At 35.1% G+C, this 60,363-nt stretch overlaps 4 protein-coding genes and 1 pseudogene across 7 annotated transcripts; 4 read left to right on the top strand and 1 right to left on the bottom strand.

The window, feature by feature from the left end:
- The first annotated feature begins 2,318 nt into the window (after window positions 1-2,318).
- Window positions 2,319-5,872, top strand: LOC131635340 (long-chain-alcohol oxidase FAO2-like). Its single transcript, XM_058905956.1, has 3 exons — window positions 2,319-2,694; window positions 3,082-3,363; window positions 4,031-5,872. The coding sequence occupies exons 1-3, from the start codon at window positions 2,497-2,499 to the stop codon at window positions 5,750-5,752; spliced, it is 2,202 nt and encodes a 733-aa protein (XP_058761939.1). The 5' UTR covers window positions 2,319-2,496; the 3' UTR covers window positions 5,753-5,872.
- A 13,411-nt stretch (window positions 5,873-19,283) lies between these two features.
- On the top strand, window positions 19,284-24,060 carry LOC131635327 (protein NPGR2-like). Its single transcript, XM_058905947.1, has 6 exons — window positions 19,284-19,584; window positions 19,766-20,058; window positions 20,149-20,401; window positions 20,579-21,795; window positions 23,042-23,195; window positions 23,420-24,060. The coding sequence occupies exons 2-6, from the start codon at window positions 19,804-19,806 to the stop codon at window positions 23,728-23,730; spliced, it is 2,190 nt and encodes a 729-aa protein (XP_058761930.1). The 5' UTR covers window positions 19,284-19,584; window positions 19,766-19,803; the 3' UTR covers window positions 23,731-24,060.
- A 118-nt stretch (window positions 24,061-24,178) lies between these two features.
- On the top strand, window positions 24,179-26,548 carry LOC131635328 (alpha-L-fucosidase 1-like; annotated as a pseudogene).
- A 6,360-nt stretch (window positions 26,549-32,908) lies between these two features.
- On the top strand, window positions 32,909-35,700 carry LOC131635307 (rho GDP-dissociation inhibitor 1-like). The gene is made up of 5 exons (XM_058905921.1): window positions 32,909-33,187; window positions 33,269-33,332; window positions 33,449-33,670; window positions 35,104-35,228; window positions 35,458-35,700. Exons 1-5 carry the CDS (start codon window positions 32,993-32,995, stop codon window positions 35,524-35,526), a joined length of 675 nt encoding a protein of 224 aa, XP_058761904.1. The 5' UTR covers window positions 32,909-32,992; the 3' UTR covers window positions 35,527-35,700.
- A 5,203-nt stretch (window positions 35,701-40,903) lies between these two features.
- LOC131635322 (phospholipid--sterol O-acyltransferase) lies at window positions 40,904-52,790 on the bottom strand. 4 transcript variants are annotated; one of them, XR_009293794.1, is made up of 17 exons: window positions 52,211-52,790; window positions 51,761-51,896; window positions 51,350-51,494; window positions 49,791-49,960; window positions 49,618-49,694; window positions 48,790-49,006; window positions 48,524-48,698; window positions 48,118-48,217; window positions 47,081-47,175; window positions 46,241-46,292; window positions 46,077-46,148; window positions 45,265-45,433; window positions 43,857-43,961; window positions 43,702-43,786; window positions 42,771-42,860; window positions 41,730-42,651; window positions 40,904-41,565 (listed from the first exon to the last, which is right to left on the bottom strand). XR_009293794.1 is itself a non-coding variant. In XM_058905943.1 (16 exons), exons 1-15 carry the CDS (start codon window positions 52,430-52,432, stop codon window positions 42,779-42,781), a joined length of 1,902 nt encoding a protein of 633 aa, XP_058761926.1. In that variant the 5' UTR covers window positions 52,433-52,790; the 3' UTR covers window positions 40,904-42,651; window positions 42,771-42,778. The 4 variants fall into 4 exon arrangements, 2 of the variants coding, with proteins under 2 accessions (XP_058761926.1, XP_058761925.1); XM_058905943.1 differs by having other exon boundaries at window positions 40,904-42,651; XM_058905942.1 differs by lacking the exon at window positions 41,730-42,651.
- Between the last annotated feature and the right edge of the window lie 7,573 nt (window positions 52,791-60,363).

Raw genomic sequence — 60,363 nt, 5'->3', positions numbered from 1 at the left:
ACTCGCCTTTAGCATTGAGGAGCTATTCTATATTCAAAATTTGGCGAGCGTACCTCTTATAGGCGAAGCTAGTCTCTCCGCTCGCAACAAATCCTCTTGCTATGTTGTTGAACGTGTGGTGCATAACTTTACTGCCCCCATATTGGGATGACTCCATTGCTTTGTTGGGCATGGGGCATTCCGCGTCTTCTCGCCCTCACAAGTTGGACTTGTCTGGCCCATGAAAAGAGTCGCCCTTCACATATTTCTTGAGGTTTCCCTTCTGGACCAACCTCTCTACATCAATATTAGAATTCGTCTCTTTCAACAAGAAAATTAAGAATATTAATTTTTTTATTAAACATTAATTTTTAGTCAGAGAAATTCTTCTTTTTTAATTATTACTTTATCTCCTTTCTCTTTTATAAGCAAATTTTATTTTATAGGTTCACTCAATAAATAATTTATCTAGTCTATATGTAAGTCCAAATACATTATTTATAATAAATCTAAAAAATAAAATTTGCTTATAAAAGAGAATGAAAGGAATGTCTTTTCTATATTGTCAACTAATTATCTTTTGTTCCAATAAAATAATTCAATTGGTAGTTGTGCAGAAACATCAGAACCGCTAGTTTATACCCGTGATATTCTATTTATTTATTTTTATTAAGTTGAATTTCAACACTAGACTACCTAACTAAAAAAAATCATAAATAGTCTTTTTAATTTTTTATAACAATTTTATTTCCTTTAAAACTAAGTGTAGATAATTTGCTTGTTGATATATGTTCTCTACAACTTAGAATTGATTTCTTTTGGTGCAATTTGTGATCATGGGACGACCCACGCCTAATATGTCATGGCCTCCTTTTCAACTACATATTTATTACTAAGGGGTAAAAAATATCTGCACCAAAAGAAATAAATTCCAAAATGAGTTTTGCCAATTGAATACCATTTAACAATTACGTGGAGTCTTTGTCTCCAGCAAGCAAATCTATGAATGAGTTTACCAATTAAATACTTCACCAACTGTACAATCAATATATGTTGTTGACAATACACAATTTAATAAAATTTGGACCATTTCTCAATTTCTGCGTGTCATCCTTGAAAACCTTAATATCTTACTTTATACAATGTTTCCAAAAAGGTATTTTGTCAATATATTGGTTTAAAAAATTAAACAAGTCATTTTCCTTAACCTGAAAATTCAATCCTAATTCAGATATTAGTATTATTCAATTTATTGTGTGTGATTAGGCCAAGGCTTCACGATTGACATCCCTATGAAAACAAGACAATGAGGACAACTCCTTATTTAATAGACAGATCTACTTTTCTCGGACCCATCTTATTTCAACCAACCTTATGTATTCGAATTAAATTTTTTCCTTAGTACTAAGGACTACGACACAAGTTGCTAGAGTTTTGTTCGACCGACTAAACATCGAACAGAACTACGATAAACGATAAAATTTTCATTTAAATATTTTTTAACAATAGAGTTAGGTTTAGATTGACGGTGAACGTAATTGTTTTTAGCATAATTGAATTTGGTAGAATTGATTTAATTTGAGTTTAGTAAAATTGATTTTTGTTTAAATACTTTTATATAAAAATGAATTGAACAATAAATTTCAGTGTAAAAATCACATAACATCAATTTTAAAGAAAGAAATTATAAATCCTACCTTCAAATAAAATCATTTCTGAATATAAAATCAAATTTGTTTTAAAAAATCAAACACTTCAAAATCACTCAAGATTAATTTTATATTTTTAGAATTAATTTTGGATTTTTCAAAAATAGAATCCAACATACACTAAGTTCAAACTCATGATAATTAATTAAACTGAAAAATATCTCTTACAGAGTATATTAGTGGTAGAGTTGAATGGTAAAAAGATATTTTCTGATTTTCTTTTTAACTAAAGGATAAAAATGTTACTCTCGTCGTCCCACATGTGAGTGTCTTATTTAAAGAAAACGATGTCTTAAAATAAATGATTTATTTTAATTTTTAATACATTTTTTTTAATTTTACCTTTTAATTAATAAAAATCTCACAATTTTTAATACATAAAAAAATACTATAAAAATACTATAGTAATAATAATATTCTCTCTATTACTTTTATGTACTTTTGTTAATTGTGGAAAATAGTGTGCTGGATATTTTTGTAGGACGGAGGGAGAGAGTAAATATTTTACTACTTATAACTTTGTTCAAAATCACATGCATGAATTATTGACTAGACATTTCACTATCTTAATTGAAATTGAATGAATGGTTGTTTGTTATAGTAACTCACAAAATTTATGACATCAAAAAGGACCATACTCATTTAAAATCATTGACACCCATAACTGAACAGATTCAGAGTCCTTAAATGGTTCTGTCATATAAATAAAGAGTTAAGACACTGATTTTTGTCATAACTGTTTATGCAACTCACAACAGTAAAATAAATAGTATCTTTGTGATTGCAGATACAACTCAGAAGAATAGTAATGGAAGATTGTCATCCTCTATTGAGAGGTGGTAGGAGAAAAGAGAAAGGTTATAGCCATGGATTATCAACCACTCAGATACATGTTTTGGCTTCCATTTGTGACACCCTTTTTCCTTCTATCATATCCAACAATGAAAATCAACCACTCTCATCCTTTTACAGAACTTCTGGTTCTCAATTCCCATTTCCTGATGAGGTTATTTTTCAACCATACTATGTACTTTTTTTTTATCTATCTATCATCTAAATTCTTGTTTATGGCTCTTAGTTGAATGACGCGTGTCAAATTTCACACTATTTTCTGTTAATTTTTCTCGAACCCTGAGTTGGCCCGGATCCTGAGAGTGTGCTTCTCTTGAAGTCTGATATGTTAACAATTTTGAGGCACTTCATACAGAACTTTGCTTTACTCAGACATTAAACGGTTTTTCTCTACTGAACAGTGGAATTGGTCCCTTTAGATTAGTCGGTTGCAAGGCCTAATACTATAGCATTGAAACTTTAAATAATTTTTTTTTGAAAATGCAAGAGTTTTATCAATTCAATTGAGTTTTTTTTTTTTTTTTGTTGAAATGAAAATTAGGGGGCAGAGCTATTGATGTTGTTCAAGAGGAGTATACCAGAAGCAATGCCTTTGGTGAAGTGGATTCTAAGGATTCTGTCATTCAGATTAGGGACACTGTTGATTTGTGGAACTTATTGCTTGCAATGGAAGTGGCCATTTGTTCTTAAATTCTCTGAGATTTCATTGGAAAAGAGACAAGAGATTCTGAAGAATTGGTCAAATGCGAAACGTTGGTGGATGCCTCTAAGGGATGTGTTTGTGTTGCTCAAACTTAGTTTCTTCTATACTTTGTTCTCAAGGGTAATCTTTCTCATACACTGTGTTTTTAATCTGTGGTTGAAAATTGATATGCTCATAAAATGTTTGTTAGTTTGACTATGAGATATAAAAATGTTAGTGTATTATGTTACACATTTTGTTATTGAATGAATTTCAAGTTCAGAATGTTTGGAAAATATGTATTGATAGCGCTAATCGTATCAGAGCCTTCTCAAACTTTTGAGAGGCCCTGCAAAAAAAGCTGAAGTTAGCTTAGTTGAGTCGTAGAATATGTGTATGGAAGCCGTTTTTGCCATAGTTTAATCGTGAAAAAGTGAGGCCTTGTACTTTAGGCCGCCTTGCACACCCTCAAAATCGGCTCTGAATTGTATGCGGTATACTCGAAATATAGATTTCGTGTTAATTTAACCAAGAGATTGGTATGCATGTGACAAGGTCTTGTTATGTGATCCCAAAATTGGCAGTTTAAAGATATGGTAGAGAACTAGCAGGACTGTTATTTAGCTGATGAAAATCGGGCTAACTAATTTGACTCGTTTTTCAATAAAAACACTGGCTTGTATGATACCGTTATTTTATAGTTCATGTAGAAAAGGAGTTATACATAATTGTTTTGGATATATGTCATGTTTGAAGTTCAAGTCATAATGATAAAATTTTCTGAATGTAATTTCCCTAATTGCCGCAGACTGATGAAAATGGACATAATCCAATGTGGAAGGCAATAGGGTACAAGGTGGACAACAGGAAAAAGTTGAAACCAAAGAAAAGGCCCCTCCAAGAAGGACTAATAGAGACTACGCACGAAACCGATTCTACATTAATCCAATCTCTAAAAGAAAAAGGCCTTGAAGTCACTGAAGAGAAGAACTTGTACAAGATCAAATGTGATGTTGTCATTGTCGGTTCTGGTTGCGGCGGAGGAGTTGCGGCTGCAATTCTTGCAAAATCAGGTCATAAAGTGATCATCCTAGAGAAAGGAGAGTATTTTGTTTCTCAAGATTATTCTTCCCTGGAAAATTCATCGATGAGCGAGCTATACGAATCAGGTGGCATCATGCCAACAGTTGATGGTAAAACGATGATCTTGGCTGGCTCAACAGTAGGTGGAGGTTCAGCTATAAACTGGGCTGCATGTGTAAGAACCCCGGATTCTGTCATGAAGGAATGGTCTGAAAAATATAAATTACCACTTTTCACTAGCTCCGACTATCGATCTGCTATGGATTCGGTATGCAAAAGGATCGGTGTCACAGATAAATGCAACAAGGAAGGCTTTCAAAATCAAGTTCTTCGAAAAGGGTGTGAGAGTATCGGTTTAAAAGTTGAGTCAGTTTCTGTGAATGCTTCAGAAGATCATTATTGCGGTTCATGCAATTACGGTTGTAGAACAGGAGATAAAAAGGGAACCGACTCTACTTGGTTGGTCGATGCTGTAGAAAACGGCGCAGTTATCCTCACTGGATGTAAAGCTGAGAAGTTCATTCTGGAAGATGGAAAAAATGGAACAAGAAGAAAGAACTGCTCAGGAGTGACTGCTGCAGCAAGTTGGAAGAGTAAGATAACAAAAAAACTCCAAATAGAATCCAAAGTAACTATTTCATCATGTGGATCACTACTTACACCTCCTCTAATGATTTCTAGCGGACTAAGAAATCCGAACATCGGAAACAACCTTCATCTCCACCCTGTTCAATTTGTTTGGGGCTATTTCCCTGAAGACATAACAAACTTGAGTGGTAGTAACTATGAAGGGGGAATCATAACTTCTATACACAAAGTACTTGCTGAGAATTCCACACCGAAAGTCATTATAGAAGCCCCTGCTATAGGACCTGGAGTATTTTCAGCATTGGTTCCATGGACCTCGGGACACGATATGAAAGATAGAATGGTGAAATATGCAAGAACTGCTAACCTTTTTGCATTGGTTAGAGACAAAGGATCGGGAAAAGTAAAAGGCGAAGGAAGAGTTTCTTATAGACTTGATCAAACGGACAAAGAAAATCTTAAAATTGGAATGAGGAAGAGCTTAAGGATTTTGGTTGCGGCGGGAGCTGTAGAAGTTGGAACTCATAGGAGTGATGGACAAAGAATCAAATGTAGAGGGATCAAAGAAGAAGATTTGGAGGAGTTTCTCGACTCTGTCGCGGTTGTGGGAGGTCCACGATCGAGAGGTGAGTTTTGGACCATGTTTAGTTCTGCACATCAAATGGGAAGCTGTAGAATGGGTGGTAATGAAAAAGAGGGTGCAGTTGATGAGAATGGAGAATGTTGGGAAGCAAAAGGGTTGTATGTGTGTGATGGAAGTGTTTTACCTAGTGCTGTTGGTGTTAACCCTATGATAACCATTCAATCTACAGCATATTGTATTGCTAGTAAAATTGCAGAATCACTTAAGAAAAAGTAGATTCTGATTGATGAATAATAATAATGAAGTTTGTATTATTTCAGTAAAAGAATAATTTCATGGAAAATATACATGTACTTTTCACTTTATACCTGTGATAACAAAAGAAAGTTTCATGTAGCTGTCTCATAGTTTATTATTAATATGTATTTCTTATAGATTTTGTAAAATTGGAAGTTCTCCGATGATTAAATTTGTATCCTTTCATATTTGTGATCTCACCATTTGCATCCTTTAATATGTATTATATTAGTGATTTCACCATTGGGATTTATAGGATTCTACAACTAAAAAATATACAAGTGAAGGTTTATCTGAAAGAAAATTCTTAGTTTTTCCTGAGTTTATCTTAGCCTGGACAAGAAATGGTCTTCTGTGACTGCAAATAGGGAATACCATGTTCATTTTTCTTCCCTTTTGAAAATATGTGCTTTTAGACTAAGGATTTTGTGCAAAAGATTGATGAGATGAGAAAAAGAATTGTTTTTATTTTTGTGTGTTTGGCAAGACGACGCATCTTGTCATGTGCCTACATATCCCTATGCGCAATAGAAAAGTAAGAGCATTTATAGTTATTTTCAAAAGGAAATACGAATGTTTGTTTTGTTTGATTTTAATGGAAAACACATTTCGTCGTCTTCGAGTAAAAAACACCAATTGTCATCCACAAGTATGAGGGAGTGTGTATTTGCATCATCTTGATATGGAGAGCTTTACTTGGATTTAATGAGCAAGCATGTCTCACATTTAAGTGGAAAATAACAACTACAACCACAACTTATGGGCTTAGGGTTTGCATCATTGTCAGAATTGGACTAATGTTGTTCCTTTCTGAAAAGATTTTAAAGAAAAGTGCACAAGGGCACAAAAAAAAGTTTGATAATGTTTGTCCGGATTTTGAAAATGTTTGAATATGATTAAGTGTTTTAACATTTAATAAGAACAAGGTTTGACGATCACTTGACCAAGTAAGTTTTATTATGAAAGGTTTTAAGTTTGAAAACAAAAAGGTTTTGAAAAAGAGAAAAATTTTAAAAATTGAAGAAGTGAGAGGAAATGAAGAGACTATCCTAAAGCATAAAGACAAATGACAAGAAAATAAAATGTCTCGTTGTAAAGTAGCCCAAGAAAAAGCCATTGTGTATGCAAGTGAACTAACCACAAGATGGAGCAAACATTTGATATTGGTCAAAATGAGTATTTCTTTCCCTTTAAATTTAAGCCACATAATAAGTAACAACCAAGCAAGCAAAGCATATGATCAGATCAAAAGTCTCAGATGAACCAAGTATCATATGAAATCCAAGACCACAAGCGTATTAGATGAATATTAAGATCACAAAGCATCAGATGAAACACAAGTTCAAAAGTTCAACTGTTTATCAGGATTAGGGCCAAGTTCTCAGATGAAAGTCCAAGGTCCAGATGAATTCCCAAGGCTCTCATATACAACAATCTCCAAACAAAGAAAAGTCTAGCCTAAGTCCAAAAGTTCAAACTCCTCAAGCATGAGATAGTAACATCAAGTCCACACAAAATTATTAAGAGATTTTAGAGTTTTGCCATATTTAGATGTTTTTGGTCTTTTGATAAGCAATAAAGACAAGAAGAATAAACATAATGGCAAGTAATAAATGACATGAAATGTAAATGGCAAAATAATAAATGACGTTAAAGTAAAGGTGCATAAAAGTAAAGTTAGCACAATTGTATGCCAATGTTAGTATTAAAATGATCAATCAATCGATTCGGGACAATTTGACACTATGTTAAGCAATTGTAAGCGTATTTATATAGAAGTAGTGCCTGTATGAGGTAGTTCAATAGCAATTTATGTGTCATACATATTAGAGAAATGATAAAGATCATTCTCCTACAACAATGTAGCACAAATAAAAAAAAATGAAGAAGAGAAAAGTGATCAAGCACAAAGGCAAGAGGATGAGATCATTACTTAAATCAAACTTCTTCATAATACAATGAGATGCAACTTATCATTAATCCAAAGTATAAAAAATGATCAAATGATCATTTAATGATAAGTTTAGAATGATGAAAGTTAATTCAATCAAAGTATCAATTCGAAGTCAAATTGAACAAGATGAAACATCAATCAACCACAATTGATAAAAGTCAACAAAAGTCAGAAGCAAAAACATATTAAATTAATAAAAAAAATCAATAAAAAGGTTTAAAAAATGGTTTTAAAATGGAAATTAAAAAACATCTGTGAGATATTGGATCGAACTCTAGTATTGTCGAAGGGTAGCTTCTTGGTTCGACAGTCCGACAGAGTTAAGCATGAATTCGAAGGGTTGCTCACATGCTGGTGTCGAAGTGTGCATGATGTAGTCGAAGATGGGTCGAGCATGCAGATGTCGAAGATGCTAGGGTTGTTAGCATGTTAAATTAGGTTTTAGTGTTTAAACCCTAATTTGTTAAGTTAGCTTGTTTATTAAGTTGGCTTGTGTAATGGGCCTTGCTGAAAAAGCCCATTAGTTAGTATGTTAGGTTTTATTATAAATAGCATACTAGTCTCTCATCATTGCTAAGCTGCAAATCCTAATTTAGGGTGAGAGAGGTTATTTGTTATTCTTGTAAACTTGTAATCTTGTTTTAAGAGAAAGTAAAAGAATAGCAGTTATAACCAATTCTTGTGTTCTTATTCTCTTCCCTAATTCCCTATTATACTTTGTTATTGGTATCGTTTTTCACAACAAATTGGTGCGGTGAGCGTGGAGAAGATGCCTTCAACAAAGTATGAGATTGAAAAGTTCACCGGAGTGAATGGTTTCGGTCTGTGGCGCTTGAAGATGAAAGCTCTACTGGTTCAGCAGGGTTGTTTGGAAGCGTTGAAGGGAGAGGCAGCCATGAATGCAGAATTGACGGCAGCGGAGAAGACGAATATGATCGAGAAAGCACACAGCGCAATTTTGTTGAGCCTTGGTGATAAGGTTCTCCGACAGGTATCAAAGGAGACGACGGCATCAGGGTTATGGGTGAAACTTGAAAGTTTGTATATGACCAAATCGCTGGTAAATCGACTCTACCTGAAGCAAGCTTTGTATTCATTCAAGATGATTGAAGACAAAGTATTGGCTGAGCAGTTGGATATGTTCAACAAGCTGATTCTTGATCTTGAAAATATTGATGTGAAGATCGATGATGAAGATCAAGCGCTGTTACTATTGTGTTCTTTGCCTCGATCACATGCTCACTTCAAAGAAACTCTCTTGTATGGAAGGGAGTCCCTGACGTTTGAAGAAGTTCAATCAGCCTTGTACTCTAAGGACTTGAATGAACGAAAGGAGCATAAACCTTCGACTGTTGGCGAAGGTTTGGCCGTTAAAGGAAAACTCTTACGAAAGAATGGTAAGTTCGACAAGAAGAAAGGCAAAAGCCAGTCGAAGACTTACAGTGGCGAAGCATCTGGCATTCGATGCTACCATTGTAAGAAGGAGGGTCACACAAGAAAGGTGTGCCCTGAACGCTTGAAATATCATGGAGGTAAGGATAATGGCAACGCTGCCATTGTTCAAGATGATTTCGAATCATCTGATGTTCTTGTGGTTTCAAGCAGTGACTCTAAGAAGGAGTGGATTATGGATTCAGGTTGCACTTGGCACATGACTCCAAACAAAGACTTGTTCGAGGAATTATGTGATCAAGATGGTGGATCAGTATTGCTGGGAAACAACAAGGCTTGCAAGATTGCAGGTGTTGGATCTGTGAGATTCAAGCTCCATGATGAGTCAATAAGGTTGTTGACTGAAGTCAGGTATGTTCCTGATTTGAAGAGAAATCTGCTTTCTCTTGGTGAATTCGACAAGAAAGGATATGTTTTCCAAGGAGAGAAAAGTATCCTAAGAGTCATGAAGGGTTCGAAGGAAGTCTTGAGAGGCGTGAAGAAACAAGGCTTGTATACCCTTGAGGTTGAAGTTGTAAGTGGTTCGACAAATGTTGCATCCACGAAACCTTTGTCGAAAACAGAAATCTGGCACATGAGATTGGGCCATGTCAGTGAAAAGGGTCTGGTCGAATTAGGGAAACAAAATCTGCTTGGTGGAGACAAAGTCGAAAAGCTGAAGTTTTGTGAACCCTGTGTACTTGGAAAATATTGCAGAGTGAAGTTCAACAAAGGCAAACAAAGAACACATGGATCCCTTTATTACATCCATGCTGATCTTTGGGGGCCTGCAAGGTGTCCATCACATTCAGGAGCAAGGTATTTTCTATCCATAGTAGATGATTATTCCAGAAAATTATGGGTATTCATCCAGAAGACTAAGGATGAAACTTTTGAGAATTTCAAAAGTTGGAAGACTCTGGTTGAAAATCAGACTGGCAGAAAGGTCAAGAGGTTGAGAACCGACAATGGCCTTGAATTTTGCAATGAGGCATTCGACAGTTTTTGTGCTGCCTCTGGTATTGCAAGGCATAGAACTACTGCAGGTACTCCACAGCAAAATGGTTTGGCTGAAAGGTTTAATCGAACTATTTTGGAGAGAGTCAGATGCATGTTGACTAGTGCGGGGTTAACAAAGGTGTTCTGGGCTGAGGCTGTTTCGACAGCAACATATCTGATAAACAGATGTCCTTCGACAGCGCTAGATATGAAGACACCTGAAGAAGTTTGGTCGGGACATCCACCAGATCTCGACAAACTGAGAGTATTTGGCTGCGTAGCCTATGCTCACATTAGGCAAGACAAGGTCGAACCTAGAGCTCTGAAATGCATGTTCATGGGATACCTTGAAGGAGTCAAAGCTTATAGGCTATGGTGCCTAGAGCCAGGTCACAGGAGGTGTATCACCAGTCGAGATGTAGTTTTCAATGAAGCTGAAATGGCTTTTAAGAAAATTGATGATGTTGGTCGAAGTACAGAAACATCTGACGAAGAGCTGGAACAGGTAGAGATTCCTGTTGAGGTGGAGCATGTTGATGCTGAATTGCATATCCCAGATGAAGTCGAAGAAGAACCAGAAGATGCTGAAGTTGAGGAAACTGACGATGACTACCTATTGTCGAGAGATAGGTCGAGAAGAGTCATCAAGCCACCTCAAAGACTTGGATATGCAGATCTTATAGCTTATGCCTTAATCTCTGCAAGTGAGGTTCTAGACGGAGAACCTAGAGACTATAAGTAAGTTATGAGGAGTCAAAATAAGACTGAATGGCTGAAGGCCATGGATGATGAGATAAAATCTCTTCATGATAATCATACTTGGGAACTGATCAAGAAACCTGTTGGGGCAAGGTTAGTCAGCTGTAAATGGATTTTCAAAGTTAAGGAAGGAATTGAAGGAGTGACGTCGAAAAGATACAAGGCAAGGTTAGTTGCAAGGGGTTTCACTCAGAAAGAAGGTGTCGACTTCAATGATGTGTTTTCTCCTGTTGTGAAGCATAGGTCCATTCGAATATTGCTTGCCATGGTGGCACAGTTCGATCTTGAACTGGAACAGATGTGATGAGGGTGAAGGCTGAACTCAATAAGGAGTTTGATATGAAGGATCTGGGAGCTGCTTCCAGGATTCTTGGAATTGACATTCGAAGAGATAGAAAGAAGTCGAAGTTATGCCTATCTCAAGAGGCATATCTACGGAAGATTCTTGAAAAGTTTGGTATGTCAAATTCGAAGCCAGTTGTGACTCCAACAAACCCTCAATTCAAGCTGAGTATTGATCAGTGTCCCAGTACTGATGTCGAAAGAGCCTATATGAATAGCATCCCATATGCTAATATAGTCGGTTCTTTGATGTATGCTATGGTCTGTACTAGACCCGACATAGCATACGCAGTAAGTCTTGTAAGCAGGTACATGGCGAATCCTGGAAAGGCTCACTGGCAAGCATTGAAGTGGATTTTAAGGTACATAAATGGGTCTCTGAATAGAGTCCTAATTTATGGTGGAGCCTTGGGTGAAGATAGTAAAGCAGTAATAGAAGGATATGTCGACTCTGATTATGCAGGTTGTATGGATTCCAGAAAATCTATTTCTGGATATGTTTTCACTATGTTTGGCACTGCAATTAGTTGGAAAGCAACACTTCAGAAGGTTGTTGCTCTATCAACCACTGAAGCGGAGTATATTGCCCTAACTGAAGCTGTGAAAGAAGCATTGTGGCTTGAAGGTTTTGCGAAGGAGCTGAAACTTCAAGGTCGAGGTATCACTGTTAAATGTGATAGTCAAAGTGCAATACACCTGTCAAAGAATTCAGCCTATCATGAGCGAACTAAGCACATTGATGTGAGGCTGCATTTCGTCAGAGGAGTAATCGAGCGTGGAGAAGTCCAAGTGCTGAAGGTTTCGACTGAAGACAATGCTGCTGATATGATCACCAAGACATTGCCGAGTTGCAAGTTTTTCCACTGTATGCAGTTGATAAAGCTGCATGAAGAAAGCTAGTTTGTTCCTTGACGTTGTAGAGTTAGGTCCAAGGTGGAGATTTGTGAGATATTGGATCGAACTCTAGTATTGTCGAAGGGTAGCTTCTTGGTTCGACAGTCCGACAGAGTTAAGCATGAAGTCGAAGGGTTGCTCACATGCTGGTGTCGAAGTGTGCATGCTGTAGTCGAAGATGGGTCGAGCATGCAGATGTCGAAGATGCTAGGGTTGTTAGCATGTTAAATTAGGTTTTAGTGTTTAAACCCTAATTTGTTAAGTTAGCTTGTTTATTAAGTTGGCTTGTGTAATGGGCCTTGCTGAAAAAGCCCATTAGTTAGTATGTTAGGTTTTATTATAAATAGCATACTAGTCTCTCATCATTGCTAAGCTGCAAATCCTAATTTAGGGTGAGAGAGGTTATTTGTTATTCTTGTAAACTTGTAATCTTGTTTTAAGAGAAAGTAAAAGAATAGCAGTTATAACCAATTCTTGTGTTCTTATTCTCTTCCCTAATTCCCTATTATACTTTGTTATTGGTATCGTTTTTCACAACAACATCAAAGAGGTATCAAAATATCAAATAAATATCCAAAAATATTTGAGAAAATCACAAATAGTATAAGTATTGAGACCTCAAAAGTTGGGATAAAAAATGCTTCAAAAAGATGAAGAAATAAATTGAAAAAAGAAATTAAAAAAAAAGAAGAGAAAAATAACAAAAATTATTTTTAAATTCTGGAAAAAAAAAACATATATGATAGATAATATTTTTTTGAAAATTATGGAAAAAAGAAGGGATTAAAAATCATTTTGGAACTATTTTTAATAAATATTTGAAATAAAAATAAATAAAATGGTTAAAAAAGAAAAAGAAAATAAAGTGAGCAACGATCAAGTGAGGTGGCGCGCTGTGATTGGACACATTCAAACTTTGGCTCCAAAACACGCGCAACTTCATCTTCAATCTTTAATCATTTTCATTTTTGTAGAAACACAAACTAGTTGTTTTAAGCTCTAACAACACATGATTGAGCTTCAACTAACATCATCGTTCATATCTCTTTGCTTAAGACCAATTTATTTGATTTGGGCAAAGATAATTTGCAGAAAAGCGTAAGAACCCTAGAAACTTCAACCTAAAATTAAATGACAAATGTGATAAAAAAATTCCAATTTAGTGAGGGCTTTTCATCAGAAGATCAAGACGAAGAGAGTGGTAACTTGCTTTGGTTAAAATGAAACTCATATCTACCTATTCGAAGTGAGCTTCAAGTTCAGAAAATGGTGAAATAGATTTGGTACTTGCAAGGTGTTTCCAACTTCTGTAATGGTTCAAACAACTTCAGAGAATGCTGATGAAGAGTTCTTGGCAAATAAACAAGTTGAAATGAGCTTGAATTTGAAGAATGATCTTCTGGTTTTTAGAGCTTTTTTAGAGTGATGGAGGCAGAGTTTTTGTGGCTTTGAAAGCTTGCAAATGAAGGCAAAATACTCCTCTATTTATAGGGAATGAAATGAGACGATGTACGTGTGGGATTCAGACCCCAAACGTGTGAACCAACTCAAGAATTTTCCAATTGAAACCGTGTGAAAAATGGCACGAAATGTGTGAGTTTTGGTGTTCTTCAGGTTGTTTTGCATTATAGTGAAACGCGTTTTGTGGTAACAACTAAGTTTGTACATGATTTGGGTGGTTCCAAGTGATATTTGGCATGATTACAAGATTATAGGTCGTAGTGTAAAGTAGAGTCCATGGACCCATGTTCAAGTCGGGGTTGTTGCACCCCAAAATTTGCCCTCTTTATATGTGCTATAAGTTATGAATGGTGTTTATTTCATTGTTTGAAAATTGAAGAAAAATAATAAAGAGTTCTCGTGGTTTCAAGAAAGTGCGGTGTGAAATTCGGTTTATACGATGAAAATGCAAAAATTGTAATTATCGTTTGGAAGGTGGTATGAGCTTGATTCACGCGAGGCCGGGACTGTTTCAGAGTTCTCTACATCTTTCATGTTCAAGCCGAAATCTAATTCATATAGGAAAGTGGTGGAAATTAACTGTTTTTGGAATTTCAAGTTCACCGCTTCACTGTTTTCCGAATATTCAAAAAGTCATATTTCCTGGTCGGATTACTGTTCTGAAGCGAGACTTATGCCCAAAGTTCCGTCTCGAGGTCTAATCCATTTCGTTTGTTGGGTTCGACAATGTATTATGTGAGGAAGGTTCTCAAATTCGCAAATTACATGAGTTTTTACAGTGAAAAATGGTGCTGAACCACAAGTTTTCGGATGCTAAAAAATTCATATCTCACAATCCGCTCATTCGTTTTGCTTCATTTTTTAACTAGAGCTTCGTCTCATTATTCCCAACATGTCATATGTCTGGGCCGTCGGTCAATTCTTCACTGAAAATCCCAGAAAATTATAAGAGCGTCGTGATTTTTCAGTAAAAAGTGTGTTTTTCAGGTACGCTGCGCAAAGTTCAAAAATTCATAACTTCTTCGATTTTTATCGTACGAAGCCCATTCCGGCGGCATTCTCTCCGAAATTTCGTTTACTACGATTCTTCATCAAATACGCTCATTCAGATTTCGAGCCGAAGGATGAGTTTAATCGCGTTCTTTGAACGGTACTCACGAAATTCTGCACAGTCGCGCCAGATGAACCGACGTTTCTCGTCATTCAAACGCGCGTAACTTTTTGACCGTTTATCGGATTGAGGCGATTCTCGCGGATATGAGTCACAAATTTGGTTATCTTTGAATTGCCGTTGGTTTCGTTTTCACTTTTCGCGCCGAGTTGTATTTTCCCGAAAATGAGCAAAAAAAAATAGTTAAGAGCATTTTTGAAATTTTCCACTCACACTATATATTCCCTTTTACTACTATTTTCATTCATTATTCGATTTCCACACTCTCTCATCAAAAAAAAAATTATTTTGCTCTCACCTCTCTCTACAATCAAAATCCCAATTTCCTTTGAATTTGCTCAAGAACACCATGAAAATCTTCAAGAATACATAGTCACAAAATTACAAGATTCATCTTCGATCTCTCTCCGATCTTCAAGAACACCATGATTGTTGTTGATTTGGAGTATAATGTTAGAAGTTGGAATAGATTTGTTTGTTTTTGTTAATTGTGGATTTCGAATTTGATTGAAGTTGTGATGATATAATCCAAGTGCTCACAAATCAAAAGATGCACACTATGTGTTGGATAGGATGATTATGAGACTTATTTTGATTATATTTGCTTGAATAATGAGTAGTGTTGATGTTGTGGTTAATTGTTGAGGTTTACTCATGAATTGATGATGATTTTGTGGCCTTTTAGTGATAATTCAAATTTTATAATAGTGCTGGAAATTTAATGATGGGAGTGGTGGATATTGTTGTAACCCTACCCATCCAAATTACCAATCATATCATATCCTCTTTGTGTTTTCCCTGCTATTTTGTTTTATGTTTTGTTGTGTTTGTTTTGTTTGTTTTCTGTTGTCTGGCTGTTTCAACCATTTTCTTTGGATTAATGAAACTGTTTGCTTGTTTTTGATTAATTAGTTTATGATATTTTAGTTGCAAAAAAATATTATAATAAAAACAAAGAAAACAACTAACTGTAACCTTATCAGACAAACAACTGTAGAAAACTTAGGAAAAATTTATTGGGACTGTGACAATATTGGAAACAAGGTATTGAGTGTTAATCAGTTACACCTTCTTGTGTTTCTGATAACCCCTGTTGCGCCTTTAGTAGTCAAAAAAGTATGCAGCCTCTTGATTAATTTGAATTGTTTTAAGGTATGGAATAAGATTTCACTGTAGGATTTAGTTAGGGGAGGTTAACACTATTGTTTATGACTTAGTACATTAGACACATGACATATGCTAATAAACACACCAAAGTGTGTAAATAAAGCAAGCTAAAGAACACTTCATAACAAGTTCCTATGCACGAAACCAGAGGAACAAGCTTTTGTGCCCGAAACTGGAGGAGCAAATATTTTTAATAAGTTCATGTGCCTGAAACTAGAGGAACAGTAGTTGTCTTCACCATTAGTAACATGTTGGACTCATTACAAGTGAGATCCCGTCAGGTGAAAAGGTGGAGCATCTACAAAATTTTCAATAAATGCTTATGTGTTCCTTTGTACAAAAGTATGATAATAGATTAGTCAAATCCCCTTTCTGAAACTGAAAAATTGAGTTCTTGGACCATAGGATGAGACAAACAAAGTTAAATTTAGGCTGGCTATCTTGATTGAAAAGTATTGGCGTGACAAGTTGCATCAGTGATACACAGAGCACACACACACACTTATGGTTAAGCTTCAGAGTTGAGTTGTGCTAATTTTTTAAACAAGTCCCTTAAAGATGATTTTTGAGTTGATTGTGGGTTAGTGTTGTTTGAAAAGGTGGTTACTTTGAATGGAAGTTTCTCTTTCGTTATTTGTCACATCACTTGAGGATATGTAATAATTCAAGTTTGGAGGTGTGTTAAACCACATTTTGTGAGTTAATAAATACCTTAATCTTTGGTTATTATATAGTTAAATTACCATTTATTTGTTACTTTAGCTCAGTTTAGTTGTTTTTATAGTTATTTGCTTGGAGCACAATAGATGCTCCCTTTAGTTGTTTTGATGTATTTTTGTGCTTGATTTAAGGTTAATTTTGTCGAGCTAAGGAAAGACTACAATGGTCATTACCTGGGATCGTAAACTTAAGCAAAAGCTAAACTTAGCTAAAGGAGAAAAAAATGTTGAAGTCACTTGAGTTTCTAGGGAAAATGTGGAAGGATGGTTACATTGGAGGAAGTCTCTGTTGTGCTTAAAAGGAAATTCATTTGAATAAATTGGATAAGGCTTGGAGGCACTAGAAGACAGAAGATAATACAATAGTACTATGTGCACTGTGTAGCACCGCCACAATACGCCTTTTCCCCCACCAATGTTTTCTCGTACCTGATTCCTTGTTGGCTAAGTAGAAGGGAGGAGGAGATGGGAATGATTCATGCATGGGCTTGATGTGATTTTCTCATATTGAACCCATGATTCAAGACATCACAGGAAACCCTAGTGAAGGCCTATATATAGGACCTTAATGAGAATGAAGAGAGAGTTTAGAACTTTCAAGAAAAATATAGATTATACTAGTGTGAGGATAGTGGAAAGTAGAGAGAGTTTTCTTATTTTCATCCAATCTTATATAAGATGTTGAGTTCTGGTGCGACTGGAGTCATATCTTGTTGATTATCCATCTTAAGAAGTCTCTAAATAGCTCTTAGGTTTCCATTTATTTTTCATTATTGGTTTAAGGATGTTGCTTCTGAGAACCAAGCTTGTAGTTTGTACTCATCTCATTATGAGCTAAACCTTTTGTTGTTGAGCAATGTGAAATTAATATTAAGTTGTTTTATGTTAAATGATGTGTAGTTTAATGTCTTGCTTTATTATGTGTTAACTTGTTTACAAATCTGCTCATTTGAATGATCAACTTAATAAAAGATAATAGCTTGTTATTGTGAGAGATCCAACAACAAGTGCACTTCATAATCAAAGTAGTTGAAAGAGTATGACAGAGATATTCACTCACTTAGTTCACTTAGAGATAAGGAACTACAACTATTAAGGTGTTCAGAATACAACATACATATGTTAGGGTTATAAGTGTGAATTAGAGATTTGTTCCTTTGTCCTTTGTATGCATGTTTTTTTGAGGTTGTAGAAATACACCCTTAGATCACTCTGACCTTGCCTAGAACGACACATCACATCATGAACACATATTTACTTCTACAATATTAACGGATCATAACTCAACACATTTACTCTTGATTTATTTCCATTCTCACATTATACTGTTTATAACTGTTTTAAGTAAAGACTGAACTCTTGATAATCAATATTATTTGCTACCTTAATCATGCTTAATTTCAAAAGATAGTTTCTTGCAAAATAACCTAAGTAACCATTCACTCCCTGTGGGTACGATATCCTTACTTTTTTCACTTGCTAATTTTCAACCATACATGTATACTTACATGTGACACATTTTAGAGGGCTAACATATGTCCTCACCTCTTGATTCCCGTTGGGTCGCAGTTTGAAGGATATAAAGATACCTTAGTGGAACTATATCTCATAGTTTGTTATTAGCCCCATCAACCTCAACTAGTAGGTTTTTCTTAAGGTCATAAATTGATTTAGACTAGATTAGTAATTTAGATGCATATATCAATATCAGTTTTTTGTATCAATTTTGAGTCAAACATTGTACCATGGAGTTCTAAAAATCCATCTTTGATTGCTTTGCTTGTTCAAGTACAAAGGCTAAATATCATGCTCTAACTCACAATATATCTGAACTAGTGTGGTTAGAATCATTACTGACTGAACTAGGCATCGCTTTCTATATTCCAACATTGTTAAGTGATAAACTTGAGTGTTGTCTTGTTGTTATATATTCTATATTACACGCTCTTATCAAGCATATAGATTTGATATTCATTTTGTTTGAGAAAGAATAATCTCCAAAAAGCTTCATATTTAACATGTTCTAACTACGACTCAAATAGGATACACATTAATTAAGCTATTTGGTACGAGAAGTTGTTACGAAAGCCTTTCAAGAAATCAACAACTAATAAGAGTTAGTTGAGTTTCATTGTTTGCAGTTAGATAGCTAACATCGTTTTGTTAGATTCAGTTAGTTATATACTTTTGCCCCTCTTGGATAATTGTAAAAGCTTGTGCATAAACATGTCCTGATTGATGTATATGCATGATTCAATAATTGAACAAATGAAGACAAGAGTTCTCTACTAAACAAACTCTCACTACTCCATGAAGGCTGAATTTCAATTCAGAGAAACATTTAATTGGAGGGGACGATTCCAACCCTTCACTTTAAAAGTAAAATTCTAATGATTAAATTATTATAAAATAAAATAATAGATAACGGTTGGGGTAGGTGTTAAAGATTGGAGTATGAATTAAAGATTTAATATCTGTTTGATGGACAGCTCAGACATTCATAAACACATCCCACGTGGCAAACATTCACCCTCGCACCTCTACAGTAGGACCCACCGCAAAACTCAACTAACTTTCCCATCATGCAATTCCGTTCCCTCGATCTCACTTTCTCTTTTCTTCTGGAAAAACAAAACACAAGTCTCGTCTCATCTTCTCGCTCACGCTTTCCCTTTTCCACCCATCTCACTTTCTCCACAAACATAATTAAAGCTATTCACATAATAATTTCATTAAATTATTATTATATATTTTATTTCAAGCAAAAAATAATAATAAAAATAAAGATAGCTCCAGAAAAGAAAAAGCTTTCTAATGCTTTGATTGATTCCAGAAATTCAACAATGGAATCCACCGTTGTTATTATTATTCCATTCTCTTCTTCTCTATGCTTTTCTTTCTCAAAAATCAAAAGGTTGTTTGTTACTATTCTCTTTTTCTTTTTATTTCTATGTAGGTTTCTTCTTCTACGAGCCAACCTCAATTTCAAACTTCTAACCGTTTTTCGGATTGCGAAATCTGATTTTTCGGTTAAATTGATCTTCTAGATTATTGATTATTGATTGTGGTTTAATTTAACTGTGATGTATTGACAGTGCTGTGGCGGAGAGATTTTTGAGGGAAGAGAGGAAGCATGGGGAGGAGTAGGGTTAGGAATCCGAGGAAAAGATTGTTGAAGATAATGAAGTGTCTTTGCTCAGGGGAGGTTGTGAAAGAAGAAGATAGAATGGTTCCTGATTCGTCGGAATCTCTTGCGACGAAGGATTATTATTCTGCGACGGGGAGTGGGATTTCTGGACAAGATGGACAGGTTGTGAGGAGGTTGGATTCTGGTAATATTGAGCAAGCTGAATCGTCGTTGCGTGAGAGTGGTATCTTGAATTATGAGGTTGACTAAGTTTACTCTTTGATGATATACTGTTTAATAGAATTATTCGTGTCTGTGATTTCAATACTCTTTCGTGCCTGTAATCTGCAGGAAGCTAGAGCTTTGTTAGGGAGATATGAATATCAGGAAGGAAACATAGAAGCTGCTTTGCATGTCTTTGAAGGCATAAACATAGCTGCTGTGACTCCCAAGATAAATGATTTTCTAGCCAAAAGTAGAGAGCGTCCCAAGAGACGCTCTCGGAGTTACACTCCTCCATCAATTTCTATACATACAGCTGGATTACTGCTAGAAGCGATTTTGCTAAAAGCAAAATGTTTGCAGGTTTTTGGAAGGTTTGAAGGTACCCTTATTGATTGTTCGATTCATAGACTTGCTCGTTGTGGCTTTTAATAAATATTTTCATTTTAATCTGCATATTAAGATGTTCTTTAATAAATAAATAAATAGATTGAAGGAAGTTTTTAGGTAGGAGAACCCAAATTGTTAACTAATATAAAATTTACAATAATTCTTGCAGAGTCTGCCCAAACATGCAAGGTTATTCTGGACATGGTTGAGTCTTCTTTACCTGAAGGCTTGCCTAGAAACTTTGGCGCCGAATGTAAATTGCAGGAGACTTTAAGTAAGGCAGCTGAGCTACTTCCAGAGTTATGGAAACTTGCTGATTGTCCACGAGAAGTTATTTTGTCTTACCGGCGCGCACTCCTTCATCGATGGAATCTTGATGCAGAGACCACAGCAAAAATTCAGAAAGAATTTGCCATTTTTCTTCTATATTGTGGAGGGGAAGAAATTCTCCCAGATCTTCGTGCCCATATCGACAGTTCATTTGTACCAAGAAATAACACTGAAGAGGCTATACTTCTTTTAATGATTTTGCTAAGAAAAACATCTCTAAATAAAATTGAGTGGGATCCTTCAATTTTGGAGCACCTTTCATTTGCCCTATCGGTTTCCGGGAATTTGACAGCTTTAGCCAACCAATGGGAAGAGTTACTCCCTGGTACTATCAATCGAAGAGAAAGGTACCATGCCCTTGCTCTTTGTTATTATGGGGCAGATAAGGACTTGGTGGCCTTTAATCTTCTTAAAAAGTTGTTGAGTAACGGAGAGGATCCAAAACATGTTCCTGCTTTGTTAACAGCTTCTAAGATATGCTGTGAGAACCCTGACCTTGCAAAAGATGGGGTTAGCTACGCTACCAGAGTGCGTGAGAACTTGGGTGAAAGATGCAATCAGTTGGAAAGTCTCGCCAATTGCTTACTCGGTGTTTCACTTTCAACATACTCAAAATTGGCTGTTTCTAATTCTGAGATGTTTGAGAAACAATCTGAGGCACTCCGATCATTAGAAATTGCAAGCACTATGACCAAAATGAATGACCCTCTTGTACTTTACTATTTAAGTCTAGAATATGCAGAGCAAAGGAAGTTGGATTCTGCGCTTCATTATGCAAAGCGCTTTCTTAACTTAGAAGCGGGGTCTAATATTAAAGGCTGGTTGTTGTTAGCCCGAATATTATCAGCACAAAAACAGTTTTTGGATGCTGAATCTATTGTTGATGCTGCTTTGGATCGGACTGGAATATGGGATCAAGGAATTTTGTTGCGAACCAAAGCTAAACTTCAAATTGCACAGGGGAAGTTGCCAAGTGCCATTGAAACATACATTCAGCTTCTTGCTATTCTTCTGGTTCAGAGAAAAACTTTTGGTTCAAGAAACAAGCTATACAAGGTTCATTTATTGTTGTGCTTGGTGATTTATAATTTCGAGTCATATGATATGCCTTTTATCTTCTTGCTATTGTCGGAAATGATTGAATGTGGTCTGATATAAACTTGTAAGATCTATTTGTTCCAAAAATTTGTGTTATGCTTTCGAATGTCAGATGTTGTTAGTAACGGTGATAGTGAGAGTAGTGAGGTATGACCATTTGACATCATCATTTATCCAAATTGAATTGGATTAATATCTTACAAAAAAACCAAGCAGGATTCAAAACAGTTCCTTTGGATATAAAGGAGAAGAATGAAACTGTTAAAGTATGATACTCATTTAAAGGCGTGTGACACTTTGTATCACATACACATATTGATGTGATAATCAGTGTTTTGTGGAAAGCTTTGTATAACTACACTGTTTGGAGTCTGCATGTTTGGTTAGATTCATTAATTTTTTTTTTCTTTCTAATTGTGCTTAGATTCTGAATAGGAACTCAAAATTCTGATTCTGCATTCTTTTTATCTCCCACTTTTCCACTTTCTTATTTTTAAAATCAAAGTTTAATTTATTCTTCCTGCATACTAGATACTAACTCTTTTAACAAGAGATCATTTGGCTGAAATAATTATGGGTATAGGCCCTTATAGTATTGATGAATTTAAGCCCCGCAAAAGTCAGCGGTATATTGTGGCCATATTCATAGCAGGTTGGTTTAAAGTCCAAATTTACAAGATTTTATAAGAGCTGGTATTTTCTTAGTATTAGTTTGGCACAGATATATTTGGTCTAGGAACTTGTTTATAATAAATTGGTGTATATTGATGGTTATTGATTTCATCATGTACATGTTCCTGCAGATCTATTAAACTATTTGGTGAAAGAGCGGATTATATAGTTGGATGGCTGACACTTTTAGGTGCATACTTTAGATTCTAGATGCAATTTATCACTAGGTTGTTATTTTTTGTTTGTTATTCATGTTGAGATGTTTGGCGAATAAATGTGCTCCATAGCGATATGATAAATGTGCATACTTTAGATTCTAGATGCAATCAATTAGGAAGTCACTATAACTATTTTTCGGGAATGCATATAATTTACCTTGAAGGTTCTAAATATAATACAGTAGTACTATTTAATCTGCACACCCTATTAATCCAATATTTTTATTGTTTTGCTAGTGTCAGAAACTTCAAAAAAGTAGCATTTGCTACCTCCTTAGTCCTTACCCCTTTATTTTGAATACCCTTTGAAACAGGACAACAGAGATCATGCTAGGAGCTTGGAAGTTGAAATATGGCATGATCTTGCTTATGTATACATAAGTCTGTCAAGGTGGCATGATGCAGAGGTGTGTCTTTCGAAATCTAAGGCCATCAGACTATACTCTGCTTCTAGATGCCATGTAATAGGTAAATATATGATATGGTTTATCTTTTGATTTATCTGTTGCCCCTCACATTGTTTAATATTATAGCAAGGAATAAAATGCCCAAAGTCATTATTTAGTTTCTTGTGTGTAAATTTGATAAAAGGTGGGGGAGGTAGAAGTTGGAGAAGAGCAGTAAACTTTCACTAGTTTATTTGCTTCAGACTTGTATATAATGCGTTTTATTATGCTTGCTCAATTTCGTAGGTACTATGCTTGAAGGAAAGGGTCTTTACAAAGAGGCTCTAAAAGCTTTTGTTGACGCATTGAACCTTGATCCCGGACATGTCCCTAGCTTGATCTCAACCGCTGTGGTTCTTAAACGGTTTGGTACTCAATCATATCCTGCTGTTAGAAGCTTTCTGATGGGTGCACTAAGGCTTGACAGAACTAATACTTCAGCTTGGTATAATCTTGGCATTCTTCACAAGGAAGAAGGTAGAATATTAGAAGCTGCAGAATGTTTTCAGGCTGCAAACTCTCTCGAAGAATCAGAGCCAGTGGAACCTTTCAGATGACTGAGTCTACATCTGCACGCATTAACTTATGTGATTTCATATCACACTTGATTATTCATATATAATTTTCATTTTCATGTGTTCTTGACGTCGATATAGGTAAAAAAAGATAGGCATCATTTACAACTTAGTATCTTACTATGGTTGTGAGCTGCTGTCCTTCCCTTTTGGATTGTTGCTCATAGTCGATACGGGCTTACCTTTAGATTATTGGTTCATGTATAGTTTTCTTCTTTTTCCCTGTATTGTGATAAATTTCATTAAATACAATGAAAATGTATCCAAAACAAATAAAAAGTTGAAGAACTGGAGAAGAGCATTTGACATGGATACACTAAAAAATTGTTCTTAATCTTAACGAGTTAGAAGCCTAAATTGGTCCTGTTAGTTTTTATTCTAAAACTCGTTTCTTTACTTATTGTCTACATTACAACATTTTCTACATAACTTTTTGCAGTGCAGCTTCTCCATAAATTGAATTGCATCAATCACAATAATCTCAAAAAGAAAAGATAGGAGGAATCTGCATTTTTGTGATCATATCATTAAAAGAAGTATGAAACAAACATATCACAAGAGGTTAAATTGGCGAGGGCTTTTCCCTAACAAATATATAAACACTATATTTGTGTTTCATTGCAACTTTAGTTTGGACTAGTTCTAAAATGAGGTTAATGAGGCCAAAGTAATCTATACTCCAAGAGATGTACAAAAATATATCTAGTCCCATTTAAGAAACCTATAATGCCTTTAGTCAAGAAAAGAAACCTATAAAATCTATGACACTTGTATTTTAAACACACTCACTGTCATAGTCATACAAAATGTTAGGTGAGAGTTTGAGATTTTAACATAAGAAAATAATAACAGGAAGGGATTTATTCCTCAATAAAAAAAAATAAACCAAACAAGAACAATCTTGATTCAAAAGCATCATGGCTAAATCATGTTGTTCTTTATTCTTATTTATCACACTATTACTCCAACTAAACAATCTATGCAGTTGTTTACTAGAACAAGTACCAACTCCGCCATTGCCAATTCTCCCTCTCCCAACATACTCACAGCTAAAATGGCAACAGAGAGAAATCATAATGTTCCTTCATTTTGGTGTCAACACATTCAGTGGCAGAGAGCATGGTACCGGCCATGAAAACCCGTCAATATTCAATCCAATTGGGCTCAACACAACCCAATGGGCCAGTGTGGCAGAAGAAGCAGGAATGTCATTGATGATATTAACTGCAAAACATCATGATGGATTTTGTCTATGGCCTTCTAAGTACACCAAGCATTCTGTCATTAGTAGCACTTGGCAAAATGGTAAAGGTGATGTAGTTCAAGAGTTTGTGAAAGCGGCTACTCATAAAGGAATTGATGTTGGGTTCTATCTTTCGCCTTAGGATAGACATGATTCTAGATATGGCCATGATTTGCTTTACAATGAATATTATTTAGCTCAATTGCAAGAACTTCTTAAAAGGTGAGTTTCAAATCTCTCTTTTGCATATCGTAAATTGTAATTGCGTTGTTTGATTTGATAGATTAACTGCATGTTTTGATCTGCATGCAATTAAATTTGCTTGCAGCTCATTCTTTAACTGCACAAGTTTTTAACCAAGATCGGTTGATCTTGACCAAACGGTTTGAAATGAGCCGATTTTAGTTCTGCACGTAGTTTTTACTGCATATCATGCGGATCCGTTTTGGAAATTAACATGATGTTGTATATTTTTTAGATATCCAAATATAAGGGAAATTTGGTTTGATGGATTCAAAGATCCAATGGCGCAAAATGTGTCGTATTACTTTTCAGATTGGTTTTCTATGGTGAAGGAGTTGCAAAGTTCTATCAATATTTTCTCAGATGCTGGATCTGATGTTAGATGGGTAGGAAATGAAAATGGGATCGCAGGCGACACATGTTGGTCTACCATTAATCGAAGTTCTCTTACAATTGGAAGTCCATACATAAAGCAGTAAGTGCTTTTCTTTTTCTCTTTCTTTTTTTGGGTAAAAGCACTCGATGTTTCAACATTAGAGTTAATAATGCAGGTATCTGAATACTGGTGATCCAAGAGGGACAGATTGGCTACCAGCCGAATGTGATGTGTCAATTCGTGGAGGATGGTTTTGGCATAAATCAGAATCACCAAAGAAACTAAGTGAGCTACTTGATATTTATTACACATCAGTTGGTAGAAATTGTGTGTTAATTCTTAATGTACCGCCTAACACAACTGGTCTTATATCTGAAAATGACGCTCGTAGATTGAAAGAATTTAGAACCGCAATTAATACAATTTTTCATAAGAACATAGCTGAAGGTTGTCATGTTAAAGCTAGTAGCCAAAGAGGAGGAAAAGAGGGAGGGTTTGGACCAGAAAATATGTTGGACAGTGACCATTTGAGGTCATACGGGGCGCCACGGGAAGACGATAAGGAAAAGGAGGATCATTGGGTTGAAATTTGGAGCAATGAAGGAGATTTAAGATTTAATGTGATTAGAATACAAGAAGCAATTGGATTTGGTCAAAGGATCAAGGGCTATGAAATTTATGTGGATGGTAAGTTAATAATTCAAGGGACAACAGTTGGTTACAAGAGGCTTCATAGACTTGATGGAGATGTTGTGCATGCTCATGTTGTGAGGCTTAGATTCATAGAGGGTAGAGGAGTTCCTCTTATTTCTTCTGTTGGTTTGTATTTTGATCCTTTTTGGTATTCAAGGTTTACTGCAACATGATAGCAGCACTTGCTTCATCAAATTATGAAGTACTTCTCTATATGTTCCATGCATGAATAAAATTATGGAGTGAACTGTTCGAAATACAATTTTCACATTTGGAGATTCATTCACGTGACAATGCTTTCCATTTTGGCTATAGTTTTCATACTTAAATAAGCTTTTTAAGTTATAGTGATCCAGACTAGAAAGTTTTAAGATAATAGGCAATGGTGCTTCTTTGTCTCAACCATTCACGCAGTTAACATATCACATTAGATTAAATTAGACAAAGGATAAACAACTAAATTCTGATTTATAGCACAAGTGCATGTTAAAATAACATAAGTTCTTGGCATAAATTATTTTTATTAAAAAAAAGAAAAGAAGATAAACATATATTTAGATTATTTTTCTACTATAAGTTATAAGTTCTTTGCATAAATTATTTTTATAAAAAAAAAGATAAACATATATATTTAGATTTTATTCTATAAGTTATAAATTATTTTTACAATATCTATTTTAGATAATTTACAAAATAATAAATTTATTTTTTTTATAAATATTGCTAGAAATTGATAAAATTTCTCAAATGCTGTCTCAAAACATATGTTCCTAGCTAAACTCAAATAAATAAATTTTTAAACATGCTCTACACATATTTTCTTTGTTATGTAAAGTAAAGCTGAAATTAAATTATTAGATAATAGAAGCCACTAGCCTATTTTATTTGAAATTGAATACCAAAAAAGATTTTAATCTCACTTTAATTATTAAAATGTGATTATGTTTTTTTTAATATCACTTTAAGCAATTTTTTTATTATTTATTTGGGTTCTAATTGAGTTTATTAATGAACCTTCATGTTTTGTGGCCACAGACCTGATGTTGACACGTTGACATCGATAATAATTTTAAAAAATGAATAATTCAATGTAATCACAAACGTCGGTGTTCGACACAGACATCGATATAAATACATCTTTTTTTTTTTCAGAGTTGTCTGTGATACATAGGTCACAACTAAACTGGTAATCTTAAGCCTCGTGCAGTTATTCTCCCATATTAAACAAAAAGTATATTATAGCATCTTTTCCCACCCCAGTTGCCACGACCTCTACCACAACCATTTGTAAACCTATCACTTAAAAATCTACCATTCATGCCACCATCACCTCTTCTCCCACTGCGACCATTGCCATGTTCAAATATGTCGCCTCTTGATTGATCTTTCTATTGCATATGCGACAAAGTTTTAGCACCTCTATACTTACGTCTGAGGCGTTTTTCTTACCTGAATGATAAATTTTATTGAGTTTAAACTATGCTCAAAATAAAAATGCAGTGTATAACCATATTCTTTAATAGTGATGCTTCGTGAAAAATTATATATCAGCAAGATATGTACCTAAATCTTCATCTAGTACAACAAAAACTATGTCATTTCCATCTGTAGTGATAGTATGAACTTTCGTGGCCCCAACCTTTTCTTCAGGCTAAAACCTCCTCAACATTTTGTAAGTAAAACTAAAAATAACCAATGAAAAAATGTGTGACGAATGATTGCCTATAATTGGAATACTAGTGTGGTTGGTTGTCCTATGTTTGTTTTAGCAATTAAGTTGGGATTTCTTAAACATATTCTTAAGAAATGGAACAAAGAGATATTTAGAAATATTTATCTTAAAGTCGTGCAAGCTATTGATGAAGCTAACAGTATACAAAGTTTGATTAATGATTCAGGACACAATGATGATCTTGGATTGGAGAAAAAAGTGTTCAACTTCTATTAGATAAGGAATTGCATATGTAAGACCAGCTGGAGGAATAAGATAAAGAATAAGTGATTTAAGAATAGAGATAGGAATACAAATTTTTTTCACAACACAGTCAAATTGAGATATGCTAGTAATAAAATCACTGCACTGAGACATGACAATAATTTTTTAAAGGAAGGCATTGAATTAGATAATCATGTCATTAACTTATAAAAAAAATTGTTTAGCTCCGAAAACAATTGCAAGTTTATTGATCTAGTGGAGAGAACTATCCCACAACTTATAACTGATGTGGATAATGAATATCTCACTAGAATTCCTCAGCCGGAGGAAATTAAAAATGCAATGTACAACATGGATGGTAATTCTGCTTCAGGCCCTAAAGATTTTGGGGGATGTTTTTTCCAAGTCTATTGGTATATAGTAAGGACTGACCTGATCAATTCGGCGAATCAATTTGTTTGAACAAGTTTGAATCCTTCCTCATATCAATTCAATCAATGTGACTTTGATAACTAAACAACATAGAGTGGACTCTATAAATCAGTATAGACCTCTTGCACTAGAAAATTTTCAATTAAAAATCAACACTAAGATCATTGCAGATAGGTTGGTCATCTTAACTTCTAAAATTGTTTTAGAACACCAACTAGGCTTCATTAGGGGTAGACATATTTATAAGTGCATTTGGATTATTTTAGAAGGCATTAATATGTTAGACAAAAATATTCTTTGGAGGTAGTATGATTTTGAAGATAGACATCAATAAAGTCTTTGATACTCTAGATTGCCAATGTCTTATTAAAGCTTTTGTTCAATTTGGTTTTGATCAAAAGTTTTGTGATTGGATAACTACCATTCTACACTCAGTCAAACTATCAATCATGATAAATGAAAAAGTTGCAAGATTTTTCTCTTGCTCTAGAGTAGTGAGGCAAGGAGATCCCATGTCTCCCTTGATCTTCTACATTGCTGAAGAGGCACTTAGTAAGCAGTTATCCAGAGTTGAAGTAAAATAAGTTGTTGTGGGTAATTATTGCGTGTAAATTATCTAAGTGAAACAATAGCTAAATGATTCTAAAGTTGATCTTGAAGTTGTCCCGATATAATGCAACAACACTAGCGCCATAAATCTCACTAAAAATTAGGTACTTCACTCTTAGACTAAACACATTGAGATTAGACGTCAATTCGTTAATGATCATGTTGAAAAAGGGGATTGCATAATTGAGTTTGTGTCTTCATCTAATCAATTAAAAAATATTTTTACAATACCTCTTCCTAAAGAAAACTTATTTTTTATAAGAACTTAGTTAGGAGTTTTAAATCAATCTTGCATGGATTAATTTTCTAAGTGTATCTTCACCATCTTCTTCTTCCCTTTATCAAAATGATATATGTGAATATATGATCTATGTAATATCCCCCCCCCCCCCTCGCCTTTTTGATAATGCCAAAAGAGAGAAGTATAATCTTAGAAGGAGTAAAATTATTCTCTTTTTATCTGTGAGTGAGAGTTAACCACTTCAATATTTCAATCTAACTTTTTTATGTTTTACCATCTTCTTGATAGATGGTTTGTCATTATCGAAAAGGGGGATAATGTGGATCTATATGTTGTGCAAGTATAACCATCATTTTGGTTTTAATGATGACAATTGTCAAATAAGTTAAAAGATGACAATTGTCAAATAAGTTAAAAGATGACAAATCCATAAGTGAAACGAAATTTGTTGTTAATGAGTGAAGAAGTTCTTAGAGTCAACACTCAAAGGGGAAGTTGATTGCAAGTAATCAGTGGTTCTTAATGATGACATCCAAACAAGATACCGCATCAGGCAACGATATCAAGTTCCACTTGAAATCTGCATATATTATAAATATTTCTACTTTTAAAGAGTGAAATCGATTATCATTAATGCATTAAGAAATTTTTTAGTATTAATTTACCCTCTTTCAAGAGAAATCTAATCCTTAACATAGAATCTGAAAAATTCTAATCTTGTAATTTATGAGAGAAAAAATTCAAAATATATCTAAGATTCTTAAAAAATTATATAATTATAAAAAGAAATATTACCCTAATACGTTATAATTGCAAGCACAAATAATAAAGCTGGAAAATTGTGTCCATTAAAAAGTTATAACTTTAGACTTTGATGTTAAAGAAGATGTTCCAAACCAACTTACCAAATAATCGTATGTGTTAAATTTGGACCGTTATTGACATATAAGGGTTTAAATGAATCAGATCTAACATGATTTTATTATACCTTTTTACTTTCATATGCGAAAGAAAAATAAAAGCATAAATACAAGAGAAACACACACTACTTTAACTTCTAATTTAAAAATGTATTTTGATATTATTGGTTAAAACACTTTCTTTTTCTTTTTCGGGATGATTTTTTAATATTATTGATTTTATTTATAAGTTCTTTTATACTATTTATTATTTACATAAAACATAAGTTTTTTTATTTCCCTTTATTAATAGTCTAACATTTAAAAGTGTTTGAATAAAGCTCTTATATCATGTTTTAAAATGGTGAGAACATAAAATATTCGAAAAAACATATTCGATTTTTATTTATTTATTTATTTTTCTAAATTAACTAATTTAATTAGTGACAATTAATGCTTCAATAAAATAAAAGTTTAATTATAGATTTGATTTCTCTTTTTAATCTTATTTACAAAATTAGTGATAATTACATGCAATTGTTTTGGTTGCCCAAAATTGTCTGCGACCTTATTGATAAATAATCCGCCAGAAATTTCATATGAAAAGGAATTTCTAATAAGGATATCCATCTTGTAGGATGAGATATAATAACTAAGTCGGAGAAAGATGGTGGTTTGGGTATTCGTATGGCTAAGGAATCAAATACATATATGTTGGGGAAACTAGTTTGGGTTATTCATAATAACTATGAGAAACTTTAAGTCAAGTTGTTGAGGCATAAATATGTTAAGGATGCTTGTTCTTTTAAGTTTCAAAGAAGCAATGGTGAGTTGTTTGGAATTTTATTATGAAAGAAAAATCAATATTGAGAGATGGTTTTGAGTTTCGGCTAGGTAACAGTTCGTCATCTCTTTGGTGTGCACCTTGGTCTAGTTTTAGCAAGTTGAGTAATCAGGTTTGGTATGTGGATATTTGTGATATCCATAAGACCATAGATATTGTTCGAAATAGTAAATGAGATTTTTCTGAGCTATGCACACAATTTTCCCCAATGTCATCCAATCCCCATCTACTATCCCAGTTTGCCTTAATGGCAGTGTCCATGATGGCTTCTCTTAGACAGGTAAATTAGATGGTATTTATTCGGCTAGGGCTGATTATCTTTGGTTAACAAGGTCGATGTCTATTGGGGATGGAGGTGGTATCTACTCCTCTTGGAATTGGATTTGGTGTCTACGGACGACAAAAAAATTAAGTTTTTTGTATGGGTTTCCTGTCATGAATCGTTACCAACTAGACAGTTGCTGCACAAATGGGGGTGCGCTTCAGATGACTAGTTTACCGAGATGTATTGGTATAAATGAGAATATTTTGCACTGCATCTGAGATTGTGTTTATGCTGGGCAGGTTTGGCTTTACGTTTATTTTGCTGGCATTAATTTTTTGCCTCTAACTACTTGGTGGAATGGCTTCAAACGAGAATTGAATCTGACAGGTTCACATGTTCATGACTAGTTATTAGTGGCTTTGGAGGGCAAGGAAGCAACTTTGTATGGAGAAAGATAATGTCTCTATTTATCATCTTAAGCTACATATTTTTCTCTCGAGAGGTTGTAGTAGCGAATAACATATGAATTTCTCGGCATGCAGTGGAAAGATAACTATGATTCTCAATATAAATGGTACTACTCTGGTATGATTTATAAGCCAAAAAAGACAATTTTCACGTTTATTAAGAATGATAGCTAAGTGCATTTAATTTTCTTGATTTCATTTAAAAGAGATAATATATTACCGATATACCTTTAATTAAATTGTCGTCAATTAACAATATTAAGTAATTAGTGCAAGGATAGTTTTGGAATAAAAGTATTAAATGCACCTAGATTTGTTGAATTTTGCTTATATTTAAGGCAAAAAAAATTAGAACACTTTTACTTATCAATAAGGCCAGAGGGAATAGTAGTCTGGAAACCAGATCCATATGGGTTCAGGGGTGTGATTAGAAAACTGAATGGTTCTTGGTTAATTGGTTTTGTCAATAGTGTTGGTGTTTCTACAACCCTTCATGTAAAACTCTTTGATTTATACCATGGTCTCACAGTAACATGGGATAAAGGGATCAGAGATTTGGTTTGTTATTCTTATTCTCATTCATTTAGCGAAAGCAGGAGTTAACACCATTTGGCATATATTATTTCAAACATGAAGACTTGTTACATTTGTGATTTATCTTCTAAAAATAAATACATTATCAATTTTGAATGTAAACCTATAAAAAATTAGTAAATTTTTAATTTAAATAGATTATTAAATTTGAGATTGAAAAAATAATAAAGTTTGTAATTTAAAATAAAGGGATTAATTTCGAAAATGAAAGTATTCCGTAATAGGTGTAGGAAAAAGACAAATCACCGAAAGAAAGGGTCCCAGTCAAACGACAGTCCCAACCAAAACCTCAAAGACAAAACAAAAGTAAAATGTGAATTTGAATTTAGTACTACACAAACACAAACACTGTCTCTCTTCGAACACTGTGCCAAAACCCTCCCAAACCCATACACACAAGCGATGGAGGACAAACAACAAGAACAAGCAGGTCCATCTTCTCTCATCGACAATACCAAACAACAAATCACTGAGAAACCCTCTCATAATGTCAGTGAAGACGAAGAAGACGAAGAAGAACTCGCTGATCATATTAAAAACGGTCCATTTGTTCCTGGTCCTCTTCTTTCTCTCAAGGAACAGATCGAAAAGGACAAGGTTCTTGATTCTGCAATTTTTCTTTCATTTTTTGTATGTATTAATTTTTTATGAATCTGAGGTTAATTGTGCTTTTTGCAGGAGGATGAAAGCTTGAGGAGGTGGAAGGAGAAGCTGTTAGGTTGCTTGGAAAGTGATTTAGATGGTTTGTTTAAGGACCTTTTTTTTTGTCTATGATCCTTGTTTGTTTGTTTGTTTGTGCTGTGTAACAGTTTTTGTTTGGTTTTGTTTAAGTTGTTTTTGTTCTTTTTCCTTTGATAGGTCAATTGGATCCTGAAGTGAAATTTCACTCCATTGGAATTCTGTCTGAGGATTTTGGTGAAATTGTTACTCCTTTACCAGTGGAAGATAATCAGAACGGTCGGACGCTGTTCACTCTAAGAGAGGGCTCTCGTTATCAGCTTAAGCTACAGTTTAGTGTTATGCATAACCTTGTTTCTGGCTTGACTTACTCCAACACTGTGTGGAAAGGAGGGCTTCAAGGTACATGTTTAGTTTTTATATTTGGTCTTGCTGTTAAATAATCTTGTATCGAGTGGTTTTTTGTGATTGATTTTTAGTTATGAAAACTGAAGTATTACTATCAGAAAAGTTGAGATTAGGGTTTAAAAGTTGATCACAATTAACGTTCGGTTTGGTAAAGTTGTGTTTGATCACATTGGTTTTTTTTTTAATGTTTTTGAAGCAGTTGATTGTAGTACCGATTATTTGGACTTTTCATGTGGCATCTTTGAAGTTGGGTTTGTTTTGAAGGTTGCAATTTTTGGGGATCATTGAGGTCCTTTCTCGGTTTGCTTGTTGTAAGAATTTTTAGGTATTATTGATGCCATAGGATAGTAAATAGTGTCTGGCAAGGCTTCCTCTCATATGGAGATACTGAATTTTAGTTCAACTTAAGAAATCCAACACTTAAACTCTCTTAACCCGAAGAAAATAAAGGGTTAAGCTATGTTTAATGCTTACGAGTTGTCAAAAAATAGGTTGTTTTCTCGATTACAAATTGGTGTTGCTAAACTAGAATGTAAATTGCACATGACATTGACAGTTAAATATAATTACTGTACATATTTGTTGACATCATGATAATGATCATGATTGTCAAACTCTCGAGTTTATGGCTTTAAATATCGAAATCGAGTTGATTTTCTTACGTTGTTTATGTGTAAGTTTGGGTAGGGTCACATATATAGAATCATTAGTTTGAGGACATTACTGTTATTTTCTCCCAACCATGCTAAGATTGTGCAGTGCACAAAACATTAACCTCACATTTGTAGCATTCTATTCCACATGCATCGAACATCTAAACTTGAATCCATCTGGAAAGGAGGTGAACAATGTTGTACTGAACCCTCAACTCTTAGTCCCGTAAAACCCTTAGCATAAATCAAGTACAAACCAAAAAACTCAAACAAACCCAGTGTTGGAATTTTGCGATGAATTCAACAGGCCAACAAGATGAATGAACCCAAACTCTGATGATCTGAGACCTAGATGTACGGAGCGGAATCCAGCTCCAACGAGGTGAACCAAGTCCCACCATTCTTCACTCCTATTTTGAACCTTCTGATTTATGCTTTATCCGATTCCGACCGACTATGAACTTCTTATACTCTGTGTAATGAGTTGTGAACCTATATTGAGATTCCTGAATTTTTGTCCATCAATTTTGAACTGTGATGCTATGTTTGTGTCTAGTTTGGTTTTGTCTCTTAACTCATCTTAGCTTAATCATGGTTTCCTTTATTATTAAGTTAGAATTAGAATGTTGAATATGTACTATGCACATAGTATTAAATCATGTCTATAATACTATTTTTGGTATTAATAAAACTCTTCAAACTTTATGAGTTGAGCCCACAAAGAGTCGGCATGTATTAAACTTATAATTCAATTGTATTGTCGAGCTTTTTCAGTTGATCAGAGCAAAGGAATGCTGGGTACTTTTGCTCCCCAAAAGGAGCCATATGTATATGCTTTGAAAGAGGACACAACTCCCTCCGGTGCACTTGCAAGAGGTGTTTACTCAGCAAAACTTAAGGTATGAGAATCTAAAAATGCATTACCAATTGGATGCTTTGTTCATGACTTTAGTATATATAATGTAGCCTTTACTCGCCTATTTTTGTTTTGAATAACGGCAAAAATAAGGGTGACTCGGGTAGTCAACAATTGTGATAGAGAGAAATGTATTTTCAGAAGTGTTTTGGCATTTTGAAAATTTAACAATTGATGCATAAACTTGTTACTCTTTGGTTGATGTTTTACAGTTTGAAGATGACGACAAAAGGTGTCATATGGAACTCAAATATTTGTTCGAGATTAAGAAAAGCGGCTGACACATTATTTTTTATGCATGATTCTATCTTTTTGAGTGAAGTTCTTGATTCTATTTTGAACATATTTATTGATGATGTTACTTTGTTTATTAATACACAAAAGAGGGTTCTATTGTGTGATGGTTTATTGTAAGAACTAGAAAATGACTATATTGAACATTTGCACATTTTTAAGGCTTGTTTGTTTTCCTATAGTTTCAACATTTAAGGATGTTTTGATGTAAGTGCCAACATGTAGGGGGGAAATGTATAACTCGTATTCTTATTTGTTATCAAGAGGTAGAAAACGAGCTTCATAGAGGTCAAAAGAGCCATACGAATGCATTCTGCATAAGAAAACTTACTTTCAATGGTTTTAAAAATGAGCATGCAATGACCTATATGTCGAGTATGAGTTTCCTAAAAGATATGATGGTTAGTTGGATTTTGAAGGAAAATGGGAGGTTGACTTATTTTTTATTTATAAATCAGAGAAAGTATAAAATGTTTCCAAATCAATTAAAATAGTTGTTCTAATATTGTTTGATTATTTACAATGACGTTTTTCTTTTAGTGATTTCAAATATATTTCAAATATATAGGTTAGAAATGAGTCAACTCGAGTTTGACACAAACTATTTTTTAAATTTTAAACTCAACTCATTTTAAATTCACGAACAACTTAATTCAATTCGATAGTTTCAACTCATTATGTTCAACTCGATGAGTGCATGCACATAAAAGTTATTTTGTAAAAATCTAAAGTAAATGCCTTCAGTTTTAAAGTTAAGGTAAATACTACAATTTTTTTAAAAAAAAAAATTTTCTTAAAACGTAGTTTAAAAGTCAAGAACGTATGTGTGCCTAAAAACGTGTTTTTCTAATATTTAATTTTAAAAATTATAAAATTAAAGTATTTACATTAATGTTTTTTTAAATGACAAATTTAAGATCCAATAAATATACACCTATCTATTTATTTATCAATCATCAAAATCTCCTGCTTGATACATTTTATTTTATTTAAGGATGCGTGGCCAAGTGTTTCCGGAAGGATCGATCTCCCTGCATCCGCTGATCGCAGGGTAGTTGAACCAGGATGAAGATCACGCGCTAATCTTGTCTACTTACGTAGGATCCTGGCAGTCTTCTATTTTGTTCCTGAAAATCCAACCCAAAATAGAAGACCTTGGTGCAGCGTTTGGGCACTATAAATACCCTCTTTCATAAGAGGGTCAGATATTCGAATCATACTCTCTCTCTCTTCACTCTGAACCTTACTTTGCCATCGGAGTGTCCTGCATGTATAACCCTGTATTTCCAGCAACCGTCAGAAGCAAACGTGTTGCAGGCCATAGAAGATCCTTCTGATCCCGGTAAGATTAGTGGCGCCGATTATGGGAATTCTTTGCTCCCTCGTTTTTTTCTAAAACAGACCAAAGAAAACTCAAACTCCACCTACAGATCATCATGGCCAGTCAACACGACGATAACGTCAATACCTTCGCTGCCAACGGCAACCTCTCGACAACAACGGTACAGTCGGTCACGATATGGATCAACCTAGGGACGGGCAAACTGCCTCCTCCTCCGAGGACGCAGTCCACTACGACGCCCAACAATAGGAGCCCCTTGACACTTATCAAGAGATTCCCTTGCCACCTAATGCTCACCCTACCACAGTGACCTTGTTTGCGCCGATCAACCACACCAACTTCCTCATTTTCCAGCAAAATCAGTGAATTACAATGTTGGAGACTGGTCGCCCATCACCCTCCCCGAGGAGACGTCGATCCAAGTCTCGTATCCCGTCCCCGCGACGATGATACAACCGTTCACGCTCTTCCCAGCGGAGGCACCGACAGGATGAGTCTCAAAGCCTTTCTCCGCAACCAACTGGTCATCGCTCTCGGCTGGAAAAGCTGCGGCCCGTGGTTATCAAGAAGCGTGAGCGCACTCCTCCCCAAAAGGAGCGGCGCTCTCCTGTTCCTAAGAAAAGTAAATTTATCGTCCGACCCGACAAGCCAAAGAGTCATCCTAGAAATTCACCACGCAGTAACGAAGCCCTCGGATCGACTCATCCCAATCCCGTTCACAGTCTGAAGTGATGTTATCGATCATGGAGATTGAGCTCCCCATATGGACGGAAAAATTTCCTTCTCTGGCGACATACGATGGCTCGATGGACCCCGACGATTACATCGAGAACATTGATGCTATGCTCGACTACTGCAACGTCAAGGGCGTAATCAAGTGCATACTGTTTCCCACGAGTCTTAGGAAGTACGCGATGGCATGGTACAAAATCCTCACCCCTGAGTCTATCCATTCCTAGAGGGGCCTTAAAACACAGTTTACCAGAAACTTCACCGCCTCCCGACAGCATCTAAAGATCGAGGCGTTATTAGAAGCAATCATTTAGCGGAGCAACTAACCCCTTCGAGCATACCTTGAACGGTTCACTCGGGAGGCTATCCAGGTTCGCACGACTGACCGCATGAAGAGGTACTTGCTCGAGAAAGAGCTGCTTCCTGACATCGACTTCAAGAAAGCAATTGGTATCGAGACATCCCATTCACTGGACAAATTCCTCCTCAACGCCCAGGCTTATATTCAGTATGAGGAGAAATAGGCTTCCAACAGTGCTCAGGATTCGAGGAATCGAGAAAACACCAAAGGCTCAAAATATGATGACCCCGCACTACCTCAACGAGGCGGGAAAAAAGTAAGAGAGGATAAATCTCACGACTCTCGCGAGCACAAGGGGCCATCCGGTTGCTTCATTGAGTATACTTTGTTGACCGCTCCCAGCAAGCGTATCCTCGCCGAGTGTACTAATGTCGAGTTTAAAACAGGTTATCTTCGATTTCCTAAGGCTACACTATTTAAGCCAGAAGTCGACAAAACCAAATATTGTTGGTTTCAGAGGAGTCAAGGCCACGTCACCGAAGACTACGTCCACCTCAAGGATCGATTGAGACCATGATCAAGGAAGGTCGGCTGAAACAATACACCAAGCGGGGTGAGGCTCCCTGACATAACGTCCACGTACCAAAGAAGGTCGAGGAGGAGAAACCCTCTGATGAAGTTGGCCCGCTACAGGTCGCCATGTGCATCTCTCGACCTGAATATTTATGCGCCCCCGATGAGGCCAGCACACCCTCGTGTGCTCATAGCATGTTGGAAAAGTTCCCTTCCTTTATGGTTATATCGGGCGGAGGACTCAACAAGCTCACAATAGGATCGGCGAAGAGGAAGTTTTATAACTGATCGGCACGAAATCGAACTAGAATGTGACCCTCAGCAGGTTCCGGGAAAAGTCTAAGCTCATCACCTTCTATCTCGAGGAGCTGCTCGGTGGATCTCCCAACTTCAGCATCCCCTTCTCATAAGAGCAAAAATGGCAAACTTTGACGTTCGCCGCGCTTTGGTCGACCAAGGGAGCTTCGTCGATATCATGTAAGTCCATCAATTAACCACCCTTCAGCTCTACCACACTCATTTGACACCATATGTGAGGTCCGATCTGCAGGGCTTCAATGACACGTTCACTAGACCATAGGGCTACGTCGAGCTGCTCGTCACCTTTGGGGAATAGGAAACTGCCATACAAATCAAAATTTGCTTCCTGGTCATTAAGTGTTCGTCTCTGTACAACTGCATCCTAGAAAGACCAACTATGGCCGAACTAACTGTCGTGCCATCCACGATCCACCTCAAAATGAAGTACTACACCAACAGGGATCGTGTTGTCACCGTTCACGAGGACATCGAGGCCGCAAGAAAATGTTTCGACGCAGCTACCAAAGGGCATAACTTTATCATCACAACTTCTAAAACTATCAAGCCGACTTAACTCGTGGACAAGCCAACTCACCAAGATGAACAGAAGTTGTCACCCCACGTTGGCTCTGTCTACCTTGACTTCCGCTTCACCAAGGACGGGCTAAAAGAGAAGAAGAGACAAGATGGAGATGTCTGACCAGAGCCAGAGGGTTCACCGACACCCACTGGTAACAGAAATCCTTTCCATCTTGTGTGCCCCATTCTTGACAGGGACTTTGAAATCATCCTCCTAGGCGATAATCTAAACAGAGGTGTGAAGATCGGAACAGAACTTTTCGACCTGGTAAGGAAGCAACTCATGGCTTGCCTGAGACAGAATGCCGAATTTATCCGCATGGAGCGGTGCCGAGATGTCTGAATTCAACCCTGAGGTTGCCTGCCACCAACTGACCATTGACCTTGTCGTTAAGGCATTAGTTCAACGTAAGCGTAGGAGTAGACACTCCCCCGAAAAAACTAAGACTCCGGAAAAGTTAAATTTATTTCTAAAATCCAATACACAACTTGAATGTCTAATGTTGTACTTGTTAAAATAAATTAATAGAAAATAGAGAATGTGTGTTGATTATACTGATCTTAATAGGACTTGTTCCACTTCTAAATTTTGAAATATAATATTAGAAGGAGCGTAGGGGCAACAAATTCTTTAGATGGTGTGATGGAGAAGGATGAGCTTCATAAGGAACTCATAAGGACGGTTAAAAGAATGTAACTAAATGAAGATTGAGAGAGTGTTGTAGTTGCATGTGATGTTGTATCGAGTTGTGCTAGGCTTGTTGGCGATGTATTTAGTGTATGTTACTACAATACACATTGAATTTAAAATAAATGAATGTCAATTTCTGCTAACATTTAAAAACACATGTGCACAATGCACACATGTGTACTTCATAATTAACATATGTGCACACTTTCAAAACATTGTATCTCAATTTGTATTTAAGACATTGAAACACACAAAAACACAAATAGTTAATAAAGATAATTTGTTAAAATTTCTATACTTTTCTACTAATTGCATTTTCAAATATACATGTATATAAAATTTAAATGGCTGTCATTTTGAAATGAGAAATGCTACAAGTATACCAAAGTGTGACACCGTATCCATTTTACACCGTAACTGTAAATATCATTTTCACTTTGGCTCAAATTTCTATGCACCATAAAATAATTTTAAAAAGAAAGTGAATTGGACCATATATACATACATACGGTGTAATGTCAAAAATGAATGTAAATTTAGCATTTCTCTTTTGAAATAGAGGGAACAGCAATACTTGATATTTGATATCGATAAACTTTATTTTTTATTTAAAGATTTTTTTTATTATGAAATATGAAATTGAACTTTATCTTTACATAAGTACTTTTTTTTTTGGTCAAGTACTTTATCTTTTACATAAGTACTTTTTTTTTTGGTCAAGTACTTTATCTTTACATAAGTACTTTAATCTTTAAAGATGTTCTTCTTAATATGCCGTTTATAGATTAAATAAAAAATAAATAAAATGATATAGTTGCATTGCTTTAAGTTTGTATCTCTGAGCCACTTTCTTTTTTTGGTACAATATCTCTGAGCCACTTTTTTCTGGTACAATTTCTCAACTTCACCACTGTCTTCTATATTCTTTACGTATTCTCATTTTCAATATCAACTTTTTCTCAGAATGGATTATCATATAACTATAGCTTGTATGTTTCCTAGATAGACACCATTGTCAACCAATTGACAAATAATGATGTACAGATCCACCAAAATTCCGCCCTGTTATTTCCCAGGATGGAAAAGTAGGAGCTGGGTTACTCAAGTAACCAGCAGAAAAAAGTTGTACCTAGCTTAATAGCAGTGTAAATTGTGATACAACAAATGTTAGGTAATAACCTGAACTTCATTTGGTAAAGCGTATGCTGACGAATACCAGATGCCTCACGTAATATATATCAGTGGGAGATGCCCCATGCCTGTTACTAGGAACAGTAGAATACTGCATTATTCTGCCCCGGATATACTGTGCAAATTGTGAAGTGAATAAAGACTGAGTTATGAAGTTGAGCCAAAGTTCCAAACAAGCAAGCAAAGAATTTGCTGGAACACAGTAGCGCAGCAAGTCTACCATGAAGAAGAATGGCCAAATTCCAACGAGGAATTCTGATACTCAAGTGTGGTGTGCCATCCAGGGGAACAAATTGATCCTACCAGCATCAAATATTCTGAGAAGAAAAAACAGAAAGCTTATCATAACAATAAAACCAAAGATAAATGGAACCACTAGTCTATATATAAATGGACTATTGTATATGATTGTACCCTTAAGCCATGAAATGTCGGAAAGGAAAAGAAGGTAAGGTTATTGTCATTTCGGAGAGCCCGATACCTTTTACTGAAATATACTCCAAAATGTAAAGCCATATTGAAAACTTCATCTTAACGTTACTGGTCTTATTATTATTGGGTAGAAAACTGATTGCATATACCGATATACTATATCAGAGTTGTCTTTGACCAACTGCATTTTCAATCTCTCTTTTTTTGCCTCACACTCGGTGGATTAGTATGCATTCTGTCTTAGATTCTGAGTTTATGGTCAAATAAATGTTCTAACTTCAAATTGAGCAAGTTTACTTCAGGTGTCTAAAATGTGTGATAAGTTAGAACAAGAAAAGGTAAAGTATCTGAATAAAGGAAACAAATTAAGAAACTGAATTGATCTGAAAGAACAACTGAATCATGCAAGTGTTTTTTTCTGATATAGTTTTACATTATCAAATATACTCTGCGAATTACAAGCAGTGTATTATTAACAGAAAAATAAAAAACTCTTAAACACAGCATATTTCTTAATATAAATGTTGCCTTCACAATTTGGCAACAATAATTGATAGCTAATTTCTTTAATCATGTTGCATATCAATGTAAAAAAGTAACTCAGGGAAGCTAAACATGCATTTATACAAGTTAAATCTATGATTCAAGCAAATTGGTAACAGCAATAATAAAGATTTGTCAAGAGAATGGCCTGAAAGGAGGGAATGATCACCAAGGACCAAATAACGGAAGCTTTTAAGGCATGGACACATCAAATCTAAGAGTTGCGGAAACAGGGCAATTCGTAACTGTTATATTTTTTCGGCTACTCTATTCAAAATTCTACTTAAAGTCATATAACAGTGCACAGGTCTGCCCATTGCACGACGCTCCCAACAGGTGGAGTCTGGAGAGGGTATATATACAGTCTTACCCTCACAGGTGGAGTAGATGCATGCAAGTGAGGGGAGGATATTTCTAAGTTTTGACCCCTACAAGGCATCAACCATACTATTCAGTATTCACTAAGGCTTTGATATAGCAATGTATATTCAAGCCAAAAAAAAAAGGAGATGAACAAAATAATCACACAGATCATGAAAGAAAGTACCTTCTTATTTACAAATAGTGCAACAACAATTCAGCTGAAGTATATCTCAACCTGCAGCTTTGTCCCAAGTGAACATCACCGAAAATATATCTGCATTATCATACATTTGACATATTTAAGGAATTAAAAGAAAAAATAAGTAAGCCAGGATAAGATATGTTAGGGACAATTCCAACTCAGGAAGTCTTGGCCATACCAGCAGTTAAGAAACAGACCTATACTTGAACAGTTGGACTAAAATCCAGAGGTAGCAAACTTTAATGTCTATACCCGTTTACCTTTGCTCTACTTAAATGAAAAATGTTTCCCCTCTTAATGTTTATACCCATTTACCTTTGCTATAGTTAAATGAAAAATGTTTCCCCTCTTAATGTCTATATACCCGTTACCTTTGCTCTAGTTAAATGAAAAATGTTTCCCCTCTTAATGTGTATCTTTTGTTACAAGCTTTTTGATCTCTCTTCTATTACAAGCTAATACTATAAAAAAAGCTCTAATACTAATGAAATATAAAAAAACAGTAAAATGACAAATCTTTCAATCCTAGGTATAAAATGTATTGTGTGGGCATCATGAAATTGGGTACTGCAATACTCGTACTCACACATGTACCCTTCAAACTCTTTAGGGTAATTACCAAGATCCATTTGATGGATAAAAATCCAAATCATTGTGGGAATTTTTTACACGTTTACATTGTGTTTGGATTCAATTGGCATCCCCAATTTCGTTGTAGAAATTTCCAATTCAGAAAAAATTAACAAATTTGGGAGTTATGGACTTCCGGTTAATTCAGCTAACTCAAACATTAGTACATTATCCATTTTGTGAACCTGGAATCATAAATCCTCCATTACCCAGTTTGTGAATCTGGGATCATAATCCTCCTGAAAAATAACTTAGGCCTTAAATGGATGAGAAAGAAAATAACCTGTATTCACAATACTCTGGCCATGCACAACGAGCTTTCCCATAATCCCAATAGCAATCCTCATTTCTTAGAGGTCCACGCTTAGCTATAATGACATGATAATTGGTGATTATCAGCTAAATTGGTGAAATTCGTCTACAAATATTATGAAATACCTTTTGTGATAAACTCTGATCTTGCTTCAGGATGGATATCACGCCACATCTCAAGCCATAATTCCCTCATTAACACTGATGATCTAACAATGTTCCTGTGATTTGCTACAAGAATATAGTGTCAATTTACCTGTATGTAAATTTTATAGTATTACACTTTGAGTTCTAATATCATAATTCTTGCTCGTCCATAAAAAATAACAGCAATACAAATTTTTAGTTTATTAAGAAACTGATAATTAGTGACAGATAAATAACCTTTTTCTTGGGTTAATGCATAATATTTAACTAATCTTTTCACCACTAAATATTTAATTAAAATTTTTGAAACCTAGAGCATTCGTTTGGTTCAAACAAGTGGCGGAAAGGAGAGAGTTTGAGTTTTAATGGAATGGAGGGGAATGGAGAGAAGAGATTTAATTAGATATTTTGTTAGCTGAGACGAAGAGAGGGGAAGAGAGGGATTTTAATATAGGGAAAAAGTTTATATACTTTTTCCGTTATAATTTTTTATAGTATATTTTATGCAAGGTTACTTTAGTCAATGTATTTAAATTTTAGGTTGAAATACAATTTAGGCCCTTAAACTATTTTTAAGTTTTACTTTGGTCTCATAAGTTTTTTTCATTTTATTTTGGACTTTTAAGTTACAAATGTTAGACACTATGGTCCTTTAAGTTTTTTTGTTCCATTTTGGTCCCTTAAATTATAAGCGTCAAGACATTTTGGTCATTTTGTCAGTTTTGTGTCTGTGTCAGCCAAACGTTTCCTATGTTTCTATCTTTTTGTTGAGTCAAACGCCTAATCACCAAAACATAATATCCCTTAGGAAACACTAGAGGGATTCATAAAAAAAGTGGCAGAAAAGGTAGAGTGTCTAACATTTATAATTTAAGAGACTAAAATACAACCCAAAAAAAACTTAAGGGGCAAAGTACCTAATGCTTGTAACTTAAGAGACTTAAATAGAATGAAAGAAACTTAAGCGCCCAAAGAATAACTTAAGGGACTAACAGTAGTTTAACCTAAATATTAAAAACTCATCTTCTCTATCCTCCAAACTCCCAAGTATTGGAGGAGATCCAAAAATAAGTGAGGAGGAATTCGGCTCCACTTTCCACTTCTCAAGAAAATTGAGTGAGGAAATTTAAAATTGTGTCCCTATTCTCATCCCCTTTATTTTCTCCCAACGAAACACTATTCTTTTGCTAATGATTATTGAATGAGTTCTTTAAACGGTCATAAAACTTTTTAGCGTTGACTTCTAGATTGAGTCATTTGGTTGACAAAATACGTATACATTCAATTAAACTTATCTATGTAATCATCATATCTACTTGGCCTTATTTTAGTCATAAATTAAAGCATTAGTTAGTCCAAGACAACTAAGGACAAGTCATGCATGCACCTTTATCAAGTTCCCAAACTGCTGTCCTCTTTCCTGGAAGACTTTCAGAATCTTCATAATATGTTATGTACTTAACCCTAGGAAATCTAGTCATGTTTGGAACAATATCTTCTCCATAGTGATGTTCCACATTCAAATCAATCTGTACATCTGAGCCATCGTGCTCTGACTGAAATGTTAAAACAGATAAATAAATATAAACATTGCCATACAATTAACAACGAATGCAAATAGAACTAACTGAAGCCAACAAAAAACAAAATGGCATTATAAGAAATATCAGACTTGAAAAGATAAAGATTAATTTACTTAAATCAAAATCAAAATCAAAATATAGCTTAAATCTTATGGCTTCCCCTTTGAGATGCTTATTGAAGGAAATTGTTGCATAAGTAACTCAATAAAATGACTGAGAATATACTTAGCAATTTCAATAACCTTTTAGACACATCATAATGAAGAACTTACATGATTCTTGCCTCTTGATGCTAGAGCAGTGCCATGACACACGAATACAAAAAAAAAAAAAAAAAGTAAAGAGACGAAGGGGTTTAAAGGAACAGAATAAGCACCGCCAGCAACACATGAATCCACTGCAGACTTAATGAATTGTAAAGCAAGTTCCAAATTATCTTCCTTACCAATATAATTATTTTTTAGTGAATACTTATTATAGGCTTAGAACTCAGGTTCACACTCCCATCTATCTCAGAGACTTAGACAGATAAGACATGCAACATCAAAAAAACAATCTAAGTCCAGACAAACATCAATAACCCATTTGCAAATCAATTGGACTTAGACAAGAATACCTGAGGAGCTCTTGTGATGTTCACCTTTGGACCCAGCCAGGTTTTGCACCAGGAAAGGGAGTTGTATGGAACCTGTACAGAGTTGGTTTTTATGTAATGTAATTGGGGTGATGGGATGATCAGTATATCATGAAAAAAAGTAATGGAAAATAATTTAAACTTACCGTTTCATCGCCACTTATAGCTCCAGGGTTCCCTTCAACCAGATTCCCTGACCTGACAGTTAAGACCACTTTACATATAATATCTAGGAAATGTACAAATAAAAACTGTAATAATAGAACCACTTCCCCACTATACATACTTCATAGTAAAATTTTCATTAATTTGCAAAATTAACGGCAGATATTTAACTAACAAATCGTCCCTACCCCCAAACCCAACAAAAAAGGATGATGACTGATAGAAGCTAGTTTAGATTTTGTTCTTGTAACTTTGTAAGAACTGGTTATGATGAAATGGCACGTCAATGACATAGGTGATTGTAGTCAATATTTTGAGAAGAAAAATATGACTCATTAATGAGATGACAAGCAATAAGCCAATATTTTAAAGGACAACTGCAAATAAGGAGCTAGCAGTGTCATAATATAATGCACACAAACTCAATTATCAAGATGAATGTTAAGTTGTTGTACTTCAATAATTTTCATGTATTGTTTAAGGGTTGAAGTATATCCTGTAAAAAAATTATGCTTTCAAATTAAATTAAATGTATCTTACAACTTATATGCTTCTCTATGAATCCATCATACACCTTCCCTTTTCCCTTGAAAGGTAAAAGACCAAAAACCTAGAATATAAAAATAGAATAGGAGGTATTTTTCCAGGGCCCTAGAAGAGGCACAAATATAAAGTGCAGAAGAGACAGATATTTGTGTAACTTTATGCAACATGATGACAAGCTCCTTGAAATACAAATACAAAACGAGATACATAGATAGTAACAGAATTTTCATTCTGTTTACTACTGAAAAAAGCCATCACTTCTAAATGAAAGTTACCTTGATACTAGAGTTCCTTCATACTCATAAACGACATCTGTAATGATCCAGTTATCTGGGTACGGCTTGCCGCTAGGGGCAAAGTAGTAACCAACCTATTTTGATAGTTATGAAGCAAAAATGTCATTCACAACAGCGCAATATCTCATAAGATACCCGAGAGACTTACGATGCATAAATAAAGAATCTTAGTATACAAGAAAATATTGAAAAATCAGTAAGAAAAAGAATTAATATAGAAATGATTGGACGCTTGGCCTTATTTTTTATGAAGCTCCACAATTTAGATGTGAGAAATGCAAGTTATTGAGGTACCAATAAGCCAGTGTCACCCTTATACCACTAGAAAGTATTCAGTATTCAACAATGAGCACAAAGAAGCAAAGATCAGAATATAGCATATATAAAAGGTCTCTCTAGAATGTAGAATGCTTCTGACTGGTTAGCACAGAGGGAAACAGGGATGATTGTTTTGAAATTGTCTATACAATTTTAAAATAGTTGAATTTTCCGAGAGGCCGGAATAATCTTTCATTATTGCCACTAAATATGAAATGTTTCTATATTTTGTATTTCTACTACTGGCCTCTTCTTAACACAACTAACTATACTGAAGAAAATGAGTAAGGTAAAGGGTAGCAAATAAACATGAAGGGGAGTGAGTATAAATGATCAAATCACAAAAGTACTAGTGATGTGACTTAACCAAATATTCCATACTAAAACCAAACAAAAGACATTGTTTACATATGCAGGTGGTCAATATACATAAGCCCAATATTTGCAACTTCTTCAAAAAAATAAAGAAATTGAAATAGCAACATCAGACATGGTAAACTAAAGCAAAACTGACAGAGCTCTAAACTAAAACAAGTTACAGAATGGGGCGCAAAGAATAACATAGCTATTTTTCAACTTTCAACACTTCCAAGTTCGCGAATTCAGATTTTTTTTAACTAATATCAAAATTAATTTAAATGAAACTCTTTAGTATTTGCGGTTGTGGTTGGGTGGCACTAGAAATAATGCTAATGTACCTTTGTCTTTGAATTACTGCCATAAATACAGAAGACATTTTTTATCGGTGGCCGGTCCCAAGGTGTAAGTGGATTAAGAACAGGATCACCAAGGTATGATCTGAAACATTAAAGCATTCAATAACATGACAATATACAGAAAGCACAATAAAGTTGTGTAGCAGTAAGATTATATGTTCAATCAAACGACTTTTTTCGTATGTTTAATCTTTGAGCTGTTAAGATTCTTAAAAATAAATAAAAATTAAAAAATATGCAACTCCATGGTAGCTGGATGCCCATATTTTGCATTTAGCTTAAGAAAAGATAAAGTTTCTGAAGTCTCAATTTTTGGCACTTCATGTAGAGTGATCAAAATGTATGATCAACGTATATTCTAATGAACACTTATTGATATAACACTCACTTCTCTAGCTGGTACAAGAGCCTCTTGATGTCTGGGTCATAATCTTCAATTGCCTTGAAAAAGGAGCCATCTGCTATTTCACGAGCTGAGAAAGATAATTGAATAGGTAGGCCACATTCCATTCCGGACAAGTTGGTCTCCGGTATTTCTGAAAACGTGGGATATGCATCAAATCCTGCAAGCAGACGATACAAAAGGCAGATGGGGACCATTAGCACCATAACATGATTGGTCATAGGAAAATGCAAAAGGATCATCAGTCTCACCACGGCTTGAGGGAATTTCAATGTTGATTATCTTTGTTGGCCATCCAGAAAAGTTTGACTTAAACTCCTCCTCGTCACAGTGATATGTATGCGTACCACCTACTTGCCGTCCTCCAGAAAAATGCTTCCAATATTTATTATTTGTTCTGCAGTACTTGGAAAAAGGCATCATCCACAATGACGAAGAAAAGGAGTTGAACATCAACCGAGCTGTTCCCTGGTACCTTAAAAAAATTATTATAAGCATGAATTAAGATGGGAACAAACCACATGCGTAATATTAAGCATGGAATATGTCCAAATCATTCCATTTATTAACCAATAGCAGTTTGATGTTTATCTTTGAGTTGATTATTGTCGAGATTTGGAGGATGATAAAATAACAAGGTACTATCAGTTCAATCATTCCTGACAATCAGGCAGGATGCAATAATGCACAACCATGAACTCAAGGTACTGTCAGTTCAATCATTCCTGACAATCAGGCAGGATGCAATGCAAAACCATGAAATCAATCTGCTATTTTCTACAAATATCCAGTTCCCTGTTTAGAGTAGTGTTTTCTGCTCACTTTCTATATGAATGCATGATGATGATACCCAACTGTAGAAGGTTGTGTCATGTTGAAAACTTTCTATCAACAGTCAGTGCTAAAAGAGTTTTGAATTGGGTTGAACAATAAAGGACTTAGAACTTAGAAGTATACAATGCTAAAAGGTAATATATGAAAGAATAACAGACAAATGATTTTGGACAGCATAAACCTAGATAAATTAACAGACAAGCAAATCCAAAAGAAAAGTAAGGTCACAAAAATTAGAAGGTAACCTCGGATACTGGAAGACCAAATGTGAATCCAGAAAGTGTTGCTTCAATGGTTTCAGTTGCACCCAGAAGGGGAGCTCCTGAGACAACAAATCAGGGAAGGAAAATTAGCACATTAATATATAATCATCAGAAATACCATTTAGCTGTCAAAAATGCACATAAGTCAGTCATACCAACAGCAAAATAGGCATGAATGTGTTGATCCAGCCATTCGTTATAATGTTTTGGGGCAATTTCTAGCTTCAACCACTCTAAGAAATAACGAAAAACATTATTACCCAATGAATGGGCAAAAACTAAAGATGGGCCCCCTCGAAGTTTGTAAGCGGTCTCAAATGTCAATCTGCAAAAAGAAACACAAATTGAAAAAAGTAAATATCCTTGTTGCAATTAACAAACCAATTTCATCTAACTGCCAGCCAGACATTTTGAGCAAAACAAAACCCCGCTTTGACATGGAGAATCTATATTCTGGTGTACAGATATTATTTGAATTTTCCCATGATAATGAATTCCACAAAAAATTATAGACTAAAAGACATCATGTGTAATTTGAACATTTTGCCTCCTCACAGAAAAAGATTGTAAAACAGGATGATAAACTATTGAGATGTGCCTTTCACCTTCAATCCACATTAAACAAATATGGATTATTAAAATACCAATCACCAAGGTTGACAAAGATGCGTCATCATGAAAAAACTAAAGTCATTAAGAATTCTCTTACTTTCAGATGATACTAGAATCTAACTCTCAAGTACTGGCTGTATGACTAATTTACTACGTCAATGTAGTGACCTTGTTTTGTTTAAATATATTGAGATCTTAGTTTGTTTAGATGAGGGGTGAAAAAGCAATGGGATGGAAACAACTTCCTTCTTTGGGAGTTCAAAGATTGATGAAGGGGAGGGAATGTGGGACTGGGGAAAACTATTCCCCTTCAAACACTTGCTCCCTACAAATTGAGAGACTGGTGACTGGATTTAGGTTTTATATTGTCTTAGAAACTAAAAGTTGTTGTTTAGCATTTTCCCTGTATATATGGTTATTTAAACAAAGCAAGCTTAGAGTAAAATTTTAGGATTACAACCTTCTGCTTTGTTCCCTCATTAATCATTGGAGAATTTGGGGAAGTAGTTATTTTCAATTCCATCAGCCCTTTCTATTTCATGCAATTATCTCTTAAACTTCCGTTATACTGCCGAACAAGTATAATATTTGTTTATGAAGTCTGCGTAGATATAAGTATGCAATTTTACAGACCATGCAGTTAGATTTATGGGTTAAATAAGTTTTTGGTCCCTATAAATATTGCAGTTTTCATTTTTAGTCCCTCCCTACCTTTACAAAAAAAAACGTTGTCAAAACCAGCTAAAATCGTTGCCAAAACCCAGGAGGGACTAAAAATAAAACTGCAATATTTATAGGGACCAAAAACTTATTTAACCCTAGATTTATTACTACCAATTACACGTTTAGGCAAACTTTCAAGCAGTGGAAAATTAATTGTTGATCATAAACAAACTGGCCCCTTACCAAAATGTACAAATCAGCAAAATGAAAAATTATTAATGTGTCATATATATACACATTGTGATAGATGATCTAGTTGGACACTACAATGCCTACTGCAATTTTGAATACAATTCGTGACAAACAATCATTCTATCCATATAATAGCAGACAGTGACAGCAAACTAAGTGAGCCAGATGCAAAGATGTAGAGACATACTTAAGCTTATGAAAGTAGAGGTCTCGCTCTTCAAGTATGGACGGCGAAAGTCTCCAATCGTAAGGAACAGCAATTATTGCATTAGCTTCTATGCCAAATTCAATACACCACTTAATCCATTCTTTCCATATAGAAGAAAGAGGTCCTGCAAATAAACAAAATACATCATGAAACATAACGAATGAAGCACGGACATGGGACACGACACGGACACTGATACGTCGGCACTAGTAATAATTTGAAAAAATGAGTAAATTTAACGTATTCACAAGTGTCGGTGACGTGTCAGTGCCTAATACCGACACGGACATGCCTTTTTTCCAGAGAGGTGTCGGTGCTAAAGAGAACATAACTAGGCCAAATACATGATAGAAACACATTTTAGAAATGAAATAAAGATACAAAACAAACCTGTTATATAACCTGGATCAAGTTCAGTAATTCCTGAAAGACCGCTATCAGGACGTGACTTACAATCAGGATGATCTGTCTGGTTGAAAGGGTCCAGCAACATGCACTTAAGCCAGCAATTCACAGCAGAAAGAAGCTGCAAAAGAAACAAATTCTCATATACAGTAGTCCTAACTAGTAAGTGCAAATAAATATGCACAAATTCTTTCAATACATTGATATTCTCGCAAAAGAACATTCACAATCTACGGCTACATCCACATATAGAAAATTGTAACAGAATTGATAAAACGGTAACTATAAGAAGACAAAAACAATTCACTAAACCGATTATCGAAAATATAATTCTCGCGTTCTAAGCACATCAAGATTCAATCCTCACACATAAGAATGCAAAACAACGTGGAAAACGAAAAAACGAAGTGCGAGAAAAAGAGAATTGCAACGTACTTTCGTAGTGTCGAGCCAAACCAAATCGAGAGGATTGAAATCGAGCGGAGAGTAAGGACAATCAAGAATAGACCAAGCTCGAAGCTGCGTAGACGCGAAGCCTGGGATTATAATACCGGAGAGCTTGGAGTAGTCGAGTTCGGCGGCTTCGCCGGAATCACCTCCGGCAACGGCGAGAAGCGCGAGGAGAACGGAGAAGCAGAGAAGCGGTCTGTTCGGCATTGCGGGAGCGATAGAGAGAGAGAGAGTGTGTAACAAGAATGAAAATGTGAGTATGACTCTGATTGGATAATTAGTTAATGGTTACTTATTGTTACCAGTTGGGAAGTTGTGAATAGTAATTGAAAAATCAATGTGAATTGATTATGGCTTTTTGTGTTGTGTTGTGTTTGATTTGACCTTTCTTGGGTTTGAAAGTTTAAGGGTTTTTTTTTTTTCTTTCTGTGATTATATAATATATTCGTCTTTTTGTTTGATCTAGAAAGAGGGAAAAGTGGGCGAAATGGGCAGGGAAAAGTTGTTGGGGGCTGATTGGGTGATGAGGTTACGTCGCTGTTGTAAGACTATTTCTGCAAATGGTACTCTTATCATTCCTTTTTTCAAGGTTGATTTCCGTTTTTGTAAAGACGGACAGAAAGAACATCACGGGACTTACCATGCTAATCTTTTCTCTTAACTATTAATGTAAAATAAATTTAGCAACTAAAGAAAAGAAGAAGAAAATACATTTGTCTCAAAAAAAAAACTTAAAATTTAAAATTGTACAAGAATTGAATGGATAAATAATGATGAAATAAATTCTGTCAAAATTTTTAATTAATGGCACGTTTTATCGGCACCAGACTCTTACTGTCCTACCACACTCACATTTATGTAAAATTAGAATGAATACATCAAATATTATTAAAAAATTGAGTGTGTAAAGTACAAACAACCGTACATGGAACAACTTAGTGTTTTTGGATTGGCGGTAAACAGAATTGATTTTAGCAGAATTGAGTTTGGTAGAATTGATTTTAAAATAATTGAGTTTAGCATAATTATTTATGTTTGGATACATTTATGTAAAATTGAGTTGAACAAAAATTTCAGTGTAAAAATTACCCAGAATCAATTCTAAAAGTAGAAGCTACAAATTTTAGCTTCAAGTTGAATCAATTATGGAAATAGAATCAATTCTACTTTTGATAAAACAAACACCTCAAAATCACTCAGAATCAATTCTACACCTCTAGAATTGATTCTGGTTCATCTAAAAGTCGATTCAAACCTGCACAAACAATTTATTTCATAAGGTTTTCATTTTAATAACAATATTTGCTAGAATTTTTAATGCATTAAATATTTATGTATTTTATTCGGTATTGAATATGCATAGTCAATTTTGTATGTTTCAATTGGATTATTTTATGAGTAATTATCTCAAAAGTGAGCAAGTGTGAATGCAGATATGAGTACTTTTATGTACCCACCCGGTCTTACATCTTAGAGTTGTCAAATTGAAATTTATGTTGAATAAAATGATCAAAGGATGAAATTCATGATCAAAGGGTGAAGAACAAGGGAACATGTAGTGTTTTATTTGTGAGAATTTTAAACGTCGAGGATGACACAAAGGTCTTTGTCCTGTGAGGTATCGTCTTGGTGTTACCTTTGTATGGCATGGGGGTCACCCTTATAATAAGACACGTGCACAATGTCATTATCCCTCCACCTGTTGTGCAGATTGAGTCGTACCACAACTTCTTGAAAAAGAGATGGTCAAACAGTTTCTCTTAGTCATGGGAGAACGATTATCACTCTTTAGGGTTTCCTAAATCTTGGTCTTAAGACCTTTATAAATGTTTCTCTTTTAATGGGAGAAAGGACAAATCATTACACCCTAAGCACAACGCCTACATACACAGTCTCTCACCTCACGCGAGTTCGCCCTCTCATACCACCGTGAATATCATAAACATCACCACACAAGACTTCTCGTCGTCGTGGGCAAGCTCTCTCTATTATAAACCTACTAAGACTTCTAAGTATCCTCTACCCGTGTAGGAGTGTCACACATACCTTGCTTTTTGACAAGTACAGTGTCATCCACTATGGTGCCCCGGTAAAACTAACTTGGGTCACACATTCCTTTACAACCATTATACTCACTGTCACCCCCGCTCTTGTACTCAAACACTCTCAGTCATAGTCAATAAGAGAGCAATTTCCTTTACGCTGGATGACACTAGGGGATGCAATGATGCCAATGTTAATGTCATGGGAGAGATGTGTGACACCATGGATGAATTGTATCATCAAAATCTAAATCTAAAGGAGAGCGTCATCAATATCTAACAGCAACAACAAGAGATCAGTCCTTATACACTACTACGAAAAAAACACGTTTAACTTTGATTGGATATGAGGTGTTACTTTGATTTCATACATGAGATAACGAAAGACATCATTAAAAATGCACCATTTTACCTCTCGGTTGGAATTCCACCGACGGGAAAGGTGTAATGGTCATGGGTTTGATACTCAACGATGACTTTTTGTAATTTTTAAATGGCGAAAAAATACCTTTCCCCTTAGTTTTGTCATTTAACCGAGAGAAAATATACAGTTGAGTTTATTATATCTAATGTGAGTTGCTTATTTCAAAAAACTCTAAATAAACATATAATCTTTAAAATTGGTTTACAAAATAATTATAAGAACAATTATGTTATATTTGAAGAACGACTTACAGTAATCGTAAATTTTCGAGCATCCTGTAACTCATAATTCATATCTTATTCTTTAAGTGTTAGAATTTCGTTTAATGTTTCAAGTTCTTCATTCAACAATTTCTTCTCTACTAATTCACTGTACAAACCATAAAATTTGATGTTTTGCAAAATGAACAAGTATAGAAGAAAATTGAACAAAAACCAAAAGCATTGAGAAAAATTTTAACCATTAAAAAATGGAAGATGAATGATGAGTTATGGAATGATAAAAATATATAGATTGATTAGTGTAAGATGTTTTTCAAATACAATATAATTTTTCATATTATATTCAAAATCAATGTAATATGTTATATGTTTAAAAATAGGTTAGTGAATAAACAACCGACATTATAGATATAATAAACTCAATTGTATTTTCTGTCACTCTAATGTCCTCTTGACATTTTCGAAGAAACAATATGAGAGTTACACAAAGAATCACAAAAATAACATCTCGGTCTTAATAACAACAACTAAACAACAACATATAATTTTCAAAACTTTGTTAAGTAGAATAACTAAACAACAACAATAAATAACAACAATAACAACAACATATAACATTCAATCTCAGTCTAAACAACAATAAAACGACATTCAACAACAACTCAAAAAAATCGCAGTTATAACAAAATTACAACAACTTCAACAATAAACTTATTACGTACTTCTCAATAAAAAAAACATGTAACATTCATTCTCAGTCAAAACAACAACAACAACAACAACAATATTAAACCTATAGGTTTTAGGCTCTCAACAACAACAACAACAATAATATTAATATAACATGAGTAGTGATATTTCACGTACCAGATATGTGAAGAAGTAAAATAAACTATTACAGACTTTCTTTTTGGCAAGTATCGAACGAGAGCCCTAAACACATATCATCTTTGTATGTCCTTATTTTTATGAGTTAGAGAAGATATTGATATGGAATTATGATATGATGGCAAAGGAGTTGAGGATGATATGCATTTAGGGATCTCGTTGTTAATAGAAATGATAAACTTCGTTAGGACTCTGGGTGTGTTATTTTAGGCAAGTGAAACTGATAAACTATTTCACCTCCGTTGAAAATTATAACTGAGGTGAAAAGTCGTGGTAAAAAGTGACTTATTTTTTAATTAAATTTAAAATATGAAGAAAAATGCCACTTTAAAATAAAATAAATCTATATAAGAGTAAACTATTTCACGTCAGCTAGAAATCACAACTGAAGGGAAAAGTCTAACATTTCACGCGGTGAAAAGTGGCTTATTTTTTAATTACAAATAAAATATGAAAGAAGGCATAACTTTAAAATGAAATAAATTATTTTAAAAAAATAAAAATATAAAATGCAGTTGTTATGATATAAAGTGTATCCCTAAGTTAGTTTCCCCCTCGATTTTATTACAAAACCTAGAAAATAGATGGTATTTTTTATTTAAAAAGATTAAAATGCGGCGCACCAGGAATTAGACCTTGTTTATTTAATGGGTGAGGTGAGAGTTTTGTAATAAAATGTATTATTTATAGTATTAAGAAGAGATTGAAGTATTGGATCTCCAACCACATTGAAGCATGGTCCTTGAGGGACTAAAGTTTCCCTCTTTGGCCAAGTTTGATGGACACGGCGATCCTTATGAACATGTCTCATTCATCAACACACAGATGACCATCATCGGAGCAGCTGACTCCTTGAAGTGCAAATTATTGTGTGACGCCTTCCGGGATTCAACCTTGCGATGGTATATGGGTATGTCCCAAGCTTCCATTTCCAGCTATCAAGAGATGGTGAAGAAACTCGTGCATTATTTTGTTGTCAGGAATTATTGGAAGATGTCCACCACCAGCCTATTCAACATATCATAGGGTCTCTCAGAGTCATTGAGTGACTATCTTGCCCAGTTTAATGAAGTCATCATCAGGGCGGTCCCTCCAAACCAATAAATGTTTGTGGGGGCATTCCAAAATGGCCTCAAGGATGGACACTTCAACGAGTCACTCGCTCAAAAGCTAGCTATGTCGTTAGCAGAAGTGATCACCATGGCAGAATGTTAAATAAAGGGTGAGGAGAGAAATGCTTAGAAGAATGAGGGAGACGTAAAAGTGCGTAATACAAAAGCCGAAGGTTCACACCACAAAAGGAAGAGTAGTTATACCTCTTCCATCAAGGACAACATTGTATTAAAGAGAATATGCAAGACGGTAAAGAACTTCACGCCTCTGAACACTCTTCGTGAACACATATGGCACAAGGTTCTTCACCTACACAACACCAGTTCGCCTACAGCTCCGAAAGTATGTGATGAATGTGTGAGTGCACCTTCATATTAGATGTTTTGCATGATATAAAAATTAGGATATTTTAGCATTTTGGTATATTTGACGGTATCATCTGAGTGTTAATGTGCATCTTTGTATTAGGGAACTTAATTAAAACGTATTTAGAAAAGGTTTTATGCATCAAAAATCATATTTTATGTGAAAAATAGGTTTATATGTCGACACATAGATGCTATGATTCGACACATGTGGATCATTATTAAAGCTTGTAGGCTCTGTTTGCATGTGTAGGCACATGTTGTAGCTTCTGTCTGCATGTGTCGACACATAAAGAAATTTGTCACCTATGAGTTAACACATACAACTTATGAGTTGACATATGTACTTGAATTTTAAAGCAGGTAGCTTTTGTTTGCATGAGTCGACTCATAAGACTCTTTAAGTCGAAACATAGCATAAAATTTACTGTAATGTGTCGACACATTATATACATGTGTCAAAATGAGTCAACAAATGACTTTCATATTTCAACACATGTGTGAAAATTTTTGAAATTTTGTATCCTTTTCTAAACCTCTAGTTTTCTTTTTGCCTCCAACTTGCACACATATAAATACCTCATACATACATCATTTTAAAGTCGATGAAACCATAAACATACAAAATTATTCTTCATCTTCAATCTCACATCTATGCATACACACAAACAAATTATACATAATTGATTAGTGCATTTTGATGCATGTTCCTTTATGTTTGTACTTAGGCATTTATTTGTTTTGCTTTTCTTATTTGTATATGTTATAATGTTTTTCTAATTTAGTTTATTTTTGGTTTAATTTCATTTTCGCACTTTATTTTCACCATTAGCAGTCTGCACTAAAACGATCATAACTGGAGTTCAGAGTATCAACAATATTAATTAGTTTAAGTTAGTCAGATTTCTAAATCTGTTTTTTCTCTATAAACCTGTTGTTTCCTATTCTTTAGGTAAAAGTTATGTTTCATATTCTTTAGGTAAAAGTTTAGAACTTGATTAGAGGAGAATTAGTAGGAGATTTGTTAGCTTGATTCTCTCCTAAATTAGGTCTAACAGCTTGTATATTTATACTGACAGAAACTAATAACAAATTATCAATTCCATATACAGTATCATATCTCTATATGGTATCAGCCGGAAACGATCCAACGTCCTCCCTCTAATTCAGAACGTCGTTCCTCACCCTAGCTCCCACCCTTGCCTCCCATGGCCAGTGAAAGCAGCTCCTTCTTCTCCAACCCCTATGAGCCATCCAAACCCTTTGCTTGTATCACTCTTATCAGTGTCACCAAGCTTCTCCCTACCAATTATCTTAATTGGAAACTCCAAGTTGAAGCTCTCCTTGATGGCTATGATCTCCTCAAATCCTGCCTATCAGACATGGCGCCGAAAGGACCGCCTCATCTATGGTGCTCTTCTCACCACTCTCTCCAACGAGGTGGCCTCCTTGGTATCTCAGACAGCGACCTCTCATGATCTCTGGACCCTCCTCAAGAACACCTATGCAAAACCATCCCGCAGTCATCTGAAGCAACTAAAGGAGCGTCTCCGCACGGCTTCCAAAGGTACCCAATCCATCACCACCTATATGCATTCGCTAAAGCAAACAGCCGATCTACTTGCATCCCTTGGATCTCCTATCCTTGTTGAAGACATGACTGATCATGTGTTGCGCGGCCTCGACGACGGCTACAGAGCAGTCATTGATGGTGTGAATGCAAGGGACACCCCAATTAACTTTGATGACCTCCTTGAGAAGCTAATTATCCAGGAACTCTCCATTACTGTTGCTCAGAGACAGACTCATGCTCCACTTACAGCCTTGAATGCTCAGGCTCGGCCTAACTCCACCAACAAATCTCGATATGGGCAATTCTCTGCACAATCAAATCAACACAATGGCAATCGCAAACCGTTCCTAGGTCGATGTCAGTGGTGTAATGTCAAAGGACATGTTCTATCTCAGTGCCACACCTTCAAGCAGCAACATCCAGGCGTCCCACCGCCCCCTCGGGATCATACTGGACAGAAGCAAGTCCATACTGCAGCTGCTGGTCATTCTCAGAATTATTTGGTTTACAGTGGAGCCACGCATCACGTTACCAACGATCTTGGAAATTTGGCCCTTCATCATCCGTACACTGGCCCTGACTCGCTGTTTATGGGTAACAGTTCAGGTTTAAACATCTCTCATTCTGGAACACTTTTACTTAATGATTTATCCCTGTCTAATGTTTTGTGCGTTCCTTCCATGAAACAAAAAAATCATCTCTGTTTCTAAACTTACCTCGTAAACTAACTCTGCTGTTGTTTTCATGACAAACTCTTTTCATGTGAAGAATATGCAGACGGGTCAAATAACCCATAGAGGCTCATGTGTGGATGGACTTTATCTCTGGCCCGCCACTCCCCCATATGTCCACACCGTCCGCACGGAATCCGCTACATCATGGCATCATAGGCTTGGGCATCCTTCATCTTCTATCTTCAAATTCATTCAACAACATTTTTCTTTGGGCTCTACTAAATTCCAACAATCAGATTGCAACTCATGCCAAATTAGCAAAAGTCACAAGCTTCCCTTTCATGAATCTACTCTTAAATCTTTTTATCCATTAGAAATAATTTTTTCGGATGTATGGACTTCTCCTGTTTTATCAATTGATGGTCTTCGATACTATTGCATGTTTGTTGATCATTTTACTCGCTATATTTGGCTCTATCCAATGAAACGCAAATCTGATGTGCAAACTATATTTCCCAAATTTAAATTACTCATTGAAAATTTCTATCACCACAAAATAAAAATCTTATACACAGATAATGGTGGCGAATATATTGGTCTTCGTCCTTTTTTAAGCGATCACGGCATAAGTCATCACACCACCCCACCTCATACACCTGAACACAATGGAATTTCAGAACGCCGGAATCGTCACATCGCTGAAACCGGTCTCTCTCTTCTCCATCACTCGGGCTTGCCCCTCACTTATTGGCCTCACGCCATGACCACCGCAGCCTACCTCATAAATCAGCTCCCAACTCCAATTCTTGGGTATCAATCACCCTATTCCAAATTGCTC

The sequence above is a fragment of the Vicia villosa genome, unplaced genomic scaffold (genome assembly GCF_029867415.1).
Source record: "Vicia villosa cultivar HV-30 ecotype Madison, WI unplaced genomic scaffold, Vvil1.0 ctg.001464F_1_1, whole genome shotgun sequence".
NCBI lineage: Eukaryota > Viridiplantae > Streptophyta > Magnoliopsida > Fabales > Fabaceae > Vicia > Vicia villosa.
This window is presented reverse-complemented; position numbering and strand designations above follow the sequence as displayed.

Excerpts from the sequence above, each read along its gene's own strand:
- LOC131635340 (XM_058905956.1), top strand. The coding sequence starts at position 2,497 with ATGGAAGATTGTCATCCTCTATTGAGAGGTGGTAGGAGAAAAGAGAAA. Across the intron at positions 2,695-3,081 it reads AATTCCCATTTCCTGATGAG|GGGGCAGAGCTATTGATGTT; the intron begins GTTATTTTTCAA and ends AATGAAAATTAG. Across the intron at positions 3,364-4,030 it reads TCTATACTTTGTTCTCAAGG|ACTGATGAAAATGGACATAA; the intron begins GTAATCTTTCTC and ends TAATTGCCGCAG.
- LOC131635327 (XM_058905947.1), top strand. The coding sequence starts at position 19,804 with ATGGGGAGGAGTAGGGTTAGGAATCCGAGGAAAAGATTGTTGAAGATA. Across the intron at positions 20,059-20,148 it reads GTGGTATCTTGAATTATGAG|GAAGCTAGAGCTTTGTTAGG; the intron begins GTTGACTAAGTT and ends TGTAATCTGCAG. Across the intron at positions 21,796-23,041 it reads CAAGAAACAAGCTATACAAG|GACAACAGAGATCATGCTAG; the intron begins GTTCATTTATTG and ends CCTTTGAAACAG.
- LOC131635307 (XM_058905921.1), top strand. The coding sequence starts at position 32,993 with ATGGAGGACAAACAACAAGAACAAGCAGGTCCATCTTCTCTCATCGAC. Across the intron at positions 33,188-33,268 it reads AACAGATCGAAAAGGACAAG|GAGGATGAAAGCTTGAGGAG; the intron begins GTTCTTGATTCT and ends TGCTTTTTGCAG. Across the intron at positions 35,229-35,457 it reads TTTACTCAGCAAAACTTAAG|TTTGAAGATGACGACAAAAG; the intron begins GTATGAGAATCT and ends GATGTTTTACAG.
- LOC131635322 (XM_058905943.1), bottom strand. The coding sequence starts at position 52,432 with ATGCCGAACAGACCGCTTCTCTGCTTCTCCGTTCTCCTCGCGCTTCTC. Across the intron at positions 51,897-52,210 it reads TTTGGCTCGACACTACGAAA|CTTCTTTCTGCTGTGAATTG; the intron begins GTACGTTGCAAT and ends TTTCTTTTGCAG. Across the intron at positions 46,293-47,080 it reads GAAGGAACTCTAGTATCAAG|GTCAGGGAATCTGGTTGAAG; the intron begins GTAACTTTCATT and ends CTTAACTGTCAG.